The 72089-nt window shown below is 39.8% G+C and overlaps 1 pseudogene; it reads left to right on the forward strand.

Annotated features, from left to right (window-relative positions):
• Positions 1-15014: 15014 nt before the first annotated feature.
• Positions 15015-39887, forward strand: LOC102981312 (protein disulfide-isomerase A3-like; annotated as a pseudogene).
• Positions 39888-72089: the final 32202 nt, after the last annotated feature.

Here is a 72089-nt window from a genome sequence, read left to right on the forward strand (position 1 = left end):
TTTCTGGCTCCTGGTTTGGTCTTCCTTCCATTGTATCACAGGGCCACTCACCAGCAGCCTAATGTCCAAAAGGCTCAGCAGCTGGACTCCTTCTCTGCTTAGAACATGCATGCAGCATCTTCCAAGGAACTTGGGCAGTGAGGATGCTCAATGCATGTTTACTGAGTAACCATCTTTACTTTGAAATCAGGGTCTTTTATTATATATTTTAACATTGCTCCCAGCTTATACATCTGTCTGCAAAATTACCTCACCCGCCTCTCAAGAGAGGTCTGCAAAGGTGGGCAGACTTTCTGTGAAAAGCAACAAAGTAGGGAAAAACTGAAAGTTATTATTTTGAGTTGCAAACTGATGGAAAATACTAAAATTTAACCTAACTTCCTTATGGTATTTCTCAGCATTCTGGTATTTATCCGCCCTGTAACCATAACTTGTCTGCTCTTACAAAATACACATCTATCTTTCCATTTTATATATATATGACAAATAATATGTATAATATATAATGTAACTTATGCACATATAACCAGGAGGGCACAGTATACACCTCCCAAATCACAGAAAACATATCAAAGCTAAGTATAGTTCTACTCTCACTATCTCTATTCAAATTGTGCTGGAGTTTCTACCCAGGGCAATTAGGCAAGAAAAAGAAGTAAAACTTTTTGTTGAAGATATGATCTTGCATATAGAAAATCCAAGGAAATCCACTTAAAATATTAGAGCTAATAAATGAGTTCATTGAGGATTCAGGATACCCTATCTACCTATCTATCTATTTATCTATCTACCTACCTACCTGTCTATATGAGTTATATTTATTTGCATTAGCAGTGAAAATCTGGAAATGAAATTAGGAAAACAATTCCATTTACGAGAGCATCAAGAAGAATTTAGTACTTAGGAATACATTTAACAAAAGAAATGCAAAACTATAAAACGTTGTTGAAAGAAGATTTAGCAGACATAAATAAATGGAAAGACACCTACATTCATGGATTGGAAGATTTACTATTGTTAAGATGACAGTACTTTCCAAAGTGGATTACAGATTCAGTGTAATCCCTATCAAAATCCCAGTTACCTGCTTTGCAGAAATGGAAAAGTTGATCTTAAAATTCATATGGAATTACAAGGGGCACAAGTAGCCAAAACAATCTTGTAAAAGAAGAATAAAGTTTGAAGACTTCCACTTCCTGATTTAAAAACTTACTACAACGTAACAGCAGTCAAAACATTGTGATACTCACATAAGGATAGACATATAGACCAATGGCATAGAATTGAGAGTCCAAAAATAAATCCTTATATCTATAGTTACTGATTTTTTGATAAGGTGCCGAGACAATACAAAAGGGAAATAATAGTTTTTTCAACAAATAATCCTGGCACAACTGGGTAGCCATATGCAAAAGTTAACTCAAATGGAAAACATAGGATTAAATCTTAACCATCCTGGGTTAAGTAAAGCCCCCTTAGATACAACACTAAAAAGCACAAGTGATGAAAATAAAAGATAAATTGTACTCCATCAAAATGAAAAACTTTTGTGCCACAAACAATATCATGAAGAAAGTGAATAGGCAACACAAAGAATGGGTGAAAACATTTGTAAGTCATATGTATCTAATAAGGGACTTTAATCTAGACTACACAGAGAACTCTCATAACTCATTAATAAAAGATAACCCAATTAAAAATGGGCAAACAATTTGAATAGATACTTCAACAAGAATATGTAAAAATGACCACTATGTATATGAAAGGATGCTCAACATCATTAGCCATCAGGAAAGGCAAATCAAAACCACAACAAAATACCACTTCACACCCAGTAGGATGGCTATAATAAAAACAGACAATAAAAATTGGCAGTGATATGTAGACATAGGAGCCCACATATATAGTTGGTGGGAATATGAAATAGTGCAGATTCTTTGGAAAACAGTTTAGCAGTTCCTCAAAGAGTTACTGTGGTAACAGATTTACCATATGCCTCAGAAATCCCATTCCTAGGTATACGCTCAAGAGAAAATATATATCCACACAAAAACCTGTATGTGAACATTCATAGTACCATTATTCATGGTGGCCAAATGTAAAAGTAGAAACCCAAATGCCCATCAACTGATGAATGAATAAATAAAATGTAATGTATCTATATAAAAGATTATTTGGGGGCAATAAAAAGAGATGAAATACTGATCTATGTTACAACATGGACAAACCTTGTAAATGTGATATAAATTAATCACAAAAGATCACATATTGCATGATTCCATTTACATAAAATGTCTACCAGTGGCAGAAAGTGAATCTGTGGCTGAAAGGAGCTAAGGCATGGGGGGAATAGGAGGATGACAGCCAAAGAGTACAGGGTTTCTCTCTGCGGTGATAAATATGTTTTAAAATTGATTGTGGTGATGACTGTATATCTGTATGAATATTCTAAAAACCACTGAGTTGTAGAGCAAGAGTTGTATACTTATGTATATGTGTATTCAACAAATTTTGGCCATCAAGTTGTGCTAATTAAAGAAAAAGTTAAGTATAACTGACTTGTAGGGAGGTCATTTGTCTGAGTTGTGAGAACATTGAGTTAGCAACTCAGCAAAAACTTTTTTTTCGGAGTAAAATCTTACATGGAAACTCAGCGTAGAAAGCAGAGAAAAGCCCAGTTTCTCTGGTTCAAATGGGGGCGAAGGTTCTAGATCCCACTCATGCAGGTTTATTCCTGAGTTGGCCCCTACAACCTCAAGCAGTCATGAAGCCAGTGGGCTCCATTGTGTTCCACAGAACACAGTTTAAAAGTGTTCAACGTGAGCTCAAGGACGCCTTCCAACCTCAACCATGTCTAGCATCTACCACCATAGGGCTCTAGTGCTCAGCAGGTGTGACCCATGCTTCCAGGAAAAACTGGGTGAAGATCAAGGATGTTAAATCCGTCAACTGGTCTGTGGAATGGGGGTGTGAGTAGGGAGGGATACAAGAGAATAAGGAATAAAGTCAAAAGTCAAGAATCGGGTCAAATACATTTTCAGATTAGCAGTGAGGAACAAAGGCCAGATGTTTGTGGCATGAAAAAAAAATCAGCTGCTGGCACCAGAATTCTTCTGATGGAGGGAAATATGTTTGTTTAGGAAAATTCTCTTATAGGTCCTTTGGGAGTAGAAGATGTGGCCCTAAAGGCATGAGTATTTCGAGCAAAGGAATCAAATATTGTGCACATTGTTCTGCATTGGAGAATAGTAGGAATTTTGGAGAATGGTGGTGTGTGGGTCCAAGAAAAAGAATAAGAATCCCTGACTTGGGAACATGGATGCATAGCTGAAAAGCTTTTTAAGAAGAAGTCGTTTGCATTTCTGTGCTGTAAATCCCTCTCTACTGCCCCAAATCTTGACTTATGTTTGCTGCACATACACACATGCCTAGAGATTTAACAGTAGAAGGTCAGCCAAATGGGTGAGGTTATATAGGTCATTTTTCCATTCTTTTGCCTTAGAAGTGATGGAATCTTATTCCACGTATATGTGGGTTAGAAGCTTCATGACCAAAGGGATTGCTGAGGTCTGTGCATTGTCATCTTGCTGGAGAGATGAAATACTCTACCTATAGTCACCAACTATGAGGGAGCCTCAGGCTAAGCATTTCTGATCTTATTCCCAAAGAGAGAAGTGGCTTCATGAGGAGGAAGCCTCCTGTGGCAGAGAGCCAAAAAGACACACAGAGCAGGAACTTGGATCCAAGGCAGCTTGTGTGTACCAACAACTGCCCTGCATGTCCAGGGGACTGTGGGTCTTACCTGGCAACCCCATGCCTCTTAAGAATAGTCACAGTCACACTGTCACTCATATGATTAGAGCGTTATGAAATGTATTTCTTCTTCTAGGACCCAGTGGAACTTGGTGATTATTTTCATTTAAATGTCTACATTGGCTTTCCATTTTGAAGCCTTGGCTCTAGCTTGCTAACAGGAAGTAGAGGCTTCCCACAAAGAAGGAATTTATGGTTCTTCTTTTGGGAAACGCAGATTTTTACTTGGAGCTGGACATCAGTAAGTGAAAAATTATTTATTACCTTCATCCTCTTAGCACTGCAAATTGGTCCACGACAGGGATTTAACTAGTCTTTTAAATATAAGGATATTTCTAGCTAAAGAACGGTGCATTCATTGCCCTTATTTTCTTTTCAATTCTTTCTTCAATTCCTAGGAAGAACTGAAACTAGTTACATTGCTAAGGTGAAGAGGTACATGCTCTGGTATTCTGCCCTGCAATTTCTGCAGTGAAGGTCGCGTGCCTTGACATCTTGCAAGCTCACATGTCAATCATCATTTCTAGCATGCACACTGCTGTGCAGGATGCGGTTACCACCCAGAAATTATAGCAAGTTAATTTAAAGGCTTTATTAAATCATTCCTAAAAACACATGAACTCAGTTGGTGTCCTTGAGCATTTGGAAAATTAAATTATTCTTTAGAATTAGCCTCCTGAGCTAGAAGAAAATAAAGAACACTCATGAAACGGGAAAAAAGTGACAAAAATTCCAATGACGAATGGTTTTTAATTATAATTGCATAATAGTCTCTTGTTACAAGTGCCACTTAGTACTTTGATAATTCCCGCCACTGATCCATTAGGCCCCTTCATACGTGTACAGGCACCCAGAGTAGAGGACAGAAGAATATCAGAATATTATCTAACTGCACTCGAGTGCCTTGAATTAGATCAATTTAGTGGCACTCCTAACCATCCTACTATTAGCAAATGCTGGGAGAATGAGAAATGATAAGCCGCTTCTAGCTAATATTCTAGTGAATAGTTTTATGCTGGGATAGAAAAGAAATAGAATATAACAAAGGTAACATTTAGTTTATGGTAATATTTTATTGTTTTAAGTTCCTGATGATTATGAATGATGCTGCTACAAACATTCATGTACTAGTTTTTATGTGAACATAAGTTTTCATTTGTCTAGAATAAATTCCTAGAAATTGGATTGTTGGATCACATGGTTATTATATGTGTTGAGAAAGTCTGACTTTGAAGAATCCCCATGAGATACCATCTGTCTGCGATGGTGGTTGTATTTGTCGTATGTGTTAATACTCATAGAACTATGTGTAGACGTTGAGTCCACAATTTTTTAGTGGAGAATTATTAAAAATTTTAATAATAAAAATGTGTAGGACAAGCACATAGTGAGGCAATAACGAATTGAAAAGGTTAAACTAAATCAAAATCTTTACCACCAAGTCCACAAACAGCAAATCAATGAAGAGAGAAATTTGAGGTCTGATGTTTAAATAAAAAGAGTGGACCACTACTCTTTCCTCTATCTTTAAAATTCTAAGTGTTTACGATTGTCTGGAAAATTTATATCAGTAAATATTACCTGTGATATTGGCAATTTTCAAAGCTCTAATTATATTAGGAAAAGAGTTTTTTGAAAGAACCAGAGATCACTTCCATGAGAGGGCAGAGATACAGAACAGAGTAGTTCTGCTTTTAATAAACAGAGTAAGTCAGATTATGCATTTTCACCAATAATATGCCATTTCACAGCAATAATTATAAAACTGGAGCTATCTTTGTCCCTTTTCTACTCTCAAGAGGAGCCATCACTTAGATGATGATCCCAACTTACCTTAGACTAATGCTAGGATGAGAGATGAGATGTGAAGAAATCTTGAGCTCTTCGTTTTCATTCATTGATTTGTTCACTTAACAAATATATGTTGGATACAACTACGCAGCACAAACTGAGTGTTTGGGATTCATTGGTGAGTGAATTGGAATCTGACTTAGCAATAGAAGAAGCCAAATAATCACACAAGCATTTAAGTAGAAACTGTATTAATTATTTCAAGGAAAAATAAAAGGGACCCCCCAAAAGATGCATCAGGGATATTTTCGGGGAAAGTATCTTTTCTGAAGTTCAAAGAAGGCTTCCTTGGAGAAGTAACATTTGAACTTAATTTTGTGACTGCTGATCTACATTTCTTCATTCCAATTTCCTTTTTCCTCAGCACTCTGGCTAATATCTATGAATAATAATCTCAGGGTATTTGCTTTAGGTTCCAAATGGGACCTAAAATTATATTAAAACCTGGCGGTAGAACCAATGGTAGGGGCTTAGGTGGCACTGTGAGAAGCGGCCTGGCATTACCCACAAGATTTCTGATGAAGTTCCCACCACTGAGCAATATTTACACCAGACTATCTGAGGTACAATGTGAGATGCAAACACTCTTATCCCCTAGGCTACTCTGGTGCTCTGAAAAAAGGGTTTAATTCTTAGATGTGTTACCTGGGAACAGAAAGAAGAACATGATGTGTATCTGACAAACATGCCATTTCCAATCAGAGGCAGAAGCTCTTCTATTGAGAAATACCAGTTTCCAACTTATGAAACCTACGGGAATTACTTTCCCCATTATCTAGCAATGGATTAGCAAACTAAAAGCTCACTATAGCTAGGGAGCACTGGGTAAAGAACTATGGGAGGAAACAGAGGAAAACTAGAATCTTGATCTGGTCCTTCATGTTACTCTCTTCAGGAAAACACAAAACTCACCTATTAAACAAACTGAAGGTAATGACAAAAAATATAATAAATGATAAATAATATAATCAGACATTTAATCTGAACGCCAAAGAAATACCATATGACAAAGTAGTCAGATACAGAAAAATTTAACAGGGTTTCTCGTGAAGTGGTGGAGTTATGACAGATTCCTAATGTATTCTTTTTGCTTGTCTATACTTTCAAAATTTTCTTCCATAAGCTATTTTTCTCTAAGAATACAAAAATAATAAAAATTTTGTAAAAAAATTACATTATTATGAACTTCAAGTCTTCAACTTGATTATTTCTTTGGCTGTGTCTAGTCTACTAACAAGCCCATCAAAGGCAGTCTTCATTTCTATTTTTGCTTTACAGTATTTTCTTTTGATTCTCAGAGTTTTGATTTCTCTGATTACATTACTTATTTTTGCATGTTTTCTACATTTTGCGTTAGAGCCTTTAGCATAGTTATTTTAAATTTCCTGTCTAATTCCAAAATCTTTATCATATCTGAGTCTGATTCTGACGTTTGCTTTGTTTCTTCAAGACTGCATTTTTTCTGGAGTTTTAGTATGCCTTGCAATTTTTTGTTGAAAGATGGACATGATTTATCAGGTAATAGGAACTAAGATAAATAAACTTTTACCTATCAGTTTAATTTTTATCTGGCTAGGAGTTCCACTTATATGTGAAATCTAAAAAATTGATACAAATGAACTTCTTTACAAAACAGAAACAGATGCACAGACTTCAAAAACAAATTTATGGTTACCAACGGGAAAGAGGGGGGAGAGGGATAAATTAGGAGTTTGGAATTAACATCTACATACCTCCTCCTCCTCCTTTTTGCCTCCTACTTAAATTGAGCCTATGCCTTGCAGTTCTTTCAGCTGTAATCCACTGGAACTATGCTGTAGCACTGTCAGTGTGGTAGTAAGGTATGTGGAGGAGAAATGCTCTACAGTCTTATGAATATATCTCAGTCTTTTAGTGAGCCTGTGTTTCTTGGCCAAGACCTTCACGTGTGTTTCTTAGCTTCCCTACCTATCCGGTGAAACAGGAAAGCTAGAGGGTGCCAGAGTCAGAGAAATGTCCTTTTCCCCTGGAGGGATAAGGCTCTGGTAAAGTCTTCTCTTAAGTGTTGATATTTGTTACAGAGACCGCTCTGGGCATATTTCACAATGGTTGGTCCTCCTCTCCCCTGCCAGAGCCAAGAGGAAATCTTCCTTGTCTCTCTTCACTATGAGAACCTGGTAAGGTTTCTGGAGGTGAAACCGACAAAAGTATGGAGGTGCCCCTAAGACGGTGACCCTCAGGAATTTCTCACTCTGCAGCTAGTCTACCCCATGGCCCTAGCAATTCATCAGAATTATCATTTAAGTTTCCCTATCAGTTTATGGCCCTAGAAGCTTCTGTCCCAAGTAAGCAAATCTCAGCTATGACTCTTCGGATTCACCAGTGTTATGAACTGAATATTTGTGTCCTCCTAAACTTTACATGTGGAAACCCTAACCCCCCATGAGATGGCATTAAGAGTGGGCCTTGGGGAGGTAATTAGGGTTAGATGCAGTCATGAAGTTGAAGCTTCTATGATGGAATTGATGTCCTTGGAAGAAGAGGAAGAGACTGGAGTGTTCTCTCTCCACCGTGTGAGGATACAGCAAGAAGGCGGCCATCTGCAAACCAGAAAGTGGGCCTTCACCAGACACCAAATCTGCCGGCACCTTGGTCTTAGACTTCCCAGCCTCCAGAATTGTGAGAAATAAATATTTGTTATTTAAGTCTTTCAGTCTATGCTATTTTGTTGTAACAGCCCAAAATAGACAGCTTGCCTCCTTAGGTTTCAGCATGGCAGTTTGCCGGGCATCCTTAATTCTCTGACATCCAAGGAAAGTCATTGATTTTCAGTTCGTTCAGCTTTTTCTAGTTATAAGAACAGAAATAACCATTGCCAAGCTGTTTGAATGGAAACCAAAAGTGGCCCCCTTTTATAATTATGTATAACTAGTAATACCTTTGAGCAAAATTGTATGACTTTAAACATTGAAGTGTTTTAAGGGCTGCTGCCTACAGTTGTGAAATGTGTGCTCTGCACAAGGGCACCCAGCCTAGGAGGCAAGAAGGGATGGCATTTAACTTGTGCAGAGGTGCCCTGTGGGCTGACAGCTGACCCTGCTTTGCAGATTGGAAAAAGGGAGATCCAAGTGGGAACCTGTCAGTGATAGCCATCCTACAAAACTGTCCAGTGGCTGTTCCCAGCCTAGTTTGTGGGGTACATTCAGACCTACCCTTAGAATTTCTCCAACCTGATGAGGACTTGATAGAACTGGACCACCAGCACAGAGTCCTTGCAGATCCTTCACTAATTTCCAGTCTCACTCTCTGGGAAGGTCAGAGCCTCTCCTTACAATTTCTTCATCTTTATCGTGCCTCCTGCTGCCTCTTGCCTGCCTGGAGCCTGGTTGACTAACTTAACATTTGAAAGCAACAAGTGTGTCCCCGTGTTCTACAATCATAGCCCCTTAATGGACTCCCTCATGGTTCTGGGAAGCCAAGTTGGCAAATGTAAACTTGGGTGGAAGAGAGAAGACTTGTGCAAGGCAGCCAACGTCCCCAGTGTGGAGCCAAAGGTTGCATCTAACAGGGGGGTTTGAGCAGCATTTTCCCAGCCCTAATGATTAAATCAAGCCCTTACGAGATGGGAGGGGTTGGCGGTATAGAACCTAGTAATGATTCTAGCCCTGCACCAGCAGTGGGCAACCCTCATTTGTTTTGCTGCCTAACACTAGGGCAAGATCATTGTTTATTATGGCTCCAAGGCAGTAATCATTTCACATAATGTGAAGATTTTTTTTTTCACTCAATTTACTCTCACGCTTTGGGCTGATGAGAATAATAATGACATGTTGATTCCTGGTCCCTTGACAGATGACGCTCGCAAATGCAGGTCACTGCTCATTCCTACCCTTTTCCCCCTCAGACATCATAAGGTTGTGATTTGGAATCTCATTCAGTCACTACTTTTCCATCCCAAGGTTTCTGATACCGAGAAGACCAAGACAAAATATTTCTTTTAGGGGCCCTCAATTCCTGCAGTCTGCCCTGTGGGATAATTTGTGCTGATTTGTTTTAAAGAGACAGGCATACATAATTCATGTCCTGTGCATTGTGGCTTTTGGCCATTGAAAATACTATCTTTCTTTTGGCAGAGCTTGCAGGAACTAGTTACGATAAACATGTCATACCTCAGTGGACACTCTTTTCTCAGCTAATAGGAGCCTGACTTAAATGTAGACTCCATCATGAGTGGAGTGTATTTAACGGTGAATTCAGCTGAGCATTTTCATTCCTTCCAAAGCATAAAATGAGTTTATTATCAGTATCAATAGTTGGTTTTTTTCAAAAGGAGTCAAGGTGTGAAAGGGCATGAAAGGGAAATTAAAATGAAACTCTTGGTGGTTTCATGGTTGGAGGCCAGTTGAAAACTCAAACTGAATAGCTGCTTTTGAACTAGCCAGGAGAATTTTAGGGTCGGAAAGCACACAGATTTGAAAGGAAGCATCAGGGCTGGGCTCCCCACCCAGAAGGCAGAGGGCTGGACAAACTGGAGGCTCCTATGGGTTTCGGGAGCACCGCTAAGGATGGCTGAATTTATACCTGTGAAGATTACAGCGGCATTAAGGATAATCTACACCAGTAGAGCCAAAGCGGTCTTTTAAAAGTGCAAATCTCATCAAGCTCCTCCTCTCCCCCAGACCCTTCCCTGGGTTTTCCATTTCACCTGGCTTTGTCCCAAGGCCAACAGGCCTACATGTTCAGGTTTCTGCTAATGTTCCATCCACAGCAAGCCTCCTCTTGCCCTTCCTAACTATGCTCTAGCTACTCAGGCCTTCTTTTATTTGTCCACAACTGCATGCTTTCACCGGAAAAACTCTTGCTCTCACTGCAAAATTCATCCTAAGGAAAAATGTCCTACTTACTCTGGCAAGTTTAAGGCCTTCTGTTAAATGTGCCCACGCACACTTTTGCTCCTGTAATTGTTGAAATTTTTGGTGTTTGTGTCCTTCCACTAGACTGTAAGCTCCTTAAGGACACCTGGACTCTGATTCACAGATGTAGCCTCCTAGGGCATAATCAGCCCTTGATAAATAGTTGCTATATGAAGAAATGAATGAGGGCAATAGTTCTCAAATTTGGGGGGCATCAGGATCACCCAGGCAGCTGGTTAAAGCACAGGAGTTCTGATTCATGGGGGTGAGACCCAAGACTTTGTATTTCGAATGAGTCCCCACATGGTCCTGGAACAACACTTTGAGAACCACACAATATTGGGAAGCCCTTCCACAAGTGTGCTCTTACCATGGGGGTCCCAAGTGAGGAGATGTGCATTCTGGATCCATCTCTGCAACTAACCAGCTGGAGGTCCTTAAGCAGTCCCTGATATTTTCTTCCTAGTCAGTTAATCCTTTTGCTTCTTCCTTTTAGGTATCCCCTGTACATTTCCATTCCTCCCCTTCTAGATGGGAACCTTCTAACCTTACCTTTGGACTATTATAAACACATTCTAAGCATTTTCTTGGCCCCCGCTGCCTGCCCTAGGAATCCCTCATTGACTTTATTGCCAGTTTTAAGTGCTTCGGAGACCATCACGACCATGCCCTGCTTTTATCTAAAATCTTGACGGAGGTCTCAGCAGTCAAGGTTTTTCACAACTTGGACTTCCTGCCCACCTGCCCCAATTCAGCATGAGACTCCCCATCGCTTATTGCATTTACCTAATCACCCACCTTTCCTGACAGGCTATCAGCTGCATAGAAGCAAGCACCACGCTAGTCTTGTTTAACTGACATAAACTTGACCCATATTTGTTGCATCATAAAACATTACTGAACAGAGAGGTCGCTGAACACTAGATTTTCCCTTCTGTACAAAAACAATAATCCTAGAAAGCACTTAACTGGGGTTACTCTAAGCCAGATTTCTTCTAATCACTTTATACATATCAGTTTATTTAATCCTTACAACAAGCATCCCCATTTTACAGACAAGAAGATCGAGGCACAGAGAAGTAATGTATCCAAGGTCTTACAAGTGGTGACTCAAGGATTCAAATCAAGGAATCTGGTTGTAGAAGTTCATGATCTGACCTGCCATGCTATACTGAACAGAGGAGTAGCCCAAATGATGCCTAAAATTACGTAGACTACCAAGAATATATCTGTGACCATTTATTGAGCTACACATAAGCACTCACACACAAAATGTATTATGTGAGGGGGGCTAAGAAAGATACTAGGGAATCAAGCATGAATGGAACACAGTGAATAAGGTGAGAGGCAGATGAAGTCAGAAAAACCATGTTCCACCATTTGCTGAGCTATGTGACCCTGGGGAGTTACATCGGGCCCCAAGGTCACCGTCAAACGCTGCACAGACAAGTACTTAGCAGATGCTTACTAGGAAGGCTCACAAAAGCTTTAAGAAATAGGACTGGCAGGCCTAGATGAGAGTGAGTATATAAAAGGCCCTCTACGTAGAGAGCTCCAGCATTGTGTCTTTCTTCCTATGAAGACACCTATTTAATTCTCATTTTGTTTGATGATTTAAAAATGTCCGAAAAACAAGGCAAGTTTAAGAATCAAGTGGTAAAACAATTTTTATCTAGAGTAGTGATTTTCAAATTTTATTGTGTATTACTATCACTAGACTCTTGCAAGACTGCAAGGTCAGACCCACCAAATCATCATTTCTTGAGACTGGGATCCAGGAATCTGAATTTTAACAAGCACCCCAACTGTTCTGCTGCCTCTGATGCGTGACCAACACATTGAGAATCACTAAGGTGTAAATTAAAAGCAGACAGGGTACTCTCAGAGCTATTCAAAAGACAGAGAGGAGAGAGAAGATGCAAGGCTTGTTGATCTGTTTGGCAGAAGAAATGGTTAAACCGCTTCGAAACGGAGATGCAGGTGGAGAAATTTAGCGCTCAGAGTGCCAGCCCAAGGAGGAGCTATGAAAGGAACCACATCTGTAATACAAAGAAGCGTCAAAAATAAGATGGAGGAGATGGTGTTAGGAGTTAAGAAAAGTGACCTGAGAGAGACAAGAATAAAAGATAAATTTTAAAGGCATAGTCAAATCTTATAATAATTAGGAAATAGGTAGTAGATTGCTATTTTGATTATTATTTCTTTAAAAACTTCTCTGGTTATTTTCCAACTTAAAATGAAAACTTTTTTCCCCCTGTTGTCTAAATAAAGTCGCCCCGCACCCCAACACACACACAGACACATACCCACATATGCATGGCTCTATAGGTTCTGCATTAATTTCATCACTGGCTGATGGGAATTGTTAGCTATTTTAGAGATTAAAGGTAACTTCCATGGGGTGCTGTGACGATTAAATACAATAATGTGTGGGAAGATCTTAGAACAGTTTCTGGCAAGTAGAATTAAAAAATTGTATTTATTATTATTAATTATTAATGTGCAATTATGGGACTTGGAGAGCATTTCCTGTTAGTTGGATCAACATTGTAAGCCAGAGAGCAAAGCTTAAAGGCACAATAGTTCCATAGTCTCTAGAGAAGCAGCAAGGTTCCTATTGAAGCAAAGTACAAATTTCCAGTGATAAGCATAAGAAAATGAATTTGGAATCCCAGAAATCAGAGAGGATGATGCAAGGCCATCAGAGAACAGAAACCTGATCTCTAAGGAGAAGATGTTCTGACCTGTTAAAATCTTCCTTATACTTCAGGCCATAACTGGCTGTCACTGAAGTTGCCGGTAAGGCCAAAACTTATGGGGCAGGAGTAATAGCGGTAGGTGTGAACTTGGCCACAAATGATTCTTGTTCAACACAAATTGGGACACGAGAAAATGGCCTTCTTTGCGTGAGGCCATTTCTCAGATCCTGAGATAGAAAGTGCATATTTGTATACTTTTATCTTAATTTCCTTTTAACAAATAATGTGGACTTTTAATTAATAGACTTGATATTTACATATTGACTAATAAGTATAACACCCTGAACTAACAGACTCACTGTTATTTAAAGAACTAATTTAGAAAAAGTCTTACAAAACTCCTAATATAAAAAGCTTACTACTGCACGCAAGATGAAAAAACAAAAGGGCCCAGAGAAACTTCTCTCATTTATGAGCTAAATATCTGGCAATCACAAACAGGCAAAATGGATCGGAAACACAAAATAAAGAAAGCATCGAGTAGCCAACGTGCATTAAGTATCTAACAGCAGTAGTAAGTGTGTAGGGTCCTGGTATCACAGTGACCCTGCAGGAATGTGCCATCACTTCAGTTTGAGGGAGTGAGTCACACACAGGTTTTTCTCTGAAGCTAATTAGTAGTATTTGAGGCACAATTCTAACGTGTTCTGACCCTACCATACATTATAAACAACAGACCAGAATGTAGTTTGAGAAAGTGGTGCTGGTAAGAACAGAAAGTGACAGGGACTCGTCCATTAGTGATGGAAACAGACAACCTGTGAAACACAGACATGGATTCAAAATGACACTGTGAAGTTATTTAGTTACTATTTCCAAAACATTATAAATCCATGTCCTTCTTTTACAAATGTGGAAACAAATCAAAGCAGTGGACCTCAGCATTCCTTTGTTTGCACACTATACATGCTTCCTTCGCACCTGCAGAGACTCTGATATATATCTTGAGGTGCAAGTAGCGTCTCAACTAAGGGTTGGTAGTGATCCCTCATTCATAGGTTAATCACTTACATAGGTAGCTAATAAATCCCTACTATGGGCTAGGCACTCTTCTAGTGGCTGGGAATACTGCAGTGAACAAAAGAGAAAAATCCCTGTCCTTGTTTTGCTTACATTACGTTGCGTGAGTGTGGAGAAATCAAAATAATTAAGATGCATAGATAGTCTGTCGGTGAAAAGTACCATGGAAAAAATCAGGGAATGAGGAAAGGGAGTCCCAGGTGGCGAGGCAGCAGTTGTAAATGGGAGGCTAAGGAGAGCCTCATGTGAAAGGATCTTTAAGGGGCTTCCCTGGGGCTTCCCTGGTGGCACAGTGGTTAAGAATCCGCCTGCCAATGCAGGCGACACAGGTTCGAGCCCTGCTCCGGGAAGATGCCACAGAGCAACTAGGCCCGTGCACCACAACTACTGAGCCTGCGCTCTAGAGCCCATGCTCTGCAACAAGAGAAGCCACCGCGATGAGAAGCCTGTGCGCTTCAGTGAAGAGTAGCCCCCGCTCGCTGCAACTAGAGAAAGCCCGCGTGCAGCAATGAAGACCCAACGCAGCCAAAAAATAAATAAATAAAATACATTTCTATTTAAAAAAACAGCCCCTCAATGGACAGCTTTAAAAAAAAAAAATCTTTGAGCAAAGACTTGATGGGAGTGAGGCAGGGGGTGATATCTGGAGGAAGACTATTTCTGACAGAAGGAACAGAAGATGCAAAGGCCCCACGATGGAGGCATGCCTGGCCTGTTTGAGAAACAGCAGGGGCAGCGAGAACAAGAGAGGGAGCAGGGGGAGACAGTCAGCGAGATAAGCCAAATCCTGAAGGTCTCCGTAGGCCACGTGACCTGGCCGTAGGTGCAAAACCACTGCAGGGTTTGACATCTTGCAAGTTCAAAGGATCACAAGAGATTCTAAGGAGGCAAGGGCAGAAACTTTAGAAGGCTACTGGAATAATGCTGATGAAAGATGACGTGGCTTGTACCAGCATGTGGAGGTGAAGGTAAGAAGTGGTCAGATTCTGAATATATAACGAGGGAGACTTGATAGGCCATGGGAGAAGAAGAAAGGATTGACGCTGGGGCTGAACAACCAAAAGGATAGAAGTCACCAACATATGCTGCTCAACAGCGTAGGCAAGTATACTTCATCCACTGAAAAAGATTCCAGTTCAGAATGGATACCATAAAACTAAGTTTGGTGCCTGAAAGCCTACGGATTCAGTGAGTTGGAAAACTCTGTCACAGGATCCCTAGTCCCCCAAAGATATTGACTAGAAGAGACACTGTTGTCTTTCAAAATCAGGCCCTCCCTTCTACTGGGTCTTTCTAATTTCTGTTACATTGCAATACCAATGGTGGAATTAAAATTCAATTTCTTAATGTGTAATAATACTAACACATAGCAGTTGACAAAGCTATTTGGTCCACACAGTACAGAGGAATCTGGAATCACGTTGTTCAGAGGAAATTAGGTATCATCTGGTGGTTCTCTAATCCTCTCTCCACACCCCAGTGCTGCCCATGTGGTCTTAAGCATTCATGAGTGGAAAAGTTGTGACCTCTTGAGAAGAACAAAATTCAACTTACATGGACCCTTTCTAAATAGGAATCATATCTTATCCACCTTTGGATTTCCAGGGCCTAACACGGGGCCTGACATGTAGGATGCACTCAATAATTATTTCTGGGTGAAATATTTAATCTGGGTTTGGGGGTAGGAGGGCCAGACGTCTATCTGAACCAATGAAAAATCTGAATTAAGATAGTTTGTTTTCCTAAGATACACATATTCAGGAATGTTGACTTAATCAAGTTGTACCTAACAGAGGTCCTCAGGGAGCAGCCTTTAATGAAAAGATAAGAGTGACTTATAATTAGTATATCAATCATTTGCATGTGAATACATGCTTGGAAGCAATTTATTCTCTTGACTAGCTTAAATATTCCATTGCAAGTGTGTTTACCTGATTAATTTGCTTAGCAAACATTACCTTCTAGTCAGTACAAAGCTAACGTTCAGCCCACACTCCTGTCCTGATATGCAGAAATTCTGAATCCTGAATTTACTTGTGCATTTTTGACAAGCTGCTGAACTTCCCAGGGCCATAGGGCACTTGAGAGAGAGGAGGAGGGGGAGAGAGAGAGAGGTTTCTTTTTGAACACAAGGATTTAAATCATACAGTCACTTCCATACTTTTTTGATTCTGATGTTTGATTCTATGATAGTAATTAATGGAGTCTAGTTTAATGAAGCTTTATAGTGTTGGGTCAAGTTCTCCCCATATTCAAGCTTCTTGGCTAATCAATGAGTCTTTAAAATGGAAAAAGCAATAACTCTTCCTGGAGACTGAGATCCTATAGAGGTGTGATTTCTCTGATATATTGAAAACATCAGTGGTGGCCTTGTGTTAGGTTTTGGAGACACTCACTAAAGAAAATGGGATCATCCCACCATGTTTTACTTTGTTATGCATGAGCTGAGCAGTCAGTCTCTGCTTCTACCCACTTCAGTAGAAGTAGATGGCTTTTGACGGAGTCAGATTGCCTGCGTTGGAACCTGGGGTCTGCCATGTGCTTGCTGTGTGACCTTAGTTACTTAACCTCCCAAAAGCTCCATTTCCTCATCTATACAATGGGGACAATGAGACATCTGCTACACAGCGCTCTTGTTGGGGTGGGATTAGTTAAGATAATTATGACCTGCTCACGGGCGTCAGCTATGATTACTGCTTGTCCAGGGCTGCTGCGGTACATCTGGGAGAACCCTGCCAGTTCCCTTTCAGGTCTGCATTGCAGTAAACTGTCCAGAACACACACTCATCTATCAAAGGAAAACAAATTATTACAGGGAGATATTAGCGATTCTATTCTTAAAACTATTGGGCAAAACCACACTTCACCATAATCCTCAGAACCCTCCTTAAAATACCTGCAATCTGGTGTGTTATTGCGGCAGCCCACAGCCGGAAGGCGGGCAGTACCTATTAAAAGTTGTTTGGAAATTAGAACTCAGAGAACAGCTGGGTACCTTTGTTACCGGCAGGCTGCTGACTCAAAATGATGGGGGGAAAAAAAAAAAAAAAAAACCAACCAGCTCTTGGCCTTGGAAAACAGATTGCTCTGCTGTTCTGTCATGAAGTAGGTGTACAGGCATTCACAATTCCACACAGGGCCTAATCCAATTTTGGAGGGGAAAAACCAACATCAACAACACGATAAAACCCAGGGCCAGGTGCAGGCTGTTTCCTCTTGCTTCTCTGAGGAGGCATTTGTTGCTTTATTTCTATTACAAAAGTCCACACACTTCCCTCACTCTCTGCCCAGCCCCACTTCAGCCTCCAGGATGGCAGGAATGCTGACCCGCCAGGGAAGAAGAGGAAGCTGCTACCCTGTTGACAATTAAATGTGATTCACATAACTAAGTGCTCACACCTCATGATTCTAGGCACTCGACTCTGTGTGTGTGGATCCCGTTATAACTCAGGGGCAGGTCACAGAAATATCTTCCATCTCTCAGTGCCTTCAGGCACTCTCATTGGGTCTTTTTTTTCTTTAATACATTTATTTATTTTATTTATTTTTGGCTGCGTTGGGTCTTCGTTGCTGCGTACAGGCTTTCTCTAGTTGTGGCGAGCGGGGGCTACTCTTCATTGTGGTGCGCGGGCTTCTCATCGCGGTGGCTTCCCTTGTAGAGCGCGGGCTCTAGGCGCACGGGCTTCAGTAGTTGTGGCACATGAGCTCAGTAGCTGTGGCACGCGGGCTCTAGAGCGCAGGCTCAGTAGTTGTGGTGCACGAGCTTAGTTGCTCCGCAGCATGTGGGATCTTCCCGGACCAGGGATTGAACCTGTGTCCCCTGCATTGGCAGGCAGATTCTTAACCACTGCACCACCAGGGAAGTCCTCACTGGGTCTTAAAGTAGCTCACCAAGGCAGGCAGAATGGAGTTTCTTAACCTCTTTTACAGGTGAAGATGCCGAGACCCAGAGTGGTCAAGCAGCCCACCCAAGGCCACAGAACTAGTGGGTGACAGACCTTGAATCTGGGGAAAAGAACCTGTAACTCACTACTGAATATACATTGACATAGGGAGATCCTGCCAGAAACACGCTCCTACAACGTCATGACGAACAGACACTGTGCCATCTGAACGTTCTACTTTGGTTAAGTCATCTAGTCTTCAGTGCCAGTGACGTGAGGGTAACAGTGTGCGGCAAAAAAAGGGTACAATTTTAAAATGAAGTCTTTCACCAAGCTTCATCTTCTCTTGTGTAAGAAAGAGATTTGAGCCTGAACGTTTCAGGAGAAAGCACTCTTGCTATCCTCATCTTTTCTCTGATTATCTGTCCAAATGAAATTCCTGCAGCTCTCCAATGAGATGAGCAATGTGCTTGAAAACATGGCATCAACAGAAGCCAGGACTACTGCAACCGATAACACAAAGCCTGTCCCCTTCGGCATTTGCTTCCTTAATCCCTTTAGTTACTTATGTGACCTCAGTTGTGTATGTGAAGATAGATGTGTCTTCACTCCCTTTGTACATGTCCACTGGGCCCAGCCCAGTGTGTGACACTAAATAGCTATTTATTCATTCTTTAAACAAAATGCTCATTGCAGAGTTTTGGAGACACTGGCAATTTTAGGAGAAGGATCTTGTATTAGGAGTCATCCAAGGCTCTTGCCCATCTGCACTGGCTCACTGCTCTGCCATGCTTCTGTTAATGGTAGGCAGAAGTATAGCAGTAGGGGTGTAAGTTGCCATGTTATAATTTTAAAAGGCTCCCAGAAAGTAAATACATCAAGATATCAATTCAGTAATTTCATCATGTAAGCAGCCCTTTGCAGGAAACTGCCCTCAGCAGGAAGCCCCTTTTCTTGTCACTTTAGCAAAGCTATGATGTAACTGTTAAACTGAGCACCCACATGCTCTACTTATCTCCAGCCCAAGCACGCCTTTCAGATCTTGTAATCATACAATACCTTGCCTAACCTGTCGTTTTCCTCCATAGATCAAAGAAGTAGAAATGAAGAATAAGTAATTAACAGATGACCAGATCTCTTCCCTAGCTTCCCCTTCAGTAATCTCACGAAAAAACTGTGTGGCCAAACTGTATGAACATGATGACATCTAGAGGACGATCACAATGAGTGGATGAGCCTGCCCACAGTGGGGGGAGGGTGACAAGTCTGACACCCCCCCATCTCAATGATTAACTGAGATTACTTCCCTTCTTCCCTTTAAAACTTTCATGGCCCAGCAGACTCTTCGGAACTGGTTTTTGGTGGGACACTGAGTCTACCATCTCCCCAAATTGCCAGCATTCTGATTAAAGGCACCTTTCTCTTCTACCAACATTTGTCTCTCTCTCTCTCTCTCTCTCTCTCTCTCTCGTATTGATTTTTTGAGCGGCGAGCAGCCGGACCCGATTCAGTAACAATCATGGACTGATTTTTTTTTCTCCTAGTTTTTTAAATTTTGAGAATGAATTCCTTTCATGTTGGCAAAATCCCAACAATGACCTGAAAAATTTTCAAGTGTTTCTATTCCACCTAGGATTAATACCGTTCTGAATGAGCTTGTTTCATCTGTGAAAATATTAAGAAGTGTTAAGAAATAACCAGGATCATCTGCTAAATCTATTAGGAAGAGGGCAGAAGACTTTTCTGAGTTCAGTTAGTTAGAGCTTGGTGTGAATTTGGCCCAAGTCGTGTGTTTAGTCTCCTTGAAGGACGTTTGTTTAGCACATGATGATTTCACACTCCCCTCCCTCTCCCCACCCCCGCCCCACTCGGTGCATCACTTGCCCCTGGGCACTTATGGATTCTATTCTTGTAAACACAACTTTAAATATCAGTTTCTCTAAAAAGGAGCAGTTCATTTTTATGAATGTCTGAAGGTCTTCCTTCTACGAGATCCTTGGCGAGGTTTCATTTGCTCTGGAGGTCTTGGGCCCTCCCCATAGTTTAGCAGCCTCTTCCTAAGTGAATCCGCTTCATTTCCCCTGTTGCTCTACCTTCAACCTGGGAGGTGTTTGTTTCCTGGGGCCAGGGCTTGCCAGGGCCGTTCAGCTGCCTGCACACCAGCTGCTACTCCACTCCCCGGTGTGCATTTGTAACAACACAGCTCCTTTGCCGGTTGTTGAATAGGGATAGGGGCAGCTGTGAAAGGGAGAAGAAGGCTGATTATTCATTTTCTTTCCTTTGGAAATTCTGCTTTGGGATCCTGTTCCTACTTAGAATGTTTCCCCAGCAGCCCATTCCATTTAGCTCTCTTGCTAGGGAGCATTTTCTGTCAATTTTCTGAAATGTATATATTCCAGGCAGTTCGTTGGAGGTTTTCCAGAGATCCTTGTTAGCAAAGCTCAGCCTGGTCTTACTTTGTATTCCAGAAGCCTAGAATTTTAGCAACTCACAATGAACTCAAGTGTCCTTATGTGTCATACTCGAAGGATAGGGCCTTGCGAATCAGCCTAGAAAACAATGATAGTATCTCTTGGCCATAGAACAAACAGAGAATTCAACCCATCTCCTTGGCTTGGAGACCAAGGATTTATCTCCTGGAACAAGTTCTCAGGGAGGATAGCCAGTGACCTGACATTTTTCTCATATGAGTTCAAAAACAATATTGAAGCTAATAATTGCTATCTTCTCTTCTTCAGAACTCATTTTTTTCCCCCTCTGACTTGTTTTGGCTCCAGTCTTTAAAAGCAGAGCCAAACTACCGTTTCAGGTGGATGAGCTGCAGATTAAGGGTGCAGGGTGACTGTGGCTAGCTGTGAGCCCTGGAGTCCCTTCCCATTCCACAGATATTGCAAACCACAGACCTAACTACATCCATGCAACTCCAGTGCCTGTTTGGATATTCAAATATTTTCTCAAGAAGCAACAATTATATATTAACTTACAGCACCTGCCCTCCGGGAAATTCAATCCTCGGGGTCTTTGGGTATAACAGCCTGAAGTTGCTTTTTTTTTTTTTTTTTTTTTTGTGGCACGCGGGCCTCTCACTGTTGTGGCCTCTCCCGTTGCGGAGCACAGGCTCCGGATGCGCAGGCTCAGCGGCCATGGCTCACGGGCCCAGCCGCTCCGCGGCATGGGGGATCTTCCCGGACCGGGGCACGAACCCGTGTCTCCTGCATCGGCAGGCGGACTCTCAACCACTGCGCCACCAGGGAAGCCCTGAAGTTGCTTTTATTTTCCTAGTTCTTGTCACCACTCTGCTACTCAGCTGATATGTGTTTTTTTCTCTGTTTTATGATTTATGCTTCAGAGGGACTTGTCTAGGCAAAGTGGATAAAGCCATAAATTTTCTTATAGGGCGTATTTTAAATATTACTTTGAATTCAGAACCTGTTTTCTCACTGTGGCTATAAATGCCTTTCTCAAAACAATTCAATAATTTCAAGGGCAGTGTCTCATTTATGAAGGCCTTTCACAGTTAATAGGACTTCCTCTGACAACTGTCATAGTGTTTCTGGTATGCTACAGTATATTATAGAATCCAGTGTTAGCAACTATGAACTAGTAGAATTTCTGTTAAATTCAACATAATTTGATAATTAACCACACATGCTATTATACATTACCCATTCACATAATTAATGAATGTTATACAGGTCTGTTTTCAGTTGAAGCATTTACTTTACATATCTTATTGACTTTCCCCTGAATAATTACATGTATTTCAGGGGCAACATTATCAGTAAAATTCTAAGACTGTGTTAGGACATAAAAATTGAAGTGACATCAATCTTTCCAATGTACAGAGCTGACACCACAGTAGGGGTATTATGTATATTGAAAATGTATGTGTTAAAGAGTTAGGAGGGTCTATATGAATATAAAAGCTTATCATTATTGGCTTCTATATATCCTCTTGCTGAATTCCTTATTATTTAAATGGAATGGAAACAGCAAAACTACATAACACGTGTATATACAATACTAATATTGACACATCAGGTATTTGATCCAATCTGGTCATTCAATATCTGTCCTTCAATTTTGAAAATTATTGTTGGAACAATGCCAAAGATAGGAATATAGTTTACTTATTTAGTAAAGTGCTTTGATTCTTAGGAAACCTCTCTGCTGAATGTCAGGAAAGAGTTAAAGAATTTAAATGAGCCCCAAAGGGATTTTCTATTGGGGAGGAAGCAATTATAAGAGAAGCCAAAGCATCTCATACTAAACAAGACTATCCTGTTTTGTAGGCAAAAAGGGAAGTTTTTGAAAGGGAAAACAGACAAAGACCATGTAGAAATGACATGCTGTTCTGAGGCAGACAATCTTCTTCCCAGCAATTAACTAATTAGTTATTCCTTTTTACGAAAGCAAAAGGATACAGAAGTGTCCCAGGTCATGGGAAAGAAGGGGAGCCATTAGAACAGGCTGGACACGTGACATCCCGGGTAGAAGTAGCTTTAGCTTGGTAGCCAGATTCTTTATAGGGGCTCCTGGTTCGCCAAACTGTGGTTGTCAGGAAAACCACAAAGATTGAAGTTATCAATCTAGCTCTAGTAGACCTATGGCTGGGGGCAGAGTTTGTAATTGATGAAGGTAATAATCCTTTGGCAAAAAAATGGTTTTCATTAGAAAAGTGTCCAAAGAAACAGTGCTGCTTTGGGAAAGCTATGAAGAAAGACAAGTGAAGTGAGAATACGTTAGCCCAAAGATTGGTGCAACCTAACCTAAACCAAGATGCCTCCTAAGTACTTAATTAGATGGAGGGAAGTGGTTCCCTTTCAGCACTGTACTGAAATAGCATGAATGGAAAAACGCAAATTGGCACATGTGTAAGATGGAAGACAAGTTAAGGGAAAGGCTCCTTAGAAACTTAGTTTAAAAAAATTCAGGAGAAGGGTGAGAAACCAGAATATTTCTAGAAAGAGGAGATGATGACTAGCTTAGTCTGGACAAGAGGTTCTAATGAAAACTTGGATCCAGAAGTTAGAAAAGTACTAATCTCTACAAATGAGGAATTGGTGTTTAAATGGGAAAGGTGTAATGCTTATTGCAAATATTTATGTCAGGGCCTCTGCACACATCTTAATATACCTGTGTGTAATTTGTTCATACTGATGCTCTGCTTATTCTAGAAAAATTCCTATTTCCAAGGTTCCAAACTCAAGCACTCCATTCAAATGGTGCTAATGCAGGAAAATGATGAGTATGGATATAACTAAATAACTGCCTGGTCATGACTGCAGTCTGCTCAGGGTATGGAGGCAACTTTGAGTTGGGGCCCTACTTACATAAACACTAGATGTGTAATAAAGAGCAGCCTTCTCTGACTTAGATCTATCTTAACAGGGCTGACAGGTCTTCATGGCTCCTGCCCACTGGTCTAGCTCCATCTCTTTCCATTTCTTGACTCAAACTTTATATTCCAGTGAGACTAAACTGCTTGCTATTTGATAACTGTGTACGCTATTTACTTTGCCTGCAATTGATTTCTTCCAATCATTTGCCTCATGGGGGCCTGTTCACCCTTCAGCAACTCAACTAATCTTTCATCTCATTTAGGAAGTCTTCCTAGAGTTCCAGGACAATATTAACTGGTCCTTGTTTTGCATGAGCTTTGTACCTTATAGGCTTAAAAAAAATTCTTGCACTTTCTTGCTACATTTTGTTTGTTATATGCTCTTTCCTTCTGTAGTCTGGGGACTCTTTGGGGTCAACAACTGTGTCTTATTCATCTTTGTGCCATGATTGCTGGCACAATGTCATAACTGTCATGGCAGGGGCTCAATGAATCACCACTGAATGAGTGAATGGATATATCAGAACCCAGGAACTCAAATATGAATCACCAAATAGGGTCACCTTCAAGTCTACCAACTTTTCATGCAATATTTGCAGAACAGCTTCTTTTTAAAATTTTACTTTTTATTGAAGAATAGTTGATTTACAATGTTGTGTTAGTTTCAGGTATACAGCAAAGTGATTCAGACACACACTCATACACACATATATATATATGGACATATATATATTCTTTTTCAGATTCTCTTCCCTTATAGGTTATTACAAAATATTGAGTAGAGTTCCCTGTGCTAAACAGTAAGTCCTTGTTGGTTATCTATTTTATATATAGTAGTGTATGTATGCTAATCCCATCCTCCTAATTTATCCCTCCACCCCCCCCCTTTCCCCTTTGGTAACCAGGACAACTTCTACTTTCTTTTTTGTACTCTGAGTTCTTTACATGAACGAACTCATTTACAGTGTTACCACAACCTCATGAGGTTAGAATTACAAATATTCTCCTTTTAAGTGAAGAAACTGAGGCATGACAAGGTCAAGTAACTTTCCCAAGATTAAAAAGAGACAGTAGTAGCTGGACTAGGGCTGAACGGGGAGGAGCTTCAGAGCTGAGCTCTTAACCACCATGCTGCTCCACCCTAATTGTGAGAGGATTGATGAGTGCAAGCTTTCCTTAGCTACTTCTGGAAAATGAGCCTGCAATTTCATTTTCTGAGATGATAAGAGGCATTTTAGCCTAAGCAACCCAACATTTATAATGAATTTAACTTGAGACCATGCCAGGACAGACATTTATCACGGTTCATTTAAGTAACTGTTCATTAAGTAGCAGGGGAAAAGGAAACCACTATGAGACCAGAAGGGGCCTCTAATGAGAAAAAGAGAGGGATGTGGGAAACCAAGAATATGAGGTATTGGGAACATATATTGTAGAAAATTGTAGAGATGTGCACATGCTCATATTCATAAGTTTAAAAGCACTGCTTATAAAATCATAATACACGTAGTAGTACAGAACCCTGCTGAGGTCACAGAAAAACACTCCAACAAACAAAATCTATTTTCAAAAAACACAGATTTTTTTAACTTGTATTTTTCAAACACTGTGAAGGATATTCACAAACCACAGCAATATATTAAAGTTCCCATTTGTTTTCTGTATTTGCTTCTCTGAGACACCATGGTGGCTTGCTTCCCAGCATTTTCCTTTAAATCTCTTCTGAATGAACTTTCTGAATTTCCCTTTCCTGTACCACTATTCTTCTTGATTCTGTGCCACGACATCCCAAAAAAGGAGACTGGCATTGAAAGAAGGCAAGGCAGGAGAAAGAGTTTAGGGCACAGCCAGAATCCTTTTAGCAGGCAAAGGGAAGAGGACTTCTATATATTAACAAGTGTTCCGCCCCTTCGCAGAATTAGAAACCGAGTGCGAGCTGCCTGCCGGTGGGGCTGTGCCGACTGGACACTCATGAAGTATAATTGTCTATAAATGTTTCTCAAAGGGATGAGGCTGTGCCCTTAATTTCAAGAAATGAGGCGAACAACAACAAATCAATAAATTTGACTACGTAATTTTAAAAGTTTTTGAAGCTCTACATAAAACATTTAAATGTAAAGACACCCTCAGATTTTCATTTAGGCAAAATGCAAGAAAAAACACATTACTGCATACACATTCTAACTAATAATAGAGGCACAATTAAAGGTGGGGAGGGGCAGGGGAAGTAAAGGAAAGTTTACCAGAGGAAATGCCTTCTAGGCTAGCTTGAAGCATAGGAGGTGTGTGTGTGCGCGTGTGTGTGCGCGCGTGTGTGTGCGCGTGTGTGCGTGTGCGTCTGTGTAAAAAGTATGAGTAGGACATAATAAAAGTGGGATCCCTTACAAATCCATTGGGTACATTTAAGTCTTTAGGGCCCTGTGCGTAAACAGCCTCACATCTGGGTGGACCAGCTCTTCACCGCAGAAGAGGAAGGGATGAGAATATCTGTGACTTCATGGCGTTTACTCTTTGAGTGAGTGAGGGCTAACTCGGTCACAGCAAATCTCAAATCCTGATGTCATTTGATCAGACACAACAATTTAGTCTTTCAATAGTCTCCTATTGAAAATTTTGGTCCCTCATAGACACAAATGCCAGTGTTCCGCTCATCTGGTGCTGGGGCCCATGAGGAGGTGTATTTCTGCTGTCTTTTTCCCAGGAAATGCCCCCCTCTGACCCACAACCTTGTGCCTTCTGCTAAAACATCAGCTCCACGGGGTCGCAGATGTGTTCCTCTTTACACATTTGCCACACTCCCCGAAAATGGGAAGTTTATGAAAACATATGCCAAGCCAGAGCCCATGCGCTCATCAGCATGAGATAAGGTGAGCGACTTTATTTTTGTCCTGGGAGATTTTTCAAAACCACTTTGCTCCATTCCTTGCATTTACAGTGTAAATCAAATGTTGAATGATTATCACTCCCCTTCCTTACAAACTACATTGTGCCTTCTTTCCTGTTATTTTTTTGGTTGATGTTAGCAAAACAGATTGCTTCATTAAAAGTTAGTTGTGGTCTTTTCAATTCCTCTCCAAAGAATTTATGCTAGTGCAGCAAAGGCAAACTACTAATAATCTGCCTTGGGGCTTCCCTGGTGGCGCAGTGGTTGAGAGTCCGCCTGTCGATGCAGGGGACACGGGTTCGTGCCCCGGTCCGGGAAGATCCCACATGCACCGCACACACACACACACAAAAATAATAATAATAATCTGCCTTGAACATTATGGCTTCTGTTTGACTGGGAAGGCTTCACAACTGACAATGAGCCCGGATATCAGAAATTGAGAAACTGCTGAATTGGAAGTCTCCCAGTAATAGCCCAGTGTAACTTCCTTTCCACCTTTTACTGGTTTAAAGACTGCTTGAAGTCTTCTTTTTCTTTCCTTTTTTTTGGGCAGGCATCTTATCACCTCATAAGACAGACCACTCTTAATTGTTAAAACACTTTTCTTTGTATTTTAAATGAAAAAAATTCTTTCTTCCTGATAGGTTCATGGCAGTTTCTTTCTCTACTATGACACAGTGGTTTATAACCCAGCTCTTGATAATAATTCTATTGTTCTAACATTTATTTAGTCCTGCCTACCTCCAATATTGCTGCTGTTGGCTACTGCCCAGTGAGTGCCCACAATTCAATAGCTGCTTTGCCTATACTGTCTCTAAACCTTAAACAACATCCCAAGAAGTTTTATTCATCCCACTGTACTGATAAAGAAAACTGAGGCTCAGAGAATCTAACCAACATTTCCTAAAACACACAGGTTAATTAGCAGAGCCAGAACTTTGAACACAGGGATGCCTGGCTCCAAAATTCATGTTGTTGTTTTTTTTTTTACCCCACCACAAAATACATGCTGCTGTTTACTTGATGTACTGCCACTATGTATCAGGCACTGAGTAGGGTGCTATAGCAATAAAGGGATGCCTACAGTACATAGTGGGCTCTTGAGAAGTTATCAGTTTGGCAGGAAAGACAGTCACATACTGACAGTATCTGTGGCAGGAAGATTTCGTCAAGCTAAGAATCTCATTTCCTCACTAGGTGGAATCATGTCACAGCATTGCTGGTTAACATTTCCTCCTTAGAACCCAAAGTCTATATACAGTGAAATACCAAAAAGTTACCACTGTGGACAGCTGAAAAAATATCCTCTCAAAAGACTATCCAAGACCTGCTGTGTCTGAATCTAAATCTATTTCTTCATACTGCACGTCACAGTCTGGTTTCTGAGAGCTTGGAGGTAGGTGAGGCCAACATAGACTCATAGCAAAGCAGCCAGAATTCTAGACTTGGGTCCAGATCAAAAACCTTCCATGAGTTCACAAGGGGTGATAGACTGGGATGGACAGATGGGTTGTTGTGTTAATGCTCAAGTTGTGCTGAATAACTAAACTGCCTGGAATTCCTCCTTATCTGTGTGCCTTGTGTCTGAAACCAACTCTGAACTGCCCTTCTTTGAGTATAAATAATAATGCTAATTGTACAGGGTGTGCTGGGTGTGTGTGTGTACATGTATGCAGTGCATGTGTGTGTGTGTGTGTGTGTGAGACAGAGAGAGTAAGAGAAATTGGCTAAAATGGAAGGTCACTTTAAGAAGATTTTTAAAATCCAACCCAAATGAGCATTCATATTTTTAAAAATCTCAATTCTTTTTTTTTTTTTAAAGTTTGACAAACTTATTGGTATTTCAGTAAAGACATTCATCTCAGTCGTTTCTCTCTCCCATCTTTTTTTTTAATTGGGGTATAGCTGTTTTACAATGTTGTGTTAGTTTCTACCTTACAGCAAGGTGGAGCTCCCTGTGCTGTACAGCAGGTTCTCATTAGTTCTCCATTTTATACATTACTGTATATATGTTAATCCCAATCTCCCAATTCATCCCATCCCCCCTTCCCCCCTTGGTGTCCACACATTTGTTCTCTACATCTGTGTCTCTATTTCTGCCTTGCAAACCGGTTCACCTGTACCATTTTTCTAGATTCCACATACATGCGTTAATATACGATATTTGTTTTTCTCTTTCTGACTTACTTCACTCTGTATGACAGTCTCTAGATCCATCCACGTCTCAACAAATGACCCAATTTTGTTCCTTTTTATGGTTGAGTAATATTCCATTGTATTTATTTACCACATCTTCTTTATCCATTCATCTGTAGATGGACATTTAGGTTGCTTCCATGACCTGGCTATTGATGCTGCAAGGAACATTGGGGTGCAGCTGTCTTTTTGAATTATGGTTTTCTCTGGGTATATGCCCAGTAGTGGGATTGCTGGGTCATATGGTAGTTCTATTTTTAGTTTTTTACAGAACCTCCATACTGTTCTCCATAGTGGCTGTATCAACTTACATTCCTACCAACAGTGCAAGAGGGTTCCCTTTTCTCCACACCCTCTCCAGCATTTATTGTTTGCAGATTTTCTGATGATGCCCATTCTAACCGGTGTGAGGTGATAACTTATTATACTTTTGATTTGCATTTCTCCAATAATTAGTGATGTTGAGCAGCTTTTCAGGTGCCTCTTGGCCATCTGTATGTCTTCTCTCCCATTCTAAGTGTTGTCTTTTCTTGTTTATGGTTTCCTTTGCTATGCAAAATCTTGTAAGTTTAATTAGGTCCCATTTGTTTATTTTTGTTTTTATTTCCATTACTCTCGTAGGTGGGTCAAAAAAGATCTTGCTGTGATTTACGTCAAAGAGTGTTTTTCCATGTTTTCCTCTAAGAATTTTATAGTGTCCGGTCTTACATTTAAGTCTTTAATCTATTTTTTTTAAAATAAATTTTATTTATTTATTTATTTATTTTTGGCTGCATTGGGTCTTCATTGCTGTGTGTGGGTTTTCTCTAGTTACGGCGAGCAGGGGCTAGTCTTCGTTGCAGTGCATGGGCCTCTCTTTGTGGTGGCTTCTCTTGTTGCAGAGCACGGGCTCTGGGCATGTGGGCTTCAGTAGTTGTGGTTGGCAGGCTCTAGAGCACAGGCTCAGTAGCTGTGGCGTTTGTTGCTCTGCAGCATGTGGGATCTTCCTGGACCAGGGCTCGAACTCGGGTGCCCTGCATTGGCAGGGGGATTCTTAACCACTGTGCCACCAGGGAAGCCCTTTAATCCATTTTGAGTATATTTTTGTGTATGGAGTCATGGAGTGTTCTAATTTCATTCTTTTACATGTAGCTGTCCAGTTTTCCCAGCACCACACTGAATCTGTAGAGTGCTACAGATAGTATAGCAGTAGTATACTACAGTCAGTAGTATAGTCATTTTGACAATATTGATTCTTCCAATTCAAGAACATGGTATATCTCTCCATTTGTTTGTGTCTTCTTTGATTTCTTTCATCAGTGTCTTACAGTTTTCTGAGTATAGGTCTTTTACCTCCTTAGGTAGGTTTATTCCTAGGTATTTTATTATTTTTATTGCAATGGTGAATGGGATTGTTTCCCAAATTTCTCTTTCTGATCTTCTATTGTTAGTGTATAGGAATGCAAGAGATTTCTGTACATTAATTTTGTATCCTGTGACTTTACCAAATTCATTGATTAGCTCTAGTAGTTTTCTGGTGGCTTCTTTTGGATTTTCTATGTACAGTGTCATGTCATCTGCAAAGAGTGACAGTAAAAATCTCAATTCTGATTTACTGGAACTTACAGTGCATCAACCAGGAAAAGAGAACCACAGAAGAAAAAGATAATTTAGACTTAACCTAATAAATTATCTTATATTTGGCAGCAATGATTTGGGCTCAGAGAATTTAGACATTTGCTCAAGGCCACACAAATAGTTAGTGACAGACTATAATTTATGAACTTTTTCTGTTCCATGGCACCTCACCCTACAACATACAAATTTGCAGTTATAATTATTGCAATATGGAAACTTTTACAACTCCCTAATGCCTGGAGTAAGGCGTGTAAGACATAAGCGTCAACCATAAGTAAAAAGAACTGACATTTTGGAACATTCTTCTAAAACCACAAACTACTTTAGCACTATCTCCTTTGCAGTAACAGAGTCAGTGAAGTACAGTAGAAAGGAAACAGGTATTACATTCAGACAGAGCTGCATTAGAAGCTTAGCCTTGTGACTTCTTAGTTGTTACGACTGTAGCTAATTTGCCAAGCTTCTCTAAATTGTTTCCTCACTGCAAAGTGGGGAGAATAAAATGTACCTACGTACATGCTTCTAAAGGTTTAATTAAGTGTGTGAATTACCCAGCTTAGTGCTGGTACAAATGTTAGAGCCTGCCTAAGACTGGTAAAAATGGTGTATACAGATAAGAAAGAATCTGCACATTTCATGTTTCCTTCTCTTCCATTTGCTTTCAGTTCAAAACTCTGAAGCATTTCCTGATAATGGCTGTTCTTCAAAGAATAAGATTAGAAAATTCACTTTATTAATACCTTTTAATCTCCACCACATTCACCACCTATAACTTGCCCCTTGGGCTCTCCTCTACAGGAATCAATGTGCTCCTTACTGAATTGTTAACTTGCATAAAACTGTCAAGGTCAATGATACGGTTTTGGGAGAAAAAGATATGAAAAAGTCACTGGTACACACTGGGAGATTGATGATGAGATTTGTCTTTGACTGTAATGGGAATCTTTTTAATGACATTTTCCTGGTTTAATGACATTTTCCTCTACATTTTGAATTTTGTAGAGATGTTAAAGAAGGTGACATAACCAAAGGCCACCATCTTTCACACTTGAATCCTGGAATTAGTTTGTACTGGGTATGAAAAGAAGCTATAAAATTCAAGGGATTTTTTCCCCCCTACACATTAAATTTCATTGTGTTCTTTATAGAAAAATTCACATCTTTAATCTATTTTTTAGTATTTTGTCTCCATTTCATAATCCCACCAGAATCTCAAGGTGATAATGTACTTGTTCATTCATATTCTGCAATGAAAAGTATCTTACATTCTTTACTGTCCCTCACTTTCTCTCCCATGTATGTTACCTTTGCGCCCTTTCCTCCTTCTTCCATTTAACAAATATTAAAGATTATGTGAATGACAATTCTGAATAATATCGAGAGGGGAAGAGAGATGAATTAAATGTTACCTCCTCTCAAGTCAGTGGGGCTGGAATTGCCAGATACCTGGCTCAGCAGCAAAGGGAGGGGTGAGGGGAGGAAACAGTGTAAACATTTCTACAGAAAGTAAGTACACTTTGGGGGTCTAATGCAACGTGACGTTAGTACATTTCATAGATCGAATAAAAACTGTGCCCGGATAGCATGCATGCTCAAACTGGGGCACCCTGCCTGGCCAAGTCCCTGGTGTTAATGAGACACTCTGCAGCACATCCTGGCTTCACCAACCAGAAAAGGAGATGTCAGTGTATTGCCCTCCGGGCATTTGAAGCTGGCACTTATTTTCAAATTTCCTTCCTGCCTGGCAGAGGAAACACTTTCTCAGACACATGATAACACTGCAGCATAGAGTGGGATAACGAGGCTCTGGCAGGGACTATTTCAGAGAACTGTTGTGCTCACCAGCTGCATTGACTGTGTGCCCTCCACACACACACACACACACACACACACACACACACACACACACACCACTCAAGAGCATTGATGACCTCTTTTTACCCCACAATAAAGAAGAAGTTTCATCTGACATGGCTCACCCAAGAGAAATTTGTCAAGTGATACATAGTATGTAAGAGGAATGTGGTTGAGGGTAGGGGGTAGGGGGATTGGAGACTGGAACCAAAATCATACAAATGCATATTTGCTTAATACTATTAGAAAATGAACTCTTCCTTGCTCAAAACTCAGAAAGCGTAGGGAATCCTATTCCATTTTAAAAAACGTTTCTTTATGAAAAGTTTCAAACATATACAAAAGAACGGGAAAACAAACCCCCAAGTACCCATCACCTAGCTTCAACAATGATCAAATTACGGCCAATTTCGTTCCCTCTATCCTCCCCACCTCCACCCAATCCTCTACAATTGATTCTATTTGTTGTCGTTACATTGTGTTTGTATCAGGATTCACCTAAGGTTATTACATTGCAATTGGTTGTTGATACATATTTTAGTTTTCTTTTAATCTATATGTTTTCCCCATCTGGTTTGAAGTAGCCTTTGAATTCTAAACTCCAGATCCTTGTACTAGGAGGTGCAAATCTGCCTTTAAAACAACCTGTGGCAACTTAAATGTCTAAATATGGAGGAATGGTTAAATAAACAGTGGTGTATGCATTTGGTTAACTATTGTGCACAATGGGGTTGAAAGAATGCCCTCTCTGTGAAACCTAGGGCAAGGTTTATTTTTGAGCCTCAATGTATCTATTTGTAAAATGAGAATAAAGGATTAAATAAATTAAACCCAAGGATTAAATCAAGTACATACATCTCCAACCACAGTGCTCATTACATAACACCAGAGCATACAGGGGTGTTTGGACATCATTTTAATATACATAATACTTATAAATTTTTAATGGACATATTTTATTTCCCCCTAAAATCATGTTAGGCTGCAGCTGAGCAATGAGGTTGGTGCCTCAGGGAAGCAGAGAATGGGACTGCCTCATACATCATGGCATCATGGGTCAGCCTTAAGTCTCACAACAGACTTTCCTAAGAACAATGACAATCTGAAAGCCAGGTTTGTGGAGCGACAGCAAGGGTTTCTAAATTTTAAAGTTCCCTTTCCTTCATATCAAGAGTTTGGCCTTACCAAAGTGTTCTCTGTTTGGTTTGGTTTCATTTTTTTAAGTGTACAAAAAACACAAAATAGTATGGTATGGTAGTTCTAACCAGACAGGAAGAGGAAAGAACTGTTCTATCTGTGCTGACACAGGGGAGAGTCCAAACAAGAAGGGAGAAGAATTTGGGGAAGAAGGAGGGAAGCTCATGTGTCTTGACTTCTCTGAGGCAGGTATTTTAAGGGTGGGGAGACTCTTCCATAAGTTGATAAAGAAAGTTGAAAGTATCTGTTGCCTTTTCTCCATTTGAAAGAATCTCACCTCAACTAAGGACGGCACCCCAAGTAATGCAGGAGAGACGGTGTAAAACTGACTGATGAATATGGCTAGATAGATGACCTTAAAACAGTTCTGACTCCCTCCGAATACTGCATGTGCATCCCTTCTGGGGGCCCCAATGTCTCAACTGGCTCAGGAGAGTGAATGTGGGGTTTCTGAGAAGGCCAGTGAACCAGCAGAAACCAGGCACTGGAATAAATGGAAACACCTGAGACCTCTTCCCTCATCACCACGGTCTCACATAAGCCACTAACCTACCCACTCCACCCCACCCCCTAAAATCCCCACCCAGATGCCATCTTGTAAAGAAGACGAGGGACAGAAATCTGCAACACTGAGCATTTTTCTGCAATAAACTCAATTGAACTTACTATTTCACAGATACAGACTGTTTAGCTGGAAAAGGCTAAGCTATCATTAATTGCCAACTTTTCCAATTGCCTACTAGGTTGATGAGAAAGATCAAGTTAGCTCCAGAAATTTAAAACTCTGTATTCTCTCTGCACATGCGAGTGTATCATGTAATCTGATGCCCCAACCTACAATGAAAAAGGGAAAAAAGCAGAACGCAAAGTATGATTATAACCATGTAAAATGAAGCTTTAGAAAACGGGAGAAAAGATCGAGAGTCATTACAAATGTAATCTGTATAAATGTAAATTTGTCCAAATTACAAAATGTAAATAGTGGTTGTATTTGGTTTGGGCAGCCTTGGGGTCTAGTCTTCTCTGTTTTATTTAATCACAATACTTAGATTTTGTATGAAAAACATATTTTGACACTTGGAGAACTTATTACCTTAAATACATTATATTTAATAAGCAATGACTGAGCACTAACGTTTCACAGGCATTGCACTAATCACCATGGAAAATACAGAGATGGATGAGATATGCTCCCAGTGTGAAAGGAATTCACAGCACGGTGGAAGAAACAGATGGATAAGTGGCAAAGGGAATTCAACATCTACTGTTTCCCAGCTATAAGAAATATAGCTCTTCCCATCTACTCCAAACCACCTCCAGAGGAATTCAATTCAGTCTGATGATGAAAACAAAAGCATGAAACTAGTAATGATAATTTGCATTTACATATCTATGCTTGGAAAAAAAATACACATGTAATGAGGGTATGCCATGCCTTTACTAGCGGATACAGCTTGCTGTGCACGGATTAGAGACCTCCAACCATTTACTGGGACACCTTGAAGTTTAGCTGCAACACTGTTTCACGGTTGACATGATGAAGCCATCTATTGGATGAAACCACTTTATAACGAGGTCCCTTTGTTATTTCAACAATGAACTTCCCTTAGATGTAGTACACGATTAGTATCACATTGACTGATACAAAAGTGTACTGCATGACAAATAGTAAGAAGAGTTAAACTTCAGAGTTTTAAGAAACATTAGACTTTATCTAGGTTAGTAGTTGTCATATTTTAGCATGCATCAGGGACCACCTGGATGGCTAGTTAAAACACAGACTGCTGCCTCATCTTAGTTTCTGATTCGTTAGTCTGGGGTGGGGTCCTCTAATTTGCATTTCTAACAACTGTGGTTTCGGCTGATTCTACAGTTGTTGGACTTGCACTTTAAAAACCATTAATCTACATCAACTTCTTTTGCAATTTAGGAATCACTTTTCTGTAACCTTTGGTCTCTGCTCAAATAATTCAATGAATGAGGCACTCACTAAATTGCAAGGAAGCCAGTTTCCCTGTTGGACAGGCTAATTCTATAAGAATTTACTGGAGTCAAAATATGTTTCCTTGAGGCTTCCCTGGTGGCGCAGTGGTTGCGCGTCCGCCTGCCGATGCAGGGGAACCGGGTTCGCGCCCCGGTCTGGGAGGATCCCACATGCCGCGGAGCGGCTGGGCCTGTGAGCCATGGCCGCTGAGCCTGCGCTTCCGGAGCCTGTGCTCCGCAACGGGAGAGGCCGCAGCAGAGGGAGGCCCGCGCACCACAAAAAAAAAAAAAAATATGTTTCCTTGAAACCTTTGTTCACCACATGTCTATTCCTTTCCGCTCTAAACAACTCTTCAGATGTCTTCTCTTAACCAAGCTGAAAGTTCCCATCCTTCAACCATTTATTCTACATAATTCCTCTTTATCTACCACGTTATCATCCCCTGCTGAAACTCCCAGTTATAAAGACCACTCTCAAAACAGGGGGCTGAGAACACAGCATTCTAGATACTGATCCACTGGTACTATCCCCTTCCATAAGCTGACGTCATATATCCATTAACAAAGAACTGGGTTTTATTACTTTGTTTAGTGCAATCATGCCGCTTTAGTAGTTGATACTCCATAGAAGGTCTGAACTCTTTCATATTCTGAACAGACGCTGACCTTTCTCTTCTTATCCACTTGAAATAAGAATTTTGCTTTTATTCTGGCTAAATGTCATTATCTTATTAGCTCATAATTCCAGTTTACCAAGTATAGGATGGTGGTTAAGAACAAGGCCTTTGAAGTCAGACAGTCCTGGGTGCAAATCATAGCTCTACCATTTAACAGCCATGTGGCCATGGACAAATTAGGTGACCAGCATAAACCTCGGCTTCCTCACAGGCATTATGCTGATAACAGTAGCTACCTTACAGAGGTATTTCATGAGATAATATATACAAAGTGCTTAGCATAGTGTCTGGTGCATATTACGTGCTTAGTAATAGTTAGCCATTATTATTTTGTTAAAAGCAATCTAAAACACTAAGGTTTATGCTGTACAAAGTAAGAGCAAAAGTCTTTTACAGGAACCTACAAACCCTTATTAGAAGTTTTCAAAAAATTAAAATAAATAGGCAGGCATAGTTTTTGCCTCAGTGAGACTGGAAATCATAAATCTATATGTTCACTCCAAGGATATTTACAGACTTAGCCCAATTTCAATCAAAATGGCAACACGGGGCTTCCCTGGTGGCGCAGTGGTTAAGAATCCCCCTGACAATTCAGGGGACACGGGTTCGAGCCCTGGGCTGGGAAGATCCCACATGCCGCGGAGCAACTAAGCCCGTGCAGCACAACTACTGTGCCTGTGCCCTAGAGCCTGAGAGCCACAGCTACTGAAGCCTGTGTGCCACAACTACTGAAGTCCGTGCGCCTAGAGCCTGTGCTCCGCAACAAGAGAAGCCACCGCAATGAGAAGCTCACGCACCACAACGAACAGTAGCCCTCGCTCGCTGCAACGAAGACCCAATGCAGCCAAAAATAAATAAAATAAATAAATTTTTAAAATGGCAATATGATTTTTTAAATTGCAACAAAATTTGCATGAAAAATATGAGAAAAGGCAAAACTCTGATAGACAATCCAAGCAGGAGAAAAGAGAAAGAAATCTAGCCATATCAGACATTAAACTTATACAAAAGTATTAGAACCTAAAACTGTGGTATTCACATAAACACAGAAAGGCACACCAACAGGAAAAGGTGGAAACATTAGAAATAAACCCAAGACATATGTGGAAAGCTAAGTCAGTTTTCCCAAATAGAGGGACAAAGAAGGCTTATTTAACAAATTGCATTAAGATAAAATAGGACAATTTAGAAAACCAAAGTGTTAAGAGCTACACCTTACACAATACAAGAAACCACTGAGGAAACACAGAGGGATGTGTTGCCACTACTGAATATACAGAAACTGAAAGCCTCTGTAAGTGAAAGTGTTGTAAGTTAAATTTTGTCCTATAAAAATGGGCGGGGAAGATCCCACATGCCGCGGAGCAACTAAGCCCGTGCAGCACAACTACTGTGCCTGTGCCCTACAGCCTGAGAGCCACAGCTACTGAAGCCTGTGTGCCACAACTACTGAAGCCCGTGCGCCTAGAGCCTGTGCTCCGCAACAAGAGAAGCCACCGCAATGAGAAGCTCACGCACCACAACGAACAGTAGCCCTCGCTCGCTGCAACGAAGACCCAATGCAGCCAAAAATAAATAAAATAAATAAATTTTTAAAATGGCAATATGATTTTTTAAATTGCAACAAAATTTGCATGAAAAATATGAGAAAAGGCAAAACTCTGATAGACAATCCAAGCAGGAGAAAAGAGAAAGAAATCTAGCCATATCAGACATTAAACTTATACAAAAGTATTAGAACCTAAAACTGTGGTATTCACATAAACACAGAAAGGCACACCAACAGGAAAAGGTGGAAACATTAGAAATAAACCCAAGACATATGTGGAAAGCTAAGTCAGTTTTCCCAAATAGAGGGACAAAGAAGGCTTATTTAACAAATTGCATTAAGATAAAATAGGACAATTTAGAAAACCAAAGTGTTAAGAGCTACACCTTACACAATACAAGAAACCACTGAGGAAACACAGAGGGATGTGTTGCCACTACTGAATATACAGAAACTGAAAGCCTCTGTAAGTGAAAGTGTTGTAAGTTAAATTTTGTCCTATAAAAACAACGGATTCAGAAAAATATTTGTACTGAAAATGTCAGGTAAATGAACATTTGTAATATATGAAGAGTTCATTCAAATTCAGAAGGAAAACCTCAAAACCCAAAAATCGAATAAGCCATGACATTAACACAAACATTACATAGAGAAATATCAGTTATAAAGAAAAACAGGGGAAAAGACCATCCTGATGGAGCCTGGAGATACCTTTAACCACCTATTTAAGTAGCTAATAAATTTTAAAAATGGTACCCACTGCTGGTTAAAGTTTAAGGAATCTGTTGTTTTCACTTATTTATAATGATCATTTCAATTGATACATTCTTTTTGGAAGGCAATATATTAAGAATAATAAAGATGGATATACTCTGATCCAAATTTTAGACGCCAGAATTTCTCCTAATGGCATAATTCAACAGAAACAAAAACCTATGCACAGAATAGCTATCTATGATTCCAAAAGACTGAAAAAAAAAGCATAAACGTCCAAGATTACAGGAATAGATAATAAAATCAATCAGCAAAATATTATATGGTAATTAAAATAATTATGAAGACTATATAGACATGTTTAAAACACCATCATTAATGAAAATAGCTCATGCATGCATTTTTCTTTTTGCATTTTACATGCCCACAGGATGTATTTTATCCTGAGTGTAACAAAGTAAATGCGGCGGTCTGTAAAATGAAAAAAGGACTGACAGTATTAGAGGAGAATTATTTTAATTTTAAATCATTATTTATTTAAGCACTATTCTTGAAAAGCTTTACATTCTGTTTCAGGTGCTATGATGGGCCTAGGACTGCTGATAGAATTGTCAGCCACCTGAAGAAGCAGGCTGGACCAGCTTCAGTTCCTCTCAGGACTGAGGAAGAATGTGAAAAGTTCCTTAGTGATAAAGATGCTTCTGTAGTGGGTTTTTTCAAAGATTTATTCGGTGAAGCTCACTCTGAGTTTCAAAAAGCAGCCAGCAACTTGAGAGATAACTACCGATTTGCACACACCAACGTTGAGTCTCTGGTGAACAAGTATGATGATGATGGAGAAGGTATCACCTTGTTTTGTCCTTCACATCTGATGAACAAGTTTGAGGACAAGACTGTGGCATATATAGAACAGAAAAGGACCAGTGGAAAGATTAAAAAAATTTATTCAGGAAAATATTTTTGGTATCTGCCCTCACATGACAGAAGACAATAAAGAGTTGATACAGGGTAAGGACTGACTTACAGCTTCCTATGACGTGGACTATGAAAAGAATGCTAAATGTTCCAACCACTGGAGAAACAGAGTGATGATGGTGGCAAAGAAATTCCTGGATGCTGGGAAGAAACTCAACTTTGCTGTAGCTAGCTGCAAAATCTTGAGCCATGAACTTTCTGATTTTGGCTTGGAAAGCGCTACTGGAGAGATTGCTGTTGTTGCTATCAGAACTGCAAAAGGAGAGAAGTTTGTCATGCAGGAGGAGTTGTCGCGTGATGGCAAGCCTCTTGAGATATTCCTGCAGGATTACTTTGATGGCAACCTGAAGAGATACCTGAAGTCTGAGCCTATCCCAGAGAGCACTGATGGGCCCGCAAAGGTAGTGGTAGCAAAGAATTTTGATGAACTAGTGAAGGATGAAAATAAAGATGTGCTGATTGAATTTTATGCTCCTTGGTGTGGTCACTGTAAGAATCTGGAGCCTAAGTATAAAGAACTGGGAGAGAAGCTCAAAAAAGACCCAGATATTATCATAGCCAAGATGGATGCCACAGCCAATGATGTGCCTTCACCATATGAAGTTAGAGGTTTTCCTACCATCTGCTTCTCTCCAGCCAACAAGAAGCTAACTCCAAAGAAATATGAAGGTGGCCATGAATTAAATAATTTTATTAGCTATCTAAAGTGAGAGGCCACAACACCTCCCCCATCCCGCCCCCATAATTCAAGAAGAAAAACCCAAGAAGAAGGCAGCACAGGAGGATCTTCAAAGCAGCAGCCAAATATACCACTTTGTAAAAGGACTCTTCCAGGGACTTCCCTGGTGGTCCAGCGGTAGAGAATCCACCTTCCAATGCAGGTGACGTGGGTTCGATTCCTGGCCAGGGAACTAAGGTTCCACATGCCGCGGAGCAACCAAGTCCACGTGCCACAACTACTGAGCTCGCATGCCTCAACTAGAGCCCACGTGCGGCAAACGGAAAGAGGCCACGCGCTCTGGAACCCACGGGCCCCAACTACAGAGCCCACGTGCCCTGGAGCCCACGTGTCACAACTAGAGACGTGAAAACCCGTGTAGCCACAACTAGAGAGAAGCCCTCGCACTACAATGAAGAGCCCGCGCGCCGCAACAGAAGATACCGCGTGCCCCACTAAGACCCGATGCAGCCAAAACTAAATAAATAAATAAATTAAAAAAAAATAAAAGGGGACTCTTCCACCAGAGATGGGAAAAGCACTGGGGAGGACTGGGACCCATATGGGATTATTACCTCTCAGGGCTGAGAGGACAGAATAGATAGAATCTGAATCCTGTTAAACTTTCTCTAAACTGTTTCGTAGCTGCACTGTTTATAAGAATACCAGAACCACTTTATGTCTGTGGTTTTGGGCAAAATTGTTTGTGCTGGGGGCAACGTTGCGGGAGTGGGGGGAACTGCGTTGGGGGCTTATTTTCTATCTTTTCTTTTTGTACATTTGGGAACAGTGACAATAAATGCACCCCCCTCTAAAAGAAAAGACAACACTGAATTTGAGTTCTGTCACACAACTTAGTTACCTCTTTCGACTGCAAATCTGTGTCTGAAAATTTGCTAAGTGTATACAAAGCCTTTATACAAGTCAGCAATGTGTAACATGGCAGCGTCAGGAGCTCTGTGGTCTGTCATCATCCACCGCACTGACCCGGCAAATATTTACTGAGTTGTTACTTTGACTCTACTCTGGATATCTAACAAGGACACGATATGGTCTCAGCTCTGGTGGTCGAGTGGGAAAGACAGACGTACAGATATATAGAGTGATCATTAAATTATAATGTAGGTACAGCACTAGGGTTATACCAGGATATTTTATTTATTTATTTTTTATAAATTTATTTATTTTTGGCTGCATTGGGTCTTCGTCGCTGCGCACGGGCTTTCTCTAGTTGCGGCGAGCGGGGGCTGCTCTTCGTTGCGGGTGCGCGGGCTTCTCCATGTGGTGGCTTCTCTTGTTGCAGAGCAAGGGCCCCCCAGCCCAGGGCTCGAACCCGTGTCCCCTGAATTGTCAGGGGGATTCTTAACCACTGCGCCATCAGGGAAGTCTCCCAGGACATTTTACCTAATATCTAATTTTACCTTGTACCTAATCCAGCACAAGATGTAATAATCAGTAGTTGCGGCACGCGGGCTCAGTAGTTGCGGCCCACCGGCCCTTGAGCGCGCGGGCTTCGGTAGTGGTGGCGCACGGGCTCTAGAGCGCAGGCTCAGTGGTTGTGGCTCGTGGGCTCTAGAGCGCAGGCTCAGTAGTTGTGGCGCATGGGTTTAGGTGCTCCGCGGCACGTGGGATCTTCCCAGCCCAGGGCTCGAACCCGTGTCCCCTGAATTGTCAGGGGGATTCTTAACCACTGCGCCATCAGGGAAGTCTCCCAGGACATTTTACCTAATATCTAATTTTACCTTGTACCTAATCCAGCACAAGATGTAATAAAAGATACTAGCTCTGAGCTCTACAATGCGACAAGAATAAGTGGCTGGGGGAAAGGTGTTACATGCAGGGAGTAGGCATGAAGGTAAGAAATAGCGTGGTGAGTAGAGACCACCTCGGCAGGGTGGAAGGGCAAGGCCTTCAGGTTCATGTTTAAGTCCTGTTTCTACCACTTATCAGCTGGGTAATGCAAATCATTTCCTCATCTCTAAAATGCAAATAATTCCACCTACCTCACAAACTGACACAAGGATTAGAGGAGATCGTGTATGTAAAGGAAGCACTAACGTGCCTGACATGTAGCTGGCCCTCAACAAATGAAATGCTGTTTCAAGGGTTTCAGTGGTAATTGGAACAAAAGGTACAAGGCAGGATGAGATATGAAGTAGGAGGCAATCAGATCATAGAGGGCTTCTTTATCAGGCTAAAGAGGCTGGACCCCATACCATAAATCACTGTTGCCTTTGAAGGATTTTAATCAGGAAAACAATATAGTCAGGTTTGCTTTTTAAATGGGTCACTCTCAAAACTGGCTAGAAGTTGGATTTGATGGGGCTGAGACTAGCAGTAAGAAGGACTGTTAGTGGGTTGCTCTAATAGTTCTGGAGAGGATGCTGAAGGCCTAATATAGGAATGGAAAGGAAGGAAAGGTTGGAGGAGTATTCTGCAGGTATAACAGGTAGGGCTTTGTGATTATTTAGAGATGGGAGGAAAAGGAGGGGAAAGTGAGGCGTCAAGTTCATTTACTAGTTTCCCGGTATGGGTGGTTGGTGAATGGTAGTACAGCAACTAAAATTAGAAATGAAAAGAAGGAACGGGTTGGGGGACGATGATGAATTATTAGGTACCCACATGCGGCAGGCACTGCTGAGTTCTGAGGTTACAAAGACGAATAAGCCACGGCCCCTCTCTGTAAGAAGCTCACATACTGGTAGGAAAGACATAAAAATGAAGATGAATAAAATACAGATTGTTTGTATAAAGTCACCTATCTGGCTTCTTAATAAAAACCATTAAATATCTAATCATGAGGAAATAATCAGACAAATCCCAATTAGGAGCTATTCTGCAAAGACAATCTGACTCTTCACAAGTAATACTGTGAAAGGGTTTTAAAAAGTGAGTTCAATGTTAAAGGACAATAAATATGCATGACAACTAAATGCACTGTATGATCATTGGTTGCATACTAATAAGAACAGTTCAAAGGACATTAATATGATAACTGGGAAATTTTGATTATGAAACACAAATCAAATAGTACTATCATATCACTGTTAAATGTCTTAGGTATACTAATGCTACTGTGGTTATGTAGAACAGAGTGCTAGGTTTTCAGACATAGATGCTGAGATAGTTAAATAGGGTAATATGCCATGATGCCTGTAATTTATTTACAAATATGTACGTTATTTGTATACATGTATATTTATATATATAGATATATGAATACATGTACATTTCATATATATAGATATTATGAATATATATATACAGAGAGCACATGTGTGAATGTGGCAAAATGTTCAGATTTCGTGATTTTATATTCATTTTATAATTCTTTCTTCCTTCAACTAAAATCATCAAATTGGGACATTTTTATACTACCATATCAGTAACAAGTGTAGGAGAAATATAAGAAGATGAAACAAAGTTTTTTAGTTAAACCCTTCCTCCAAGATTTTCTCCACTGTTCTATCTTCCTACACATGATACTCTGTGAAAACCTTCACTTTGCAAGAGTTCTGGCTTTGACAGTTAGGTGAGCCACATTCCAGGGTATCATGGAAACAGACACCATTGATGTCATAACTCTGCAAAATCAGCCAGTGTAGCTTTCGTTTTCTCCAATGGGAAGACTGTGCCCATAAGAAAGGATATACTCAGACACATTACTGGGACAGTTTCATAAGACATATGACAAATCCTCAGTCTCCTGCAGAAAATTTAATCCATTTTCAAAATGTCACTCTACAGCATTCTACATCTTGAAATCTTGTCTACTGAGTAGATTTTTTTTCTGTCTCCCATTAATTCTGGAAACAGTCCTAGCAAGTTCCATTTACCGAATACGCCTACGCACCAAGTACTATGGCTGGTATTTTGCATATATGATATTCATTTATCCAAAATGTATTTATTAGGTCAATACTATGGGCCAGTCACTATTCTAGGCACTGGAGACATAGCACTGAACAAAACAGATATAAACCTCTGCCTCTTGGAGCTGAATACATCTCAATGATCTCATTCAAACATCATTAATGATTTCATTTAATCTTCACAATAAATCTGAAAGGGAGCTTTGGTAAGATTTCAAACCTTGCCTAATGTTATAGTTGAATTCCAACTATGCTCTTTCAAATTCCAAGGTACCATTTTTCTTCTGTATCATCCTTCTTTCCAATAACTCAGCATCACTGGAATTTGAAGAACTTGCAAGGTGATGTAGTTTAAACAAAGATCTGATCAAGAACAAAGATATACTTTTCACAGAACCCAAGTTAATAAAAAAATAGGATACACAGTCCATCTAAAATTAGGCAGGAGAGTCTGGGGGACAAAGTTTGCATAGCAAAGTGTTGGAATTTCTTGTATCTAACAATAAGTATATAATATTCAAAATCACAATTGCCCTGGGCACTGCAGGCATTCCCTCAAATTCCGCGTGTCCTCTCTCTCATTATACAGTTAGGGTTGTCTCTTGCACTGTGCCCTCTGAGCTCCTATCGCTTTGATATGCTAAGCAGCTTTGCATCAGCAGGGGTGAACTGGGCCCAGCCAGTGTTCCCGATTTAAATTTTAATTCATTAAAGAAGCATGCAGTTCTCTGTGGTGAATTGAGCAATAAAAGTATGAATTCTGAAAACGACAGCCCCAGTTTATTCCTTTGGCAACTTGATCTTTGACAAAGTTGGAAAGTGCTGCAAGTTTGAGAGCTGCTTAATAATAAAAGCGACAATAATCCTGGAGAATGGAAATGTAAAGTCCTAATGCCAGCAATTAGAAGTAATGACTAGTTTATTAGGCTATCATTTGAGCAACGTTATTTCCACTTCAACACAAAGCACATTGCTCACATCTCATGCATGGGAGTCAGTATCCACCGTAGGGAATTTGGGGGCTTCCAAGAAGAGCTTAGTTCAGGGACCTCTGGTTCTCACTATTAAGCACATCAATTCCCAAGATACTCCAGGACTGGCTTTAGCACCATCTGTCAGAGAGAGCATGATACAGCCCAGGAAGTCCTTTACTAATCAAAATAGCAGACACCTAATTTTATGTGAACTTATGGCATGCATCATCAAGGATGGGACTGAGAAATTAAAGCTCTTTTCAGCCATAAAGAGCCTAAGCTATTCACTCCCAACCTTTCTGACAGGAAGGGCCTTAACAATTACAGATAATGAATTAAAGCCCAAGGAGGCCAAGATAAGTGGGAGAGGAGTGACATCTATTAGTTCTCAAATGCATGAAATCTGGCATGAAAGGGTTTCCTCAGAGGAAAACACCAAATATAGGACAATTTTAATGTGAAAGTGATCTGCGCTTGCAAGAGCTAGATAATTGATATCACAGTTTACTTGTTGTATGTGTGCAAAAATAAACATCTGTATTCATATAAGTTCGACAGATATTTATTAAGCATCTACTACATGCTTGGCAGTATGTAGAAAATGGGGATGAAATGGTAACTATTACAGGTATGCTTCCTGTTCTCATGAAACATATAGTCCAGAGAGGAATACAGAGCAATACATAAGCAAGACCATGTGATAAGGCCTAGAGAGACGAAATGTAAGGTGTAATGGGAGTCACAGGGAGGCCTCCTAACTCGATGTGGAGTCGGGAACGATTTAGCAGAGCAAATGGTATCTATACTAAGTCCAAGAGAAGGGACAGGAATTAGACGAGAGGGAGGGGGAGAGAGTGGATCCGGCGGTAGCAACAGCATAGGCAAAGAGAAGGTGAAAAAGTCTGGGAGGGCGGTGCTGGCAGTTGAGTACGGCTGGATCTCAGGGTGCAAGGAGAGATCAAAACGGATAAAACTGGAACACTAAGGAGAAGCAAGGTGATAGATGATGGCCGAGCAAACATTGGCTTTTGTGAGCATATCTTTTCTAAAGAAGTTTAATTGTATACAGTTTAATATACATTTATATATCTGTATTTATATCAAAATTAGTAGCATAGAAACCAAATCCGGTCAAACTTTTAAAGAAGTACTAATCCCAACTTCAAAGAGTCTAAAGCCTCACCTGATGGTGTTAAGTTCTGAGTTCTTTCTGGAGATAACATAGTTTGCTGCAGTTCTGGCAATATTTACCATCAAGGTATTGTGGCCAGGGTCAGGGGTTGCCAACGATTAGACTAGTGGTTCTCAACTCTGGCTGTAAATTAGGATCACCTGGAGAATTTTAAAGTAAACTGCCATCCAGGTCTCACCCTGAGATTTTGAATGAATAGGTCTATATTAGGATTGGATATTGGTATTTTTAAAGAACAGAGATGTAAATGCCAAAGGCAGGAAAGAATCTGAGCTGCTCTCGACTTTCAGAGCTGATTATATCTTCTCAGCTAGACCACGGGCTGCTTGCAACTGGGGACTATGGTTCCTGATTTTTTGTTATTATAATTATTGTTATTGTTATTATTTTTTCAACAGCTAGCTGCAGAACAAATATTCAATAAAATATAAACAACTATTGATGAACAATAGCCCTGGGGGAGAAAGGAAGGGCAAGTACTATACAGTCTGTGTTTAGTATCAGTTACCAGTTGATGAGGGTCTACTCTAAGTCCTTCTGTAACTCCAGCGCTTAGCACAAGATGTGTCACAATGTAGGTGCTTCATAAATATATATGGAATGGATAAGTTAATTTCTGTTGCAAGGATGAGGAAAATGAAGCTCAAAGCTTCTTATTTGGGGGTCAAATAATCACATCCTTCAAGACAAAGCTGAGCACACTCAACTGACTCTTTCTATCACACCATGTTCACACCACTAGTCTAATCGTTGGCAACCCCTGACCCTGGCCACAATACCTTGATGGTAAATATTGCCAGAACTGCAGCAAACTATGTTATCTCCAGAAAGAACTCAGAACTTAACACCATCAAGTGAGGCTTTAGACTCTTTGAAGTTGGGATTAGTACTTCTTTAAAAGTTTGACCAGATTTGGTTTCTATGCTATTAATTTTGATATAAATACAGAGATTTATCCAGGGCACTCTATGGGCAACAACCCTCTTAGATATCTTGCCCTTCAGAGTCATGGGGAATGTCTGACCCATTTGCCGCTTTGCTGAAAACTTTATCCCCTCTACTAGCCAATGGTACCACTCAAAAACGTCTCCTCATTACAGACACCTCTCAGTCCACCTTCTCCCACTGACCCAGCACTCTGCTGGGGGTTGCGGGGGGAAGAGGGGGGGACAGCTTGTAGCCCAGGTGACAGAAACAAAATCCTGGGAGTGGATTTGCTGATGTAACAGAGCTGCGCGGAAGTGTGATGTGGGAGTGGGACTCTGGTGAGAGATGAGGGGGGGCCTGTAATAGAACTCAAGGTGTTCATGCTAGAGGGTCACTGGGAACCCTGGCGCTTCCTGTACTTATCATCAGGGTAGCAAGAGAAATGTTGACCACAAGAAAAGAAGGAGGGCCAGACAGACAAATTCGTAGAGGACCAGGAACCTTCTCTCACTTTCTTTCACTTTCACTTAGTTGATCCAGAGGAGCTATAGTTACATCTTAGTCTTTCCTTGTGACTTGGCATTTCTGTTGGTTTGGCTGTTTTTACCACTATTACTTAGAGACTATGGAGGGTGTTATTCACAAATGAGGCAGACATTTGATAAGACCTGCCTTGGTTTCCAAGTGTTATCGCCACACCTGCATACATATATATAGAAGCTTCTTCCTATCTACACCTTAACTAACATAGTATCTATTATGGGTTTTAGAGAATTAATATATGTTATATTTATTGGCTGAAATGTGAGGCTCCACAATCTAGGTTTATCAGAATTTTAGAAATAAGAAACTTAAACCTTTTCTATCACCCCCTCTTTTCTTCCTACCTCTAAAATAAAATAAAGCAAGGAACAGGCATTAATTTGAGTTTGTCTTCCCTTGTGAACAGGTTTTATGTTCTATAAACTAATTTACTAAAAATTATAGTAAATAGTTTTATAAATAAAAACCAAAAACATCATATTGATATTACCTATGGATACTGAATTTTAAGTAGAGATGATATTACAGAGTATAATTTCCAAAGATTTTTAATTTTCAATATTTCCTTAAGCTTTTATACTGAGCCTAAGCTTTTGATTTTTATTCTGTTACTTTAGAAATATAGGTTTTTAACTACCTAAGCCCTACTTTCTCATGTTCCTCAATCTTTGTGTGCCTGCCTCATACTACAGTGTTATGTAAATGAATGTGTCCTCTCCTTTTCTCTAAAAATGTAAATCCCTTACATGGGCATTACCAAAACATAATTTGCTTTCTGATTAAAATGAACAAATAAAAATCCCACACAAATCTACAATAAAATATACAGCCTCCCACAGGGATCCTAGATTTCAATCAAGGAATTTCCAGAAACCATAGTATGGTTTACTTATGGAATGCATTTCAAAGCAAAATGCTGAAAACTCTTTCTTCCTTTTCCTTGTGATTTACCTTCATGTATGAATTGGTTTTATTTCTTACATTCCCACAGACTTAGTTCCTTATGAATAAGGAGCAGGCCTCAAATTCTTTTCCTTTTCCTTGTGCTAGTGTGGTCTTCTGCTTTGTTTATAAATGGCTTAGCAGTGTCCTGACAGAGCAGATGCAGGTGGTGGGGAAAGGACAGCTCAATGAACAAGTCCCAGCCATCGACGCTGAAGGGCTAGGCCACTGTGGGCACTGCCCATTTCCATCACATTCAATACTGTATAAGGGCATTTGCAGCAAGACTAATGCATAAAGCATTAAAACTTATGGAGGAAGGGGAAAAGGGCCCAACTTTAGTAAATTATGAAGAAATTTTGTGGCTTCCACACTGAATGGGACTCTTCATTGGAATGTTAGGACTTCAATGTATTTTCTCATACTTTTTCATCTATTTTATGAACTTAGGTAAAAAAGCAGCCTTGATTTTAAGTTAGGTTTTCATGGAAGAAAAGAACTTATGGAAACTTTTTCGTTAACCATCTGCTATGCTGCTTAAAAATTTTAATTATCTTTTTTTAAAGATATATACTCAAAATTCTGTTTCTCTTAAAATTTAAATAGCTTTCTTTAGTTCTGTTTGAAGCCTATGGATATAATTTGATTCAGAAGAAGTGTAAGTTTTTACTTATTCTATGTGGTCACAACCCGTATTGGTTTGAGTAGGTATATGGCAAATGTTAAGACTGTAAGCTTTTGTCCTGTCTTAGCACTCTTTCCATGGGTAAACTATCCTTCCCACATTCTTGAATATTGAGAGCTCATGAGGTTCAGCTGATCTGCCCCACTACCCCACCCCTTCACATTCCAGTGATGCTCCAGTGATTTGAATATGACCCAGGCCTGACTACTCCACTCCTGACAGTGATTCACCCAAGCCAATCAGCCCATGGCAGGAGCTATCAAGGTAAATGAACTATGGGATCTGCAGCTCTAAGAACGATCTTGGTACTGCCACCAGTCATTCTGTTGGTTTTTGAAGCAGAAGAACCAGGCTCCATGGCTTCAACTTGTATGAGTTGTATTTTTGCCACTTGCAACTCCAAAGAATCCCAGTCCAGGGCTTCCCTGGTGGCGCAGTGGTTGCGAGTCCGCCTGCCGATGCAGGGGATGTGGGTTCGTGCCCCGGTCCGGGAGGATCCCACATGCCGCGGAGCGGCTGGGCCCGTGAGCCGTGGCTGCTGGGGCTGTGCATCCGGAGCCTGTGCTCCATAGCGGGAGAGGCCCCAACAGTGAGAGGCCCGCGTGCGACCAAAAAAAAAAAAAAAAAAACAAAGAATCCCAGTCCATACAGAGAGAAGTTGAGGGGATAGCATTTGTTTTATAATGAAGTGGCATAGTATATTTGACATGTGCAAACTCACTCAGTCCATTCTTTTAAGAATGATAGAATGGATATGACCTTATACTGAAATACTATACAATTTTCACAGAAATATCATGTTGGAATTTAAGGGATTATCTTGATTTAGGTTAATCTGAGAAGTGGTTTCCACAGATGGTGCTATATAAAATGACCGAAGAACACCATGAAATAAAATAAAAATCTACATGATGATATAGTTTACTATTCTCATTTTGAAGTAGCAGCTGTTACACTTATGAATGGGATAACTGATGATCCATTACCAAAAAATTCAAACTAACTTAAGCCAATTTGTCCTTGTCTTCCTGGATAAGGTATTGGGTATACTAATTTTATTCCAATTTATTTGGGGTGAAATATACCCCATGCCTAACTCATTTTGGAACCACTAAGTTAAACAAAGTTAAAGTTATTGTTGTTGTTTTTAAACTGCATGCCTTCTCAGAACTCAATTTACGTTAACGTGCGTTTTAAATCTACAAGAAGGAAACAGAATATTTGGCCTTTCTTAAGCTTATTTAACCATGGAAGCATTTACTACTAAGCATTTTCAGGGACTAGTGTTCTACAAGATACACTTTGGGAAGTTCCAATCTATGTTGTTAAAATGAGCCTGTATATAGTGCTTGACAGTTGCTAATGCATATTAAAATAACTATCCAAGTAAAGAAGAGATCTCTCTTCTTTATGCATTTCATAAGGCAGCATGGTAGAGAATCAAGAATACAGATATCTGAATACCAGTTTTACTTATTAACTGCTCTTTAAGCCTGTTACATCCTAAGTTTTTGGTAAAAATCAGAGAGGATCTTCTCTGTGTCTGGGCTACCCTTCTACTTCTATGTGTAGTTAACTCCTTATTCTTCAAAAATCAGCTTAATCGTTGCCACCTTCCCTAATGTCCTCTTTGCTTCTGTGTCCTGTTATATCATAGCACAGATCACACTGCAACATAACTCTTTTTATTGATTGATTTCCCCTATTAAACCTTGAGCTGCTTTAAAGCCAAAAATATAATTTGATCATTTTTATATCTCTAGAGACAAAGCATAGTGCCTGACATTTAGTAAGTTCTCAGTAAGTAGCTGTGCCAGTCAGAAAATCATCCCTCTTAGCTGTTTATGCTTGCCGATGAATAAGTCCAGCTGCTACCTGATAGGAAAAGGTTTAATGGTAAAAATACTTGATCCCGTCATCATGAAAATCAATTCCAGTGGTCTCTAAGATGGGATGCTCTCACTAATAGTGGTGGGGGAAGAAGGTGTGATGCCATCACTGCCAAGCTCAAAAGAAAATATATATATTATAATTATATATATGCATTTTGTAATTAAGAAAAAACTTTAATCTGTATGGATATATGACATACTCATTGTCACCCATATATGGTCCATATTTCAAAAGGTATCCAAGGTATTTTTCGGCAAGAGAGGAAGTGCTACCATATAGAGGTATAAAAATAGGTATAAGAGACCTAACTCATTCCTTGTTTTTCAACACACTGCAATTGCTTAAGTAAATGTACAGTTTTTATAACCAGGCTTAAACTAAATAAATGTCACAAAGTAGACAAATGGCTTTAAAAACTTCCTTGCAAGCAAACCAGAGTTTGAAGATAAAGCAAAAATGCAAATTTTATAAGCACAAATGAACTACAAGAAACTTGCAGAATTAAGTTGCCTCCAATTTCTAGTGTAAACTTTCAACCAATTTAAAAGGTAAACACAGTAACAGTCTAATTAGGGGGAAAAAAACTCATAAAATTCCCAATCGATCAAGAAATTTTGAAATATGAACTTAAATCATCTCATAATACATTAGCTAAGATTAGTGGATGATGGGATAAAGAATAAAGACATTGCAATTTCTAAGACATTGAAAATATAGATTATTCCAACTAAATCTAGTCTATTTAACATTTACTATTTTTCTTAGGTATGCAACAATTGTACATATACACTAGTTATTATATATTATACATTAATATAATCCTTATTATATGAGATGTATTATTAATATATATATTTCTTAAGCACTGGGGGAAAATGGGATGGCTCTGCGGTATGAAAGGTATTCTGTCTCATTGTGAGTAAGTTTTTAGACCAATGCTTTGTCTAAACTTCCCAGAGGCACAGGCTTGATGAGTCCAGATATTTAAGTGCAGAAACAGAAAAAAATAAGGCTGAAAGAGAAGTGGGATATGGAGCGGCTGCAGACTGAGATCTGAATCTGATACACCTTGTCCGATTCCCATGGAATGCGGTCCTCCCCAGCATTGCTCTATGATGCCACAGCACTGGAGACTACCGTCTGCTCTCTTCCTCTTTCTCTATTAGAACATTTAATTAAGGAATCAGTATTTTCCACTTCAGAGCCATACAACCATCAATATCTACCCAGTTCTAGCACTGTATTCCCTAATATATGTATGAAAGCGTGGTATAATTTCTAAATGTACCTTTTTGGAATACCAGTTTTACTGAGATATAATTCACATTTAATACAATCCACCTATGTAAAATGTACAATTCAATGGTTTTCAGTATATCCACAGAGTTGTGTGACCATCACCACATTTTCATCAGTTCTCCAAACAGTCCTGTACTCATCAGCAGTCACTCCCTCTTCACTTTTCCCACCCACAGCACTAGGCAAACACGAATCTGCTTTCTGTTTCTACAGATTTGCCTATTCTGGACATTTCACATACCTAATATATTTTTAGTACTACGTCTATTCCTTATCCCACACTGCAAAATTCTACCCGAGTTCAGAAGGATGTAACTTTGCTCTGACATTCTCTTGCCCTGACGGAAGAAAATCATAGACCCAAGACGGAAAGCTCTCAGTATCAGGCTAGTTTCTGGAATAATCCACAAGTTGCAGAATATAGCTAGTAATAGCTCATACTTGTTTGTCTGTATGGAAATGGAGGAATGTAATAAAATATCATGTATCACTACAAAGTCTTTTGTTCTTAAGTCTTACACATGATTGTAAATGCTTAACACCTCTGGAACATTTTTCTGGAATCCTGTGTTTAAAACATTTAATCCAGTTAATCTTTCACATAATATTAATTGAGCCATAAAATATATGCCAGGCACTATGCTTGATTTTTACAACAATCCAGAAAGTAGGTCAGTATTATTATTCCCATTTTAAAGATAAGGAAATTGAGGACTTCCCTGGTGGCACAGTGGTTAAGAATCCACCTGCCAATGCAGGGGACACGGGTTCGAGCCCTGGTCCGGGAAGATCCCGCATGCCGCAGAGCAACTAAGTCCATGCGCCACAACTACCGAGCCTGTGCTCTAGAGCCCGCGAGCCACAACTACCGAGCCCGTGTACCACAACTACTGAAGCCCGCGCGCCTAGAGCCCGTGCTTCGCAGCAAGAGAAGCCACCGCAACGAGAAGCCCGCACACCGCAACGAAGGGGATCCCCTGCTCGCCGCAACTAGAGAAAGCCCGCGTGCAGCAACGAAGACCCAATGCAGCCTAAATAAATTTATTTAAAAAAAATAAAGATAAGGAAATTGAGATTCATAGAAGTAAAGTGAGCTGCCCCTAATCACACAACTCATACATGGAAGGAATAAGAATTGAATTTAGGTCTTCACTCTCCATCGTGTGCACTTTCCATCATGTTACATTTTCTACCCTCAAACAACCACAGTCCTTCTGGTATAAAGACTGTGCAAGAGCTAAGTCCATAGGAAACAATTTATACTCTTCCAAGACCATTTTTTAAAGTTACCTATGACTATAGTTCAGACACTTCTATATGCAACAGAAATGCTTCACTATAATTGATATTGTGGGTCTGAGGACCCAGCATCAGGTTAAAAATAAAATCCCTCTTTCCTGGTTTGCTGCTTTCCCCAGTGGCCCCAAATGCAGAAGGGCTTAGACATTTGAGCTCTAGAATTTACCATTCTCCTCATTCACACCTCAGTACACAATTCTCTCTCCTGGTTATTAAATCCCAGTGGGCTTGTTGCAAAATAAAAAAATAACCTAAGACAAAAAATAACATGCAGTCATTTTACACAGAGTCTGGCGTTAGAAATTCAGTAGGGGGAGAAGAAATGAAATGAGGGGAAAAGAACGGGTAGATTACAAGGTCAGCCCCCATCAGCAGCAACAGTGACATAACAATATCAGAAAAATGTCTGATCACCTTACCAATCATTGCGGGCTCTTGCTGTGTTTAGTGCAGTGTGTTCCGAGTAGACTGTTGTTTTTCTAGCTTCTAAGTGCCTCTGGCTTAAAGACACCAACATTTCCACGAGGTGTACACATTTAACCCGGGGCAGGAATCATCTTCTGCAGAAAACAGGGCTGCCTCTATGCAGGTGGGGTTTCCAGAGCCCACTGGCACAATTCCTCTGTGAGTGGACACAGGCCAAAACAGGCAGGACTGCATGGATGGATCAGCTGGGCTTGTCTTGGTACAGTAACCTAATAAACTCCAACTGTGCAAGGCACCACTGGTGCTGAGAAACCCGATTGTTCATAGTAACAGGACTTTCTTCAGTACAGTTGGTGAGAAATTCAAGTGTCCTCCCTGCTAGTAATATCCGGGGCACTACTTCATTTAATTAACCCCCGGAGAGCTAGCCAAGGCACTGCTCTGATTACAAAATAATGGGTCCATCAGGCACGATTAGTACCCAAGTGAAACATGGCAGTTTGCATGAAAACGACTGAAGTATACAATTTCAGGCGCTGAAAGGGGCTCGCTTCCTAATTAACCCTTAGAGTGCTCATCTGTTTGCCTGAACAAAGCCCAACCCCAAACCTTTGCCAATTGGCATGACGGGGAAATGGTTTTTGCATCAGATCTTGCTAGGCATGGCACTGGCAAGTGGAAATGACTAATCCCTGAAGACTTACACCATAGAACACCTGGAAAACACACAGGGTTCAGTGAACATATTAAAGAGTGGATATATTATGGAGAATGAGTCCTAGAAAGAGTCTTGGAAAAATCCAAATTCTTGGAAGAACAGCTTCCCTGCCCTTGCTACTTGAGGACAAGACACGTTTTCTTCTCTCTGACAGCTCCATAGAAATTAGTATAAGACCCACCGTGCAGGATGTGTACAGCCTAACTTGTGGGCGTGACTTGTTTTAGAGCGAGATTGGAAGTGATAAAACTGTTGGTTTTTCTGGACTCTACATAAAAAAATAAAACAACTACTGTCTCAATATCAATTTTAATAAGCATATTTTTATTCTGTATTCTGATGAGTGTTGCATTTGATTTTTCTTTGCTATATTGCTAGCTCCTAGAGCAATGCTCGGTACAAAGCATGTATTTCCAAAAATACTTGTCGAATAAATGTGTGAATGACCTAAAAAGAGGCTACTGTGAATGAGGGGGTAGAGGAGTGGGCAGCGATTATATAAAAGCACATATTTAAGAGGTGCATGGATAAAAGAGTAATGCTTTACATTTGCTATATTGTGTTTGGTCTTTATTACCTTTAACAGTATATATATATTTACTTATCTTTTCAAAATATACACCTTCTAAAAGTCTAAGAGAGTCAGATTCAAGATTTTGGTTACTAAATAAACAAAACTCCTCTATTACTCCTTAGATTTTAAGTCTTCCTGGGAATAGGGGTGAGCATGTGTTGGACGCAACGTGGTGTGATGGTAAAAGGTGGCACCTTTGGAGCCATAGCCCCTGATCTTGAATACTGACTTTGCCAAAATTTTGCTATGTGAACTTTAAAACGTATCTAACCTTCCTAAACTATAGTTTCCTCATCTATAATAAAATGGGGCTAATACCACCTACCTTAATCTCCATGTAAAGGGCTCAGTAATTGTTAGTGATAATGATAATGATAAAGTTTTGATTCTCATGAGAAAGAAACTTATAGCAGCTGCTCACAAATTAAACAGCAATATTCAATTGTTCACAGGTACAGGAAAGAACTTTGACTGAGTTGTATATATGCGCACACACGCACACAAAAACACATTAACGCAGATAGTGTTCTCAATATAGATCTTGACAACATACCAAAAATAAGACCTAGCCAAAGAGGTTCTTTTATGGATCCTATTATGCCCAAAACAGCACCTCAGAGAAGCGCGTCCTGAACAAGGAGGCCATGGTCTGATTTGTGCAAAGCCCCTGGAAATCTTCAGTGTGGCAGAATCAACACCTGTTCCCTTATTTACCTCATCTTTAAGCAAATGAAGCCTACTGACTTGGGTATACCAAAGAGAGAGCCTGGATTTCCCATGATTTTGACTGTCGGCTCAGCTGACAGGTATCATATTCTCGATATATTTGTGGTCAGCAAGAGAGAACAAACTTGGAAATTATCAGTGGTTGCTTATGTTTCATTTGGTCAAAGGACTACTGAGATCCTGGCTTTTACTTGCCTGTGTGGTATGAGTTCAGGAGTGGCACCATGGCAGTCACAGTAAGAGGCCATGATCTCAGGCTTAGAGGAAAAGCTTCTCAGCTGGGCTCCTTGTGGTCCTGAAATTGTATCGTGACCTCAGCCCCTTTGGGGCTTCCTAGGCGGAAATTTTAGCTAGGAGAATAGGAATACTCCAGAGGATGGAGCCAGGTCCCTTTCCACACGAGGCTCAAAATCCTGAGCTTAGTCTTCCCTTATTGATTGAACTGCCACTGAATGATAAGATTTAGAGGGAAGAAAAGTATTTCACTCCAGAAAAAAATTATCTTCTGGTCTTCCTCCAAGGCCGACTTAACAAGGTCTTTAAAAAATAGAAGGGGTCTTAAAGAAACCCATCTGGCTTCTGAATGCCAAATTTGCTCTAAATTCCTGAGAGTCAGGCTAGGCTGTCAATATACTCTGAGCTGTAATATGTTATTCATGTTTCTCTGAGGTCATCCATGTCTTTGCTAGCTATTCTTACCATTCTTCAGAATAATGGCGCTTAGTGAAGCAATTTCTTTTTAACTCCTACCATGTGCCTAGTTACAGGCTATACTCAAAATTCTATTTTAAAATTCTACCTCTCATCACCATCCTTCCTCCAGAGGTTTAAATACAATCTAGACCTCTCCACCCATCTTGTTACTTGCTTAATAACTAATATCTACAGATATGGATTATGAACCTCAGTCCTCTTCTTATATGCCAGCACTCAAAGTTTCAAAATATTCAGGATCACACACCTTTTAAAATATTTACAAGCACAAAATATTTTTATAGTACCAGGCCATTTAAAAACCTTTGTGAAAAATTAAATATCAGCAACTGCCAATCCATTCTCCAGGGACGCACTATTAAATTGCACCTTGAAAATAAGTTAACAATAAGAATATTGTACATTTACCAAAACTTAAAGGTACTAGAAAATTCCACAAAATTCTCACATGTTACCTTTATTGGATTAAGTGTGATAGTAAGGAATACTAGGGCTCATTGAAAAAAGGTTTTGTATTTGAGAACAAGAACACTCAGATCTTTGTGCTTTACTGGAAAAAGGTCCACATCTGGAGTTACTCAACATGTGTTAGGAACCCAGTTGTGCCATCAACAAGCTGTGTGACCCTGGAAAGTTCACTTTGCCTCTATGGGCCACTTTCTTCCCTGCAAAACATGGCTCACAGGATTGTAGTGTGGACCCAAAGCTTACTACTCTCAATAAACTCCAGGATGTTAGGAATTTATAGATCATAAGTAAATCTTGGGTAAAAAAATGTCATTTTGAGAAGCAAAGGATGTGGCACAAACCATGAGTCTTTAATGTCATGCTACTACTGCTAATATCTCACATTTTATTGGCAATTAATAACTTAAAAGTCATTTATCAACACAGAAACTTCTTTGATTATTACAACAATGCTAGGAGGTGGATATGCTTGGCATTCCAATCTCCATTTTACACATAAGGCAATAGAGGATCAGAGAGTTAAAGTGACACCCACTGAGGCCTCAGTCTCTTAATACATAGTTTATTTATTTATTTAGTTAGTTATTAATATCTTTATTGGAGTATAATTGCTTTACAATGGTGTGTTAGTTTCTGCTTTATAACAAAGTGAATCAGTTACACATATACATATGCCCCCATATCTCTTCCCTCTTGCGTCTCCCTCTCTCCCACCCTCCCTATCCCACCCCTCTAGGTGGTCACAAAGCACTGAGCTGATCTCCCTGTGCTATGCAGCTGCTTCCCACTAGCTATCTATTTTACGTTTGGTAGTGTATATATGTCCATGCCACTCTCTCACTCTGTCCCAGCTTACCCTTCCCCCTCCCCGTCTTAATACACAGTTTAATTCTTTCCCTTATGTCCTGAACTTAGGAGTAAAGCTGATCTCGGGAAATGTACTCAGCAAAGTTACAGCACAGCACTTTTAAGCATCAATTTTCCTGAATGACTGAAGCCTTTGTCCCCTTCTAGATTGCCTTTATTTACCTCTTGATTGAATCACTAAATTGCTCAAAGTTCATGGAATCCTATTTTTTCCTTCTCATTCATTCATTCATGCATGCTACCTTAGCTCAGGCTGCCACAACAAAATACCTTAGACTGGGTGTCATAGACAACAGAGATTTACCACAGTTCTGGAGGCTGGGAGGTCTAAGATCGAGAGGCCGGCAAGGTAGATTTCATTCTGAGCCCTTTTCTCTCAGCTTGTAGGTGGCTGCCATCTTGCTGTGTGCTCACATGACTTCTTTGTGCCCCAAGCAAAGTGGGGTGAGGTGGTGGCACTCTTTCACATCTCGTCTTACAAGGGACTGATCCCATCTGGAAAGCTCCACCCTCATGACCTCATCTGAACCTAATTACCTCCCAAAGACCCCATCTCCAAATACCATCACACTGGGGTCTAGGGCTTTAACATATGAATTTTGCAGGGACACAAATGTTTAGTCCATAATACATGCATTCATTCATTCAACAGTAACCATTACAGGGTTAGTTGTAACAACTTTTACTCATTTAGCAGTGAACAAACTGTTATTTTCCATATACATCCCACTAATTTGATCTTAAAAGCTATTCTATAATATGTTAAGCAAAAATCCTATTTCCATCTTCCATATTAGGAAGCCAAGTCTCAGAGAGGGGTAGTTAACTTTTGAGCTTGTTTTTTAAACTCAGGATTTCTGAGTACAAATCCAATTCTCCATACACAACACAGTAAGGTAATGTGAAAGATGCAAAGGTATTCATTCATTCGTTCATGCAAAATATTTATAGAAAACCTGTATTTGCCCACTACAGTTCCTGGGGATACCCAGTGAATAAAACACACTGAATCATGCTGTCCTTTTGAAGCTTATATTCTAGACCTTTTACCATCAGAAGCATGCAATTTGAAAGGACATGTGCAAAAAAAACCTACAGTACAGGGAAGAAGATAAACAGCCACGTGAGCAGGGAACGTGGGAAAATGTTACAGAATTTCAAAGCACACAAAGACTGTTTCCGGTAGGAAAAACTCAGAAACATTTTTCACAGAATGGGAAGCCCTTGAGGTGAAGTTTGGAGGACAGGTGGAATAAAGATGTAAGCGAGCAAGAAAAAGAGAACAGACGGTGCACTAAACTGTCAGTTCCCTGAGGAAAGGGGTTTTGTCACTTTTATTAAGGGCCTAGGACAGTTACTGGCATTTAGTAAGTGCTCAATATTTATTAAATTAGCGAAGGATAACTCCAAGCATAGAAATAATATGAATGGCATTCTGAAGGAGGGGAGATAAATCTCAAGGTATGTCTATTGGAGCTTCCATAGAAAGAAAAGATTGGCTGCCTTTAACCTAAAGACCACAGGGAATATATACTTATTCACTTCCCTTAAAAATAATGATAATGTGGGTATTTGTATCTCTACTTGACAGATGAGGAAATTAAGGTTCAAAGATATTGTGTACCTCACCCAAAATCAACCAATAAATGAGTGATAAAAAGTGGATATATGTTACATATCTACGTCCATCTGATTCTAAAGATTGAGTTCTTTCTGTGATGCTTTCACTTCACTCTGGAAATAAATATAAATGTAGACATGAATATAGATATAAATATAAAAATATATTTAGGAATTGTATTTGTTATCCTAGAGTGAAAACAAAAAGAGAGTCAAAGACAGATCATTAATAAAATGACTGTATGACTTTGAATCATTCAGCTCTCAATATCTTTGTATATCCTGTCATATGCCGCATAAGCCTTCCTAAAATGTGCACATAATGGTCTAGGTAAAGCACAGATTTTGTTGGAACAAGAAATGACCATCCTATCTTCATCACCCTCCTACACATAAGTGCTTACTTACAAATATCCTCTCTTCCATCCACCAGCACAAAGCATGATTTATTTAAATGAGTAATAAAGAATGCTGAATTCTTCTATTTTCCTGCTCATGTGGTTTCTGGGAGGAGGACTAGTTTAATATTTGTATTTATTGACACCTGCAGTTGATGTCTTGCACACACTGTGGACAGAGTCTGGACGCTCTACTTCTCTATTCTGCATTCTGAGAACGATCTTCCTAAGAAAACACAGCTGTAGGCACACCTTCCAACCTTCCTCTTTGGGGTGGTTCCCAAGAGGTGGCCATGCAGGGGAATAGTAAGTAGAGATTACACCTCTTTGCCTCAGAACATCTCCCACCTCAGTTTTTAGCAGAAATAAAAGCTTTCAAAATCCCAGCCACATAGCTTGCTTTATGAAGTGACTGCTCAGTAAAGAAATGAATCTTGACAACACAAAGTAATACTTCACCTAGACTACACTTATCAGGCCAAAAAGGTTTAGTCCAATTTCTCTGGAGTGAAGAATCATATATGCCTTCCCAGTAGGGCTTCAAAATATTCCATTTTCTGATTTGAGCTTTTAAGCAATAACCACTTGGTAAACGAAGCAGAAACTCTCCCTCTGGATTGTTTTTTTGTTGTTGTTGTTTTTAGTTTTTAATTGCTAGGAAGTGAGGCAGGAACACAGCAAATATCTTTTGTTCATTTCATCTGTAACTTCAGCAGTACGAAATACCCTGGAGTTTTGCTCAAATATTATTGCTGAGGGGCCAGGAGCTATTCTGTTTTTTAATATATCTGAGGCTAGTCCACTTAAAGACCAGAAAGGGCAGGGATTGAGACCCTACCAGTACTCACGGTGCTCTGATAACACAGCACGCCCTTTGGGGTTTCCTGTCTTTTCTGTCTCAGGTCTTCATTTGATGGTTCAGACCTGTCTCTGCTCTCTAGTGACCATGGACCGGTTTGGTATTTACTTATACTCCCTTGGTCTTTGGTTTGACTTCTTAGTTCACATCTTCATCCTGATTCATGATGTCTTCCACACACACCCTGGTCCTGAGCTTATCTGATCTGGATTTCAACAGACCCCATCTCTAATTCTTCTGACCACCCCCTTGGCTTCTCAGTGCTTTTACCGGCATTTGAAGGAGCAGAGTGTACCTGAAGTCCAACTCCTTCATAAAGTCAAGGCCATCCCTTAGCTGGGCCACCTCAAAGTAGTGACTTAATTTCTCCAAGTCTCAGTTTGTCTTTTCAATGAGAATGGAAATAAGTGGCCTGCCCCAGCTATGTTGTAGGGATGCCATAAGTTGATATATGTGAAAGAACTGCATAAAGTATGAAGTGCCCTTTATACAGTTAAAATACAACAGAAAACTCTTTTTTAGGTTAGTTCTCTGCTGCCCTCTCCTGGTTCCCAGTTTCTGTAACTGAGATTTAACAGTGGGAATTAACACTTTTGATAGGAGAAACTGTTTTAAAAAATATATTCCTGTTTACATATATAGAAGGTGTAGGCCACACCCACTGGTTAAGGTTTTCCTAAAGTCTATTCACATTTAGAGTGCAACTCTTCTGAATTATTTTTAACTCACATTTCTTTATCTTTGTGTTTTCCAAATCAGTCTTATTCTCTGTGCCATCAAGGTCATTTTTTGATGGATATTTTCTTAAAAGGGTGCTCTACGACGTTCTCCAAGAATTTCTTCTAAAATATATCTATTTTACTATTTCTGAAGCTGGGTTTTCTTAATTGTATCAGATTATTTCAATGAAAGCTTTTCAGAGAGGACAAGTAAGACTCATTCTTTCTTTAAATGATTTGTTGACTGAGACATCAAAGGAATTCTATTGTGTGTCATGCCACCAGGAATAACAACTGAGTTTATAATCAGGCGATGACAACTGCATCACAAGTGCTCCCTGGCTGACAATAGTTGACAAAGTTGTCATCTATTGCAAGACCTACCTTGAGTTCAGAGAAGACAAAATGTGAAAAATATATTTCCTAAAATTGATGAATGTTTCATCTTTTTGATATTTTATTATCCATGATCCCTGCAATGGTGGTTGTAAAACCATCCAATTGGTTTTATAATGACTTCAGGATATGATGAGATTTTAGCATGCCCAGCATTCACTAGCATACAATGCCAGAATCCTTTACTCCACTGACCGTCTACCATATGTCAGGTAATTCACACCTATGCACTGCAGGTATGCCCTTGAAAGACATGGTTTTTGCCTTTCAGAAACCACAGCTTGTAATGTGTGCGCCTGTCTAGAGGGGAGGGCATTCAAGTTATAGACCAGATTGGCACATAGAAACTTACTGCAGGGACAACTCTTAGAATAGTCTGCTGATCCAGGCATCTCAATTTAGAGATGAAGAAACTGAGGCCTGGAGAAATTAGTACCTTACTCAAGGTCATACACATGCACTAAACAATGATAATTGTATGTACTGTATGTTGATTTTTTTGTCCTGGCATAATTTAATTTGATTTTAACTAAAAGAAGATTTGTAATGAATTTATTTCATTTTGATGGTTTTATTTTATATAAGGATAAGTGATAAGGGTACAGTATGAGTAATTTAACTTTTTTCTTTTTATTCTTTTAAATTACGGAATTTTATTTTTAAATTATAGAATATTTTATACTTATGAAATTATATTTATAATGTATTATGTATAAAATGTATGAAAAGTGCTAAAAGAACACCCACATTAAGAAATAGGATATTTCATTTATCGTTGAAGCCCCTTACGAGGCTGTTCCCCTCTTAGGTCACCAGCATTCAGAACTTTTATTATTCCCTGGCCATTTCTTCATATTTATAATACATATGCATATAGCCTGAAATATTATTTTTACATACTTGAAAAATTTATACAAGGAGTATCAAAGCATATGTATTATTCTCACATTTTTTTTTTCTGTTCAAGTCTAAATAAAGGGATAAAGTGCATTGAATATGACTGATTTCTAAAAATCACATATGAAATATGTTTTTATCTGCTCAAATGAATAATATAATAAAATATGTTCATGTTTCGTATACTATCTTATAGGAAAGAATAGGAGTTAGCTGATGAATTTGTATACAAGTAAGCTGTATATTTGTCAAATTTTATTAGCTATATTTATTCACTCATGGATTTATTCATTCACTCAAAAATACTAAGTTATTCTGTGTTCTGGGAAGCCATGTTCTTATTTAATTAAATGGATCAAAGCCATTCCCTTATTTCTTCACAGAGAGAGAAAACAGAAACCTCTTAGGCTATGAAGGAATCACAACATAAGTGTGCTATTTAAGCACCACTGGGGAAAAGTAGTTTCATTAAAATGCCAGCTAAATTGAGTAAACGAGTTGCAAAAACTAATAACCAAAAGTACCCAGATATTTTTACAGGGCTTTGCTGTATTTGATATAATTGCCAAAAGGAAGGATAGAAGGAAGGAAGAAAGGAAGGAAGGAAGGAAGGGAGGGAGGGAGGGAGGAAAAGGGAGAGACAAATCATAAGAAAAGGAAGAAAGCATCCCCAATTTGATGATACACTCAAGCTCAAATTTCAGGTACTGTCAAAATGAACCTATCTTACCATTTCTTTGAAAGAACAGGGCTAATCTGATTATGATCTAGAGAATGAAGTGGTTGTAATCTATCTGTCACAAAAGTCATTATAGTTAAGTGGTGGTTAAAAGTGCGTATTTTTGAAAACTTAAAGCATAACAAATAAAACAAACAAATACGGTCCCTGCCTAAAAGTATGCTGGTGGTGTACTGACAAAGAAAAACTTAACTCCATTACTCCTACTTTGAGTCCATCATCTGTACCAATGAGAAGCATGGTCGAGCTGGTAAGAGAGGGCCATGCCTTAGTGCGAAGATATGGAACCCCAGTCAAGGTGACGTCCCTCTCAAGAAGTGAGTGTCTCCTTCCCAGATGGAACTGAAGTTTAGATTGCAAGGTTGCTAACAGTAATATCTGAGAAATATGTAGAGAATAGGCACTAAAGGACCGAATGGGACAATATCTTGATTTTCAAAAAAACCTTGGTGAACTTAAAGACACTTCTCAATATGATTTTAAAATAGACTATTTTAAAAAGAGTTTTGTGAGCAATTAGAAAAGGCAATCATGGGAGCTACCAAATATTCTCTGGTAACTTATAACTGACCTTGCTTGATTTAGGGGTAAAATCTCTAGACTTTTCTACTAGTGACATCTTATAGACAGAGTGGGAGCATATTTCATCTAGACAGTTTGCTTAAGGGGGGGATAAAGATGAAAATATAGTTCAACACTTGGTGGATACATAATGGACAGGAGCCAAGGTATGTTGTAATATCCAACAGGAGGGAAATCCCCAGGGAAATGGTGAAGCCCTTCAGGTCCTTGGTCCTTGTCTGATCAACAGTTTTAGTAAGACTTGTATTAAGACACATTGGTTAAATTTGCAAGTAACAGAAACAGGAAAGAATACTAATATGTTTTATAGCAGAATAGAGTTTCAAAAAAACCTCAACAGCCTGTAAAGATGAAATTAGATACAGATAATTGGAAAATCTAACACTTGAATGTAAGCATGACTTATTTAGTAAAATTTATCAATTTAGAAGGTAAAAACATCAAGGTTTTAGAAGAGTGTATTCAATACAAGAATGTGATGATAACATTCACTTCTACTCTCTGCATCAAAAAGACCCCAGGAAGGACCCAGTCAGTAAAAGTTAATCTCTTCAAAGGCTATTTCTTTTTATTTCAGGTTTCCCATACTCTTCCTGTCAGTTACTCTAAAAGTTCTATTAATGCTAACTTACATTTGTTATACTGCTTCATGCTTTTAAAACTTTCTCTCCACTCTCCCCCCACTTTTTGTTTGGTTCAGTGCACACTAAATAAGCATAATAATTTTTCAGATCTTCTCTGCTCCACGTACTACCTCTTGTCTACTTGTTGATACTCGCAATTATTTTTATCAAGGATAGATGTCAACTCCTAGAGGTTGGATTTCCCCAAGTTTCTTCCTAAGTCTCTTTCTTTTCTCTATAAACATATGCTTCCCAGGTGATTCTGGTCAGTTCCAAGGTTTTAAATGCCATTTTCATGATGATGACACCCATATTTACTTCTCCATCTCTGATCTCTTCATTGATCTCCAGATTCACATATCCTGAATCTTTGGCACCTTCACTGAGTGTCACATTAAACATAACACAGCTCCAAACATATCATGTGATATTTCCTTCTCCTCTGTTCAGCTGTCAGTGTCTACATCTCAGTAAACAGCATCATCCCCTACCCAGTTGCTCAAGGCAAAAATCCAGTTATCACCTTTGATACGTCTTCTCCTTTCAACCTGCTCGTCATCAAGCCCTGTCAGCTCTACCTCCAAAATAACTTCTGATAACAACTAACTCTGTCCATCTTCACTGATACGTCATAGTCTAAACCCACAAAATCTTCCTTATTTCCAAAACCTTCTATGTGTCTCCCCAATGCCATTTATGCCTCACTTAGAACATTCTCCAAAGAGTAGCCAAAGTTATCTCTCAAAACACACATCAGATTTTCCCACATTCCTATTTAAAATCCTGTAACAGCTTTTCATTGCAACAAAAAGAATATCTCAATTTCTACCAGAGAATATGAGCCCCGACCTGATCTGGCCTGGTAGAATTTTTTCAGCTGCTTTTCCTTTTGCTCTCACTTACCCATCAGAATCAAACCACACCGGTTTTCTTTCTATTCTTTGAACATACCAGATTCACTCCTGCTTTAGGGACTGTGGATTTTTCTGCTCCCTTTGCCTGGAATTCTCTGCTTCTAGGTTTTTAAATGGTTGTCTTCTTCCTGTCATTTTGGACTGTCATTTTGTTGTAGGAGTCGTTCCGGGCTTTGTAGGATGTTTAGCAGCATCCCTAGCCTCAGCCCACCAGATACGATCATACTTTTCCAGCTCTGAAAACCAAAAATGGCCCCAGAAGGGAGGAGAGGTAAATCACCTCTGGTTGAGATTCACGCTGTAAAGGAGTTTGTTTTTTACATTGATCTTTTATTCACATCTAACTAATACACAAAATTATTTGGAAGAAATCACTTCTTATGATGAACCATTGCAAAATCCTCAAAAAGAAAATAAAAGAGAAAAAAAAAAAAAAGGTGCCTGAATTTTAGAATTGGTCCTGGCTTTTATGGTGGTATGTAATGGGAATGTTTATTTGGGCCCAACTGTAATACTCAGAACTTAAGACGGGTATTTATTCAGTTACAATTCATGGTAATTTCAAATACAAAGCTCAGAGAGGTTTTGCAGTATTCTGGATAGAGAATGGACTACATAGATGGAGAGAGCTGTTTTGAATCGCAGATCTGCTACTTGCTAGCTGTGTGACCTTCAGTGAATCTACTTAATGGACCTGAACATCAGTCTCCTCCTCCGTACAATGGGAAGTGCAATCCTTCTATTTGAGATGTATTATAAAGATTAAGTGAAGTAATGTATGAAAAGGGCCTGGCTGAGTTTGTAGCACAGAATAGATTCTCTTTGAATGGTAGCAATGTTTTCCAAAAGTAAGTGTGCTTTTGCTTGTACGTCATACAAAAGTAGCAAGTCTAAATGTGTATAATGATACAGAACCAATATGCAGTGAAAACACTGAGGGGATGTCTTTATCATTTCCATGCAAATAGAATTGTATGGAAAGTCAAGTATCAATTAACATGCTGCTTTCTGATTACTCATTGGACTTCTTGATCATAGAAACCTTCTTAATTAGATCTGATCTTTACACTTGACATGTGCTATCACCCGTTCAAATTCCGATTTAATAATTTCATTTTGTTGAGCTATGCCTTCCTGCAAGAAGTAGGTGGGGGGGTGTTCCTATGTCACCTTGGTTTTTGAAGCACATCAAAGGTGAATAAAATAGAAAATCACCCTCGGAAACCTTATTAAGACAGATGAACCTTTAGGGCTATCGCCTTCAATTGCTGATTTTGAAAGACGTCATCTCAGATTTGCAGTGGAACATTATGTCACATCAGCACAAGTACGATAACCAGTTCGTACCCAAACTCAGCACAAAGCCTTCAATATGATTATGAAGAGTCAGAGTAAAAAAAAAGAAAGAAAAAATCTTGCTGTTGATTGTCTGATTTAGGGTCAAGCCTTAGAGGTCTAGCATGGAAATAAGTCACATCTTAATAAAACTTTTCCATTCTTACAATGAGCGGGTATGGCCTCTAGCTATAAAACATGGGCGTAACATTTGGGCAGGGCTTTCCAAGGAAACATTTTGGAAATGTCAGTAGATAAATGGCAAATAATAGAGATCTGAAAGCTTTAAACTGGGCTATCAAAGCCTCTATTTTTTAGTTTCTCTAATCTGAATTTTACTATTTAATATCTTTAAACTAAATTCTATTCTCCTCATCACAGTAGGGAATACTCCAGTTAAGAAAAGGGAAAGGTCTCTCTCTCCTCTCACCTTCTCTCTATCCCTCCCTCCCTCCCTCTCTGGATCTCTTCCTCTCACTCTGAATTTTTCTGACTCTTACCATTTCCTCATTTCCTCTTTGTCTGAATTGTCCTACCATCTCATCATCCTTCAGCCAGGAAAGTCAGAGACAAAATTCTAGATGCCTTTGTAGTGATTGTGCAACCTTATAAGGCCTCAGTTAGTGGGCTCCAATTTTCCCTCTGGCATCACCATAATGATTTACACTTGTCACTTATTGTTCCCACCTCCAGGTACACTTGGGTGCTCCCAAAGCACCAGGTGCTTACCTCTGTTTTGGTACTGATCCATGATATTATAACTCTACCCTTCCTTGCCTGCTTCCCCGCTCAATTAAAAGCACCTCCCAGGTTTCAGTGCCCATCTTCAAGGATAGGATTGTACTCTAAGACTCACATGCTTTGCTAACCATCCTGCCTGTGAGCAAGATTCCCAAACAGGGTATGCTTTTGGCAAGCACAGGGACCTCCCTGTGGGTAAGAAGTCTGAGTACTTGCTCCGAGACAGCCCTGTGAGGCTCTATAATCCCTGGCCTTGGCCTTAGTTCCCTTTCGGCTCTGTAGACCAAACCTGGTTGCTTTAAGGAGTGATCAGTGTTCACTATGGCTGAGCCACTGGCTGGTGGTTAGAACCTACTTCTAGAAGGCGCTTTTCTTTTGTTTATGAAAAGACTCTCCTTCAGAGTGGTCAGATTTCAAGAAAAGCTGCCACTTCCTCCTCATAATAGGTTGACTATTGCAATCTGTTTATTATTGAATTGACATCAATGTTACACCATTCTAAAATTTCCTTTGCAACACAAAGGGAAAGCCGGGAATGACACTTCCCTTCTCTTTACAGTTCCAGGTTAGAGCTGGCCCCTATGAAGATTAAATAAAGTAACGCATATGAAATGCCAAGCACAGTGCCTCACGTGGAGTAGCTAATCAATTTGAGGTCTTTTTCTCTCTCTCAACTTTGGATACTGGTGTCATATTAAGAGCATACATACCAAATCTAATGAATGTACAATCTTGAGAAGGCCATCAGACATATTTATTTATCCATAGTGATCACTTTTTCTTGAGAAGTGTTAACTATAATAATGGCAAAGTCTGGAACTGACCTAGTAGAAATGAAAGTGGGGGAGGAATAAAGAACAGTTAAGATGACACGTGTTGGGAAATTCATGTAAGAATAATTGTACACTGTGTGTCACATCAAGATTGGGATCTAGTTTTTAATTAACTAATCATGATGATGCTGTCATTTTTACTCTGTTGTGCCTATCTTCCTAGACCTTCTTGGATCTTAGAGCACAATCTGATGAAATATTAATTAAAAGAGAATTGGTGCATTCTGAAAGGCAAGGGTAGGAAGGAAATGGCTATACACACAGCCCCACAGCACACTGACTTAAAGAATTTGTTACAGTCTGCTTTCGGGTTACATTTTTCTAAAAGAGACAACCTTTGTTAGTACCAGAATCATTCTAACTAAACTCTTTGTTTTCTTGGCCTTAAAAAAAAAATGTTAAAATATCACTCACTTGGCATCTATTATACACCTTCAGGTGCTGAGCCCTCACCTGACAACTCAAGGCAGGAGGATAGAATATAAATAAAATGTTTGTAATAAGCAAGCAGGCTATCACTCCATTCCAACAAAATAACTACATAGATATCAATCACACATGCTGAAGGAAATTATCAGTTAACAGGCATGTACAGGCATGCAGTATGTGCCAGGAACTCATCAATATTATTTAATCCCTCAAACTACCCAATGTATTTTGTTAAAAACATATGAGGTAGGTATTCTTATTCCCACTGAACAGACAAGGAAACTAAGGCTCATTTCCCCCAATGTTACACAGTAGTAGATGAAAGAGAAGGAATCCAAGCCCTCTGATGTCAAATTCTATTATTTATACTATGGTATTTTACCTCAATTTAAAAAAAAAAAGTGAAACTCTTGATTAGTTGTGTAATGCCAAAGAATTGCCTTGAACATTGTAGATGCTTCATCTAGGACTACTGTCATTGTTGAGGTCTCTGAGCCAGAGTCTGGATATATAATTCCCTTTGGAATGGAGAAAGCCAGGGGTTAGGGTGGATTTCAAATAGCTGAGGATCCCTGGAGGATGAAGATATGAGAGCATCTTTTGCAGGAGCTGATAATACTGGTCTTTGGTTCAAGGGCACAGCTACCAATGACTGTGGTATCAGATGCTCTGTGACCATTTTATACACAATATCTAATTTAATCTTCAAAAGAGCCCTTGAGCTAGGAAGTATCATTAATCTTTTCTACAGATGAGGACTTGGAGACTTACAGTGGTCAGATAATTTGACTTAGGTCTCACAGGATCCAGCTAACCCTGAATTTCATGCTCATGAACGTTGTACTATAGTTTAAAATCAAACACTATGTTGTATTCTACAATATAAGGTGCTTAACAAAAATCTGATTGCACTGACATATAAAAGCCATACCCTAGAAGTCTTGTTTTATCTGCACCTCCCAGACCATAAGAACAATAGCAGGAGAAGGGTACCTTCTAACTGACCCATCCTGGGTATCTTCAAAACCACTGAGATACTCAAGAATGGACGAGGTATGGCTTTGACGTATCAACCTTAAATGGTGCCTTTTCTGAGGGTATCTAAGGAGCTAGAGCCGTCACCATCTGGCTTTATCTGAATAAGCCAGCAGAATAAGAGAAATAGCTTAGCACTGATGAAATACGTTGCTGATGTGTCAAAAAACAAGAAATACTACTGGGTCAGAAACTGAGAAGCAAGATTGTCCAACGTGACCGATCTCTGCATTACTGGAACCAGTGCTGGTCAGTTTCAGACTCAGTGGCAAAGTTGAGGCAGAGCAGCCCTATGCCATGGGAAACATTCCAGCTCTCCCAGAAAGTGGGACATGGGAAGAAAGATGGATACCTTGTTACCTCATGTGAGTCATCAAGATGGCAGGACCCATCTGGGACGGATAAAGTCCCCAGTATGGAAATAGGAATCCCCCAGAATAGCATGTGGACAACAGGAAAAGAGAGACAAAGTAAGGGGTACCTGAGAAGTATATCACCTGGAAAATGGGATGTGTTTGTGAGTAAAATGAGGCTGCTCTCTCTATACTGAGGTGAGGAAATCTCTAAGGAAAATTATCAAGTGAAACAAGTAAAGAACAATGTACACAGCAGTTTGTTTGTATTTATATTAAAATAAGAGGTGTAAACAGCTTATAAAAATATTTGCTTCTGCTTATATATACATAGGACAACTCTGAAGGAATATGTCCCATTTACATCTGGACAAGGAGCTGGAGGATAGCAATGTGAGGGAAACTTGCTTTTCACTAAAAGCATTTTATGTCAAACCACAAGCACATGCTACCTTATCTGAAAATAAATATTTTTAATAATAAAAGAAAACATTATGTGCACAGATGTTTCTGTGCACATAAACAAACAAAAAACCCAAACACCCTGGAGAAATACTGCACTATTTTCGGAATGCAAAGTTGATGCTGGTTCAGATTCAAAAAAAGAGGATACAACTTGGAAACTAGAGAGAAGCAGCCTGCATTCCATTGCTCTCACCCAAAGCCATGGGTCCTGAATTGCAATTTTTACAAGATAGGCAGCCAATATAACTAACTTGAAAATTCAGTTTCATCTTCCCAAACACCTCCATGACTTTACCTCATTTGAATCAAAGAATATTTATGGATGTTCCTATACGTGCAAGCTGAGCTTGATTAGGTCCCAATATCATTTCTGCTGCCTAATAAAAAGTAAAGAGTCTTTAAAACTAGTTCAGATATACTTTGTCTCAAAGTTAACAACTCTGAATTTATATATGTCAGAAGTGAGCTTGACAATAATTTTTTAAAGAAAAAAATACATCGCAAATAGAATCATGCACAGTGCAGCAAACGCTGGGTGATGGGAGAGTGAAGACCCACATTCCACCTCAGCCACATGCTTCTGAGACTTCTGTGGAGTCATTATGTTCAGTTTTCATATCATTTACCTCCAGGCTATCATCTTACTGAAGTTTCCTTCAGTACAGGGAAAATTTAAATAGCAAGTGTGCTAGATGGATTGCAAACATGGCTTCAATTCTTTCCCTCCTTGTATCCATAATCCTTGCAATATGACTTTGAAGTTCCTCCCATTAAATTCTACTTTCCCAGCCTTCGGATTGGGGCTGCCTCATGACCTGCTTTAACAAATATAGTGTAGCGAATGACAATGTCAGTGTCAAGCCCAGGCCTCACGTGGCCCTGTGTGCTTCTGCTCTCTCTCTTGTAGAACAAGTCCAGGCCAGTCTTCTGGAGAACAGGAGAACAGGTGCAGGAGAGCCAAGTCCCAGACCAGTTAGCTCCTAGTCCAGCTGCCAGCTTACTCCAGACTTGGGCTGAGATACACAGATTAACTGAGCCCAGGTTAGGTCATCAGAACTGCCCAGCTCACCCATGGACTCATGAATAAAAACAGCCAGTTGTTGTT

The sequence above is a fragment of the Physeter macrocephalus genome, chromosome 9, assembly GCF_002837175.3.
Source record: "Physeter macrocephalus isolate SW-GA chromosome 9, ASM283717v5, whole genome shotgun sequence".
Lineage (NCBI taxonomy): Eukaryota > Metazoa > Chordata > Mammalia > Artiodactyla > Physeteridae > Physeter > Physeter macrocephalus.